The following is a 72,089-nucleotide window of genomic DNA, read 5'->3' as shown; positions in this document are numbered from 1 at the left end:
GGGATGGGGTGGCTGGGTGATTGACACTGGGGAGGGTATATGCTATCATGAGTGCTGTGAATTGTGTAAGACTGATGAATCACAGACCTGTACCCCTGAAACAAATAATACATTATATATTAATAAAAAAATAAGAAAAAAGAACACCTATTTTTAAGTCTGCCATATGCAAGAACTTTTCCAAATGTGATCTTTTATTATGGTTATTCTGTTCACATCTTTCACTGTTGTAATTTGGCTATGTAGATAGCAGATAACTCTTCTTTATTAGTTCACTGGCCTCCATGTCAAGAAAAAACCACATCAAACCTGATGTAGAGACTACTAGTCATCACCCAAGAACCTTACACTTGTTGGAGTTAGATGCCAAAAATGAGTAAGACTTTGCAGTGGCACCTTTTGAGAAGGTGGTGGTATATTTTAACTATGAGAAAGTATATAAATTATTTTTGGCTAGAAGGACAGGTTATAAAAGTTTTTAGTGATGTTTATCAAATATTTCTCACGCTCAATTTCATTATTCTTCTTGGCATACTGTATTTAAGTGGGCCGCCCCACCTAGTTCTGGACAAGTTGCAACTGAAAGTGTGGTCAATCTAGTTCTGGACAAGATGTGAGCTCTTCCTGAGTCTCTCTTATGTAAAATTTTCAATGTTTGTGACAGTCCCAGCTCAATCCATCTGGGTCCCCAAATAACTACAATAAAGCAGTGACTTCCTATTGTGTTGCAAAGGGCATGTGACACAAACAAGAAAATGACCTTTTTGTTTTAGGCCCGTGTGACTTAGCATTTGTTACTGTAATATGAACTCACCTACTCTAATGTATACACATAGTTTCTGGCTCCTTGGAATTGGAACAGAGGAAGAGATGAGGGAAAGGAATATGTAAAGATCTTATCTATTTTAACAGGATTCTATACCCTCTGGGAATGGCCAATAATTAAGGCTGAATTTTTCTCTTGAAGGAATTTTAGTATATTCTTAAGAAATTCTCCTGATGGGACTCCTCTTACCCTAACCCTTTTGCTTTGGCTGGCTGTTCTTGAATCACATCAGCCTCAGGTTTTTTTTTAGGTCCACCTATCATGGATTCCTTTCTGGGGGCCCTGCATCCTCTAGTGGAGACCATTTTGGACAAGATCCCTTTTAATACATACCTACACCCAACTGGGTGTTGCACAACTAATCCCTGGAGATGGTGCACTTTTATTCACCATTAGCAGTTTGGTCACTTGCTTCTTGAAGTAGCAGTAGCACTCTCTACACCGTAGTTTCAGGCTGTGTGAACCTTTAGTTACCTCAGATGTGTGTCAAACCCCCCAATCAATGTGCTTCCATACTTCCTGGTGTACACAACAAGCTTTCAGATTTGAAATTAGTGCACACAACGATTGAAATTAGAAGTAAACAACCCAACCTATCTCTTACGTAGTTGTGAATGAGATGCAAAGCAGTGCAGGAACTGTATCCAAAATAAATCTCTTCACAAATCTCCCTTCCCTTGACCCTTTTATCCACTCCTTGTGAATTTTACAACTGTGGATTTTACAACTGTGTATTTCTTTATAGCACTTGAAAATGGGTAATCCAATGTGGTACTTCTCTATGGAATTTTTTATCTATTATAATTTGACATCCAAGTTGGAAAGATATAATTTAACATGTTTTCACATAATAGCATCTATCATTTACTGATCACTAAATGTGCTAAAAACTGCACCAAATACTTAAAAGTTTAAAACTATTGGGGCACCTGGATGGCTCAGTCAATTAGGCATCTGACTCTTGATCTCAGCTCAGGTCATGATCTTGGGGTTATGAGATGGAGCCCCGGGGTTTGGAGTCTGGCTCTGCACTCAGTGGGGAGTCTGCTGGAAATTTTCTCTCTCTCTCGCTCTCCCTCTGCCCCACCCCAAGCTCATCCATGTGCGCACACGCGTGCAGTCCCTCTCTCTCTGAAGTAAATAAATAAACCTTTCAAAAAAAGCTTAAAACTGTTCTCTTTTAAGCCTCACAAAATCTTTATGAACCCTTAGGTTTGGATAGGTTTAATATTGAACTGCTCAGAGTTTTATTTATTTTTTTGGCATGTTTTAACCACTATGGTACATTAACTGGCATTAAGTGGTATGTATGTTAGTTATTAGAAATAAATATAGGGGAAAAAACATGCCTTATTCCTAATTCAGTTTTCTACATATTTTGGGACACTTTAGATATGATTGCAGAGAGAAAAGGGATAGCTTCCCTTTAAATTGTCTAAGGTGCTATACTTTATTTTATAAAATTTTAAATATGAATGCTCTACAGGTGGTGCTTTGTCAATATTTCACTTCCCAGTTTCTTGTAATACTGCAAAATGGAAAGTATTATATCCATAGTGAGAAATATCTATTTCAATAATAAATGTCATCTCACTCATAATTTTCTGGCAATAGATTTTTTAAAAAGTATATCCAAGTATTCTATATGCTTTCTAATTATGAGAACAGCTTGAAAAGTTTCACATTTAAAAAGAGATTTCCCCTCAGTTTTCTCTCTGACACCACCCACCCTTCCTGCCTTCTGTTTGTTCTTTGCAAGCTTGTTCTGTTCATTCTCTTGTTACAATTACTTGCTGTTAGTCAAAAGGCTGACTTATGGCACCTGTCACCCCAAATGCTTGAGAGCAGCACAATAAGGGATTCCACAGGATTAAATTGCTCTTTTGAATATGTGAATATATACACTTTGGTATTGTTTATTTTGCAGTTAGTATGACTGCAGGCCAGCTGGCTTTCTCGCTGAGCTTCTTCATCAAGCACATGCCAACTGACACTTCAAAGTGCTCTGAACTTCACAAATGTGTGCCTTTAAGACTAATGCTGCCACTTAGCCTACAATGAGCAATCATGCCCATTTCTTCATACATACGACTTCAGCAAATCTAAGGCTGAGCAGCAAGCATTGCCCTTGAAGCTAAAGGATAAATGGCAAATATGTGGAATAATAAATATCTTTTACAGCTACTTTAAAATGGGTTTGGTTGTATCTACTTACTGCCTCTTAAGTGGGGCTCTGTTTAAATTTTTAAATTAATTTTAAGAAAGTTTTATTTTAAAAATGGGAGACTTTTTTGTTCTTTCCTATGTTATTCTTACGACTGGTACACCAAAAACAGTTCCCTATACAAGAATTTGGTACATTCAAAAACTATGCCTATTATTTATACCACTTTAAGTAATTTTCATTATAAAAAGCTGAGTTCAGTTAATGACATTTTTTTCTGTGAGATGCACGATATAGGGCACAAAAATCACAAATCACATTTGCATTTCATTTTTAAACTAGTTGTTTCATTTTTTGAAGAGACACTCAAGGTCACAGCCCTAGAAAAGGTTTTCAATATGTGATTGTGCTTCCATCTGTGCCTTGGAGACCATAGAAAAGGATCTTATCTCAGAATTGAATTTAAATAACATTCTGAGCACCCCCACCCTGCCTTCTCTAAACCAAATATGCCTGCCAAAGATGTTTGAGGGACAAGTATCCCTCATTTAATTGTAAGTAGATTGCTTTCAAGTTTATAGATGAACTGAGAAAATTTTTAATTCGTATCCTTAAAAAAACACACAAGGGCAATGGGCAAAGGGAGTATGCAAACCATATGCTTGCAATTTATGATTATCCAGAATGAAAGAAAGGAAGTTTTATAGGGTGTGTAGAGAGAAGCAATTCAGAATTTGAGGGGGTTTGGTGGAGGTTAGTGTCAGGGAAAGAAGAGAAACTTAGAGAAAAAAAAATCAAGACTTCCTTCTCTTCCTCAGAGAAGGGTGCCTTGCATAAAACACTGTTATGAACACTATTCTGTTACCAAAGCCGATTGGCTTAATTTAACAACATAAGCATCTATGACCTGTTAACCTCATTATATTGTTAAAAGGAACCAACTTTTGTCCCAAAAAAGGGCTGATACCTTTTTTCTGTATGATTATCACATCACCTAAAAGATTTTCTGGATTTCACTGAAAATGTAAAATCTTTGTAAACTTTAAGCCATCAAAAACTTACTTAAAAGCTATAGATGCTGTTTGTTTTGTGTTTTCTAATTCTGATTCTCTTTCTGTAATAAAGAACACACAGTGTTCTTTTGGAAAGCCCAAATGTTTGTACAGACACAGCATAAGAGACTTATAAGGATCTACATTTTAGAGGCAGGGACTCTAAAACATGACAGTGATTTGTATTAGAATAAAAAAGACAAAAGGCCAATGAGAACACTAGGAAGAAGAAAGAAATAGCCAGGATTATTAGCCACAAAATCAGTATAATCTATACTGGGGTTCAGAACCCTGGCAAAGAATAGTGGTATTTCAAATTGTCAACTTCTGTAGGCTTTTAGTAATAACGTATTTACCTAGGATCTATCGTATCAGATCTACATAGAGAACAGCAATAAAAATAGCATTATTCTTTCTTTATAGTTATACATGGAGTTGACAGTACAATTTGGCAGTACTGGCTGTTTACATTTTCTTCTTCCAAAAGAAATGTGTGCTGAAATACAATGTCCCTCACCAAATTTTTCCAAAATAGTTTTGAACAAAACAATAAATACTGTCTGCCATTGTTGCTTACACTTAAGGAACACAGTTCAATGCATTAAATAGGGTGAAATGGAAAGAAAGACCAAAGATAAAATGGTTCCCCAACTTAAAAGAACATAAAAAATCCCTTTGAAGTCACATTGTTTATCATCAAGGAATGCAGGCTTATTAGAAAGATACCATACATGGGATTTATGCATATATTTGGATTTTAGGGATTCTGTGTTCATTACAGCAAGCCATTAAACATCAACTACAACAAAGCCATCTGTCCCATTGGATCTCTTCATACCAGAAAATCTGATGGTAGAAATATTAGAATTAAAAAATAATAAAATAATACTAATTAAAAAAACTAGTTTCTAGAGAATATTAAGTTCATAAGACAGTAAAACATAAAAATAAAAATACAAAATATTATTCATTCACTCAAAAATATATTCATTAAAGCCTCTAAGCAGGCACTATTTTAGTCACTGGGAATTCAGCAGTGAATAAAGTAGACAAGCATTACTTCCCTGAAGAACTTATAGGTCCTGGAGGAAGGAGACAATAAATAGCATAAATACATAAAATAAACAAATGGTCCCAGACTTATGGTTCAACATAGGCCTTTTTGACTTTACGATAGCACAGAAGTAATATACATTAACTAGAAATCATATATCCAATTTTGAATTTTGATCTTTTCCCAGGTTAGTGATAAGGCGTATGAAGCTCTCTCATGATGTTGGGCAGTGGCAGTGAGCCGAAGCTCCCTGTCAGCCACGTGATCACGAGAGCAAACGTCCATACACTTACAACCATTCTAAACCCATAGAGCCATTCTGTTTTACACTCTCAGTACAGTATTCAATAAATTACATTTTATAATAAAATAGGCTTTGTGTGAAATGATTTTGCCCAACTGTAGGCTAACGTTAAGTGTTCTGAACATGTGTAGGGTACATAAGGCTAAACTATGATGTTCGGTAGGTTAGATGTACTAAATGCATTTTCAACTTAGTATATTTTCAAACTTATAATGGGTTTATCAGTAGGTATCCCCATGGTAAATCAAGGAAGATGTGTACCAATTTTTAGATAGTGATAAACACTACAGAGAAACAGAATAGGAAATGTGTTTGGACAATAAGGATTTAAAATGGTTAAAATTAACAAGACAGGAAACAACTAATGTTGGTGAGGATGTGGAGAAAGGGGAGCCCTCTTACACTGTTGTTGGGAATGTAAGCTGGTACAGCCACTCTGGAAAACAGTATTGAGGTTCCTCAAGAAATTAAAAATAGAGCTACCCTACAACCCAGCAATTGCCCTCCTGGGTATTTACCCCCAAAGATACAAATGTACTGCAAAGAAGGGGCACATGCACCCCAATGTTCATAGCAGCAACATCCACAATAGCCAAACTGTGGAAGGAGCCGAGATGTCCTTCAACAGATGAATGGATAAAGAAGATGCAGTTCATATATACAATGGAATATTACTCAGCCATCAGAAAGGATGAATACCTACCATTTACATCGATGTGGATGCAACTGGAGAGTATTATGCTAAGTGAAATAAGTCAATCAGAGAAAGACAATTATCATATGGTTTCACTCATATGTGGAATGTAAGAAATAGTGCAGACAATCATAGGGGAAGGGAGGGAAACTGAATGGGAAGAAATCAGAGAGGAAGACAAACCATGAGAGACTCGACTCCAGGAAACAAACTGAGGGTTGCAAAAGCAGAGGTAGGTGGGGGGATGGAGTAACTGGGTGATGGGCATTAAGGAGGGCATGTGATATGATGAGTACTAGGTGTTATACACAACTGATGAATCATTGAACACTACATCAGAAACTAATGATGTACTATAAGTGGGCTAATTGAAATAAAATAAAATAAAATAAGATTAAATAAATAAATAAATAAATAAATAAATAAAATGTTAGACTGGTCTGAGGAGACCTTATTGAGTAAAGCCCTAATGAAAGGAGAATGGAAGTCATGCAGATATCTGTAGGATGAGTATTTCAAATAGTGGAAATAACAAATGTAAAAAGAGAAGGCCAAGTTGGCTGGAACTATATGAGCAAAGGAGAAAGTACTAGGAAGTGAGGTAAGAGGTAATGGCCAGCCACACATGTATGACCTTAGTGGTCCCTTTAAGGACTTTTTTTTTTTTAATGACATGAGGGTTTTAAGCAGAGGGGTGACACCCTCGCTGCTGTATTGAGAGCAGGTAGTGGGAGAAAGAGAAAATGAAAGAGACTAGCTGGAAGTCACCCCAGACAGGTTCATTTTGTCCTTCCACCTCTACTCTCTACCCTCTTCACCCTTTTCTCTGCCATAGGAAGCTGACCTGTGTATATCTGACCAGCAGAGCTCTCAGGAAAACCTGGAAAGAGATCAGAGGAAGGAAGAGTAAAGTCAGTATTTCCTTGGATTAGAGTTTGCCTATGGCTGGTTATATTATTCAATGAAAGATCCTTTCAAAACTACCAAATTACATCAACTTTCTAAACTCCTGGGTTATTCCAATTATCCTCATTTGTATTAGTTTCCTACAGCTGTCCTAACAAAGTACCACAAACTGAAAGGCTTAAATAACAAAATTTATTGCCTCACATTTCTCGGGACAAGAGCCTAAAATCAAGGCATCAGCAGGGTTAGTTCTTTCTGAGGGCCGTGAAGGAAAATCTCTCTCCTAATTTCCAGTACCCTCAGATGTTCTCTGGTTACAGATGATGCTATCCCTGTGTTTTCACATTGTTTTCCCTCAGCACATGTCAATTCTGTGTCCAAATTTCCCCTTTTTATAAGGATACCCGTCACACTGGAGTGAAGCCCATCCTAATGACCTCATCTTAACTTATTTATCAGCAAAGAACCTATTTCCAAAGGAAGTCTCATTCATAGGTACTGGGGATTAGGACTTCAGTATCTTCCCAACCCCCACTCCCCATGGGAAGACATGATTCAACCCATAAAATAAGTCTCCCAGGCTCAGGAATGAAAATTACCTAGCTGCCACTAGCTCCAGTTCTGATTTTTCTTAGTACTCATACTTATGTACAATATCTTTGTAAAAAAACTTTGTTAACTATCATATTTGAGTATGTCATCTATTTCCTGTTGGGAGCCTAGTTATATACAATAAGAGAAATGGTGGTAACTTGTACTAGAATGCTGGAAATAGAGTTAATGAGATGTGGTCACTAATCTGAATATAATTTTGACGATGAGGCAACAGGACCTGCCAAAGAACTGAATACAATTGGGGTATGACAGAATGAGATAAGTCCGTGACTTGTGACCTAAATAACTGGAAGAATAGTGTTGCCATTTACTGAGATAGAGAAGGCTATGAAAACAGCAGGTTCTGGGAAAGTATGATATCAAGAACTCAGTTTTGAATATGTGAATTTTGAGATGCCGTTAGATGACAAAGATATATGTTTGGAATTTAGGAAGAGGTAAGAGGTCTGGCAATGAACATTTGGGAATCATCATTGTACAGACAGCATTTAAATTTACTACGCTGACTGAAAATCAGAAAAGGATTAAGCGTAGACAGAAAAGAGATTCAAAGGACTAACTCTTAGAACTTCAAAGTTTATAGATAAATGAATAGCAACCAATAAAGTTGACTAAGAAGGAGTAGCCATAAAAATAGAAGGAAAATCGGGCAATTTGTGGGTCAGCAGGAAATGGAAAGCATTTTCACGGAAGAGAATTTTCATCTCTATCAAATACTACTGGTAAATTAGGTAAGATGACTTCTGAGGAATGGTCATTGTATTTCATTAAAATTTGTGGAAATAAGTCAAGACTGAGACAGGTAGCACAGATACAGTCCTCTGCACAAGGTACAGCTTTTGTGCTAGAGACCCAAGTTTAGACAACAGGACAACTGTGGAACTAACATAAGAAAGGTTAAAACAAAAATGTCACATGCTGTTTACAAGGGCTATCTGTCCTGTAGAATTCATTTTACGCCATTTTAAAACTTACTAACTTTCACTTAGCAGTGGTTTATCCTAAAGAGAATTGGCTGGAAGGGAGTATAATTTTATTACTTTACAAAGTTCTATATTGTTGAGATGTTTTGTAAAAAATGTGTGCTATTTTTGTAATTAAAACTAACAAGAACAAATTAAGAAAAATATATGTAGGACTGGATCAACTTTCAGTATGACAGGATGAAGAGCTCTGCTGACCCACTCCAAGGTAGGAATGGTGAAAATTATTTTTAAAAAACAATCATTTAAAGACTCTAGAAATGGTTCCCAGGGCTTCCTCTCTCCCCAGCTCCTAACCCTGGGCTCTTTCTGGGAGAAGCAAGACTTCAACTTCTCTCATCCTACCCCTAGTTGATTGTTATTGAGGCTAACTCCTGGGCAAGTGAGTCAGGAATAATATTCTTAACAACATCTTTCTTATGAAAAACAAAAAAATCATTTTAGGTTTGTACAAAATTATCATTTTTTTTCTTTTCATTTCCCAAAAGAAGAGACTGCTGCATTCTCATAATGGAATTCAAAGTATAAAAGGTCCAACTAGATACTTGACCTGAACTAGAACATGTTCTCGTGTATGAATAATACATAGTTAATGTGATTCAGTAACACATACTTTTTTATGAAAATTTTACTATGACTACTGCAGGAATAGTGTAAATGTGAAATGCATTTTTCAAAACACAAAGTACCTGTCTCCTCCAGAAAATCTATCATTATAACAGATTTAAGGCAAAATTCATACTTTATTTCTACACCTTTTTTTGCCCCATCTCCCAATTACCCAGGCTCTCCTTATTATAACCTCCCTATCTGTTCCTGATCACTGTTTTTTTAATTGAAGTATAATTAACATACAGTATTATATTAGTTTCAGGTGTACAATATGATTCAACATTGCTATACAATACTTAGTGTTCATTACCATAAGTATACTTATTATAAGTATAGTAATTACATATAATTTTATATATATATATAAATTTATAATCCCCTTTAGATATTTTATCTCTTCCCCCACCCACCTCCTTCTTAGTCAACTTTATTGGTTGCTATTCATTTATCTATAAACTTTAAAGTTCTAAGAGTTAGTCCTTTGAATCTCTTTTCTGTCTACACTTAATCCTTTTCTGATTTTCAATCAGCCTACTAAATTTATATAATTATACTTATTATAAGCATATATATATTACATATATATATATTGTTCAGATGTTTTGTAAAAAAAACTTAGTTTGTTCTCTGTATTTAAGAGTTTTTTGGTCTCTTTTTCCCTCTGTTTGTTCAGTTGTTCTGTTTCTTAAATTCCACAGATATGAGTGAAATCATATGGTATTTGTCTTTCTCTGACTGACTTATTTCACTTAGCATTATATTCTGTAGGTCCATCCACGTTGCTGCAAATGGCAAGATCTCATGCTTTTTGTGGTTGAGTAATAGTCCACTGTGGAATATTTACACACATAGTGGAATATATAATACACACACACACACACACACACACACACATACCCCATCTCTATTTATTCAACCACATTTTTTTAAGATTTTATTTATTTATTTGACAGAGAGAGACATATCGAGAGAGGGAACACAAGCAGGGGGAGTGGGAGAGGGAGAAGCAGGCTTCCCGCTGAGCAGGGAGCCCAATGCAGGGCTCCATCCCAGGACCCTGGGATCATGACCTGAGCCAAAGGCAGACGCTTGATGACTGAGCCACCCAGGCACCCCTCAACTACATTTCTGAGGCTTTTTCCACATCTCGTAAATATTACCCAGGCTCTGGTCTCTATTTTAACCCCCCTATCTGTTCCTGATTACTTTTATCAACATTACAGTATATTAGAAAGGAATTGGGAATTCTCTTCAGCTTTCACTCACATCTTTTTCCACTCCCTATTTCTTCTCACATACTTTTCAACTTCACTAAAACATGTTGCTTTTTATTTTCATATGATTCTTTAAAGACATAATTAATTGTTCAAACTTTCAATTCTTTTAGGAATATAGCTGGACAATCAGCTATAACTTCCAAGATTTATGTAATATTATACTCCTTAGGGCATTTCAATGTGAAATGGAAATGTCAGTATGTACAGACTATAAGACTTGTCATTTAAATATTTTGTATTACTTAAAATATATTATGCCTATAAGGTAGAGAGAAGATACTAATTCAAGAAATATTTATTGAGCATCTACTGTGCAAGGCTATGGACATACATATTTGATTAAGATAGGTGTGGCACTTGCTGTCTTCATGTTTAGAGTATTGAAAATATTTTTGAACCATTCACATGTACTGAAGTGAGAGGATCAGAGAGAATAGTGCATTATTTATTCGAGGTTATTCTACTAGTGTGGAGCTTACACAGTTTCACTCACTCCAAAGTTAGTTTTCAAATAACTCTTATATGACACCCTATTTTACTTAATTATCTCCATCTGCATAGATAGATAAATCAGAACGGTCTGAACCTAAGTACTATTTTTCTTAGAGTATGTTCAAAAAATCACCTACAGTTGATTACTAACATGGAGAAAGCAAAGGCTTTGGAGGAAAAAAACTTCAGTTTGAATATGGTTCCCATTTACTTAGGAGAATAAATGTTGAAGGAATATTAGTAAATCTGTTGTATATAAAAATATTTATGAAGGCTTCAGTCATTTTGTAATCTCCTCATCTGCTTTAATGGAACTGTGGTAGAGAAATGGACCCACAAAGATGTCTGTATTCTAGTCCCCCGAATCTGTAAATATGTTACATTTAATGGCAAAAAAGGACTTTACAGATGTGATTAATTTAATGATTCAGAGATGGGGAATATTATTTTGGATTATCTAGGGTGGCCCAATGTAATCCCTAGGGTCTTTATAAGAGGGAGGCAAAAGGTAAAAGTCAGAATAAGGAGACGGGTTAATGGAAGCGAATGACATTGTTGGAAGACTCATAAGCCAAGGAATGTAGGCCCAGTTGTGGACTTCTGACCACTACAATTGTAATACAATAAATGTGTGTTTTAAGCCACTAAGTTTGTGGTAATTTGTTACAGTAGCAATAGGAAACTAATGCAGAAGCTACTGTTAAAACATACTAAATGAAACTTTAAGGAGAGCCAAGAAAACAAAGAAGCTATGAAAAGCTTAAAGGAACTATTCCCAAGCAAAAATAATCTGAGTTTGCTATCTCTTGGTCAAAATTTTCTTCAAGCCATCCTCTTACTTTCATTCCACTGGGTTGGGTACAATGGGATTTCACAAATTAAAAGCTTATATTTAAAGTTCACATTTATTGATATTTACCCTATTTTATGTACAGTTCTAAGGATAGTAATAGACTATATCATTTATTACTCCCAAAGAGATAAGGCAGAAAGAGGTAGTCACTCTTATTATTCGGTATTTGATATAGAGAAATTCAGGCATGGAAAGAAACCTGCCAAATATCAAGCAATTATTAAGAGGTACTGCATAGGTTCAAGCCAATAGATAACTAGACTAGAGAGGCATCCTTCTCACACATAACCATTCAAAACTATAAACATCAATTATAACTTGGTGAGAATTATGGTGTCTGGTCACTTTCCAGATAATACCTAGTCAAAAGAAATGAACACGTTTGATGCACAGAGGGTAATGTAAGTTGGCATGAAGTTGTTTATAAATTATACGGCTAAGAATGCTGAGTATTTATGAAAAACAGACATTAAGAAGCAGTTAAAAGGGAGGAATAAAGTGAAGGTAGGTATATTTAAAAAAAAAAAAACCTTTTATTTTCCTTTTGACATTCCCCAAGATTGGCCAGGCCTCACAAATACAACAGGAAACTCATCCTTTCTTAAATTAAACCCAAATGTTCTAGGGTCTCATATCCCAAGCCTTTGTCACCATTACTGTATATTAACCACACATTTTATTTTTAGAAATTGTGATCTAGTCTAAGACCAAGCAACTATTTATAACATTATTTTAGGAGAAAAATGTACTCCAAGTTCCAAATAGCCACTGACAAATAACTTTTAAATGACAAGTAGTTTAGGGCTTTAGAGATTGCATGTAGGATAATTTGGCAAGTTAAGCAAAACATAAACAAAAAGTTAATCAGCTGAAAATACTCATAACTTGGTGGCCTTCAGTTATTTGGACAGAAAAAAAATTTTGTCTTCCTCAGATGAAGCTTAATCACTTTGTCTCAAGGCAGTTTAAGATGGCAATATGGGAAGATCCTGAACTCACCTCCTCCCACAGACATACCAAATCTGTAGCTATACAGAAACAACTCCTTCTGAAAAAGACCTTAAAACTAGATAAACGGTTCCTTTACAACAAATGGCAAAGGGCCAAATTGAGATGAGTAGGAGAGGCAGAGGTACAGTCCCACCAAAAACCCGATGCCCAGAACAGCAACTACAAATGGGAGGATCTCCCAAGTCCAGAGTTTCCCCCTACGGAGTGAGGAGTTTGTGCCCCACATCCGGCACCCCAACCCTTGGAACCTGAAATAGAGAGATGAGCCCCCAAAACATCTGTTTTTGAAAATCAACAGGGTAAACAATTAGGAAACCCAAGGACTACAGAGAAATGAGATACTTTTAAAGGACCTGCAAGCAGACTAATGATTCCAGGTAATAGCGCAAAAGCAGCAGTTTGAAAAGTGCCTAGACTATATGCAATGGATATTTATTTGCTAACATTAAAACATCTGCCGGAGAGGCAGGGGTTTGTTGGGACACTCTCCGGGGATGAAGGTGCTGGCCGGTACCATATTTGTGTTCCCCTACCTTGATAACACTACTGGGAGTGCCCCAACCAGGTGCTCTTCCACTGCCCCATTAAAGACAGCAAGCATGTCCTGGACCTGTTGATTTCCCGCAGCTCTGGGAAAGTCGGCAGAAACATGCAGTACACACAGGGGATGCTCCTTGACTGCCTGACTCTGGTGGTCAGGGGGCCTTGTGTTCCTGGCTCTCCTGGGACTTTAACAATCAGAGAAATCGTTCTTGGCAGGCTACCATCCCTAGGGCAATATATAGCAGGCTGAAACATCAAGTTTTTCTGTGCAAAAGGCCTATTTACTTGTCTTGGAGCTTCCATCTGAGGGGCAGACTTCAGATTTGCAATACATCTAGACGCTACAGATGTGCTCTCAGGGAACATAGGCTGAGGGACTCTATCTTTGCACTCTCCCCGGGCTCACTACAGCACACTGGTACCTATTAAAAAGGAACTTATATATTGATCTGGAGCCATAATTTTTGCAACTGCCACCCAAGAGCCACCCCCAGATCACATGGTTCAGAGGCCAGCAGGGTTTACAATTGTGGTCCCATAGGATTGGACATATTTGCATACTTTAAAAGCTACTGCATAATGATCTGGCTTCCAATCAGCCTGAAATTAGGTGCTGAATGAGATCCCTCCCTTTGGAACACTGACAGGTCTTCACACACCCCTCAATGGATTCAATAGCAGACTAAATAAGGCAGAAGAAAGGATCAGTAATCTAGAAGACAGGGCAGTGGAGTTCACTCAAGGAGAGCAACAAAAAGAAAAAAGAAAATTAAAAAGTTAAGAGAATTTAAGGGACCAACAGATGACATCAAGCAGAATAATATTTGCATTTATAGGAGTCCCAGAAGGAGAAGAGGGAAAGCGGTAGAAAAATTATTTGAAGGAAGAGCAGCTGAAAACTTGACTAATCTGGGGAGGAAAACAGATATCCAGATTCAAAAAGCCCAGAAAATTCCAAAAAAGATGAACCCCAAAAAATCCACACCAAGACACATTATGATTAAAGTGTCCAAAAGCAAAGGCAACAAAAGTAAAAATAAACAAGTGAGACTACCAAACTAAAAAGCTTCTACACTGAAAGAAAGCCATCAACAAAATGAACAGAAAACCTAACGAACAGGAGAAAATATATGCAAATAAAAATCTGATAAGGAGCTAATATCCCAAATATATAAAAACTCACACAACTCAATGTCAAAAAAAGCAAATGATCTCAGTTAAAAAATGGGTAGAGGATCTGAATAGACATTTTTCCAAAGAAGACATATAGATGGCTAATAGGCACATAAAAAGATGTTCAAATCACACATCATCAGGGAAATGCAAATCAAAACTACAATGAAATATTACTTCACACATAGGCTGTAGAGTATCAAAAAGATAAGAAAAAACAAGTGTTGGCAAGACTGTTAGGAAAAGGAACCTTAATGTGTTATTAAATGGGAATATAAATTGGTTCAACACTATGGAAAAGAGTGTGGAGATTCCTCAGAAAATTAAAAATAGAACTATCATATCAATTGTTATGATCCAACAATTCTACTTCCAAGTATTTATCAGAAGGAAATGGAAACAAATCTGAAAAGATATATGCACCCCTATGTTAACTGCATCAGTGTTTACAATGGTCAATATATGGAAACAATGTAAGTGTCCATCAAAGGATGAATGGATAAAGATGTGATACACACACACACACACACACACACACACACACACACACACTGAAATACTTCTGAGCCCTAGAAAAGAATGAAATCTTGCCATGTGCAACATGGACAGACCTTGAGGGTATTATGCTAAATGAAATAAATCAGACAGAGGAAAAATATTGCATCATCTCTTATATGTAGAATCTAAAACAAAACAAAACAAAACAAAATAATGAATAAAACAAAACAAAACTCACAGATACACAAAGCAAAATGGTGGTTGCCAGAGGGGAAGTGGGGTTAGGGTACAAAATGCATGAAGGTGGTCAAAGATACAAAATAAATAAGTCACAGGGATGTAATGTATAGCCTGATGACTATAATCAATAATACTGTAGTGCATATTTGAAAGTCGCCAAGAGAGTAAAACTTAAAAGTTCTCATCAAAAGAAAAACGTAAATATTTTTTTTTAATTTTAGATCACTTTTTTCCTACCTTCATTCTCAAAATTTAGCATACCACTTTTGAATACACAACTATTGAAACTTTCATACAATATGACTCCTTTCTAGACATTTCACGATGAATCACCTGACAGAAATTTTTAATTGAACTGTTTAAACTTAAGATTTCTCTGTAGAACAACAAACATATTTATTAGATTTGCTACAGTAAACATTAATAAAATCCACTTTCTCTTTTAAATTGCACTCGTTCTACCTCTAAGTTTTCTAGGCAGGTACTCTTAAGTTTTCTTTAAATATCTTTTCTAAACCAATGATTATGATTTTCTTGCAAGTGTCTACATGAGACAGCAATCTTCTGTTTTTCAAGTGAGAAACTTTAATTGATAAAAATAAAGCAATCATTTCCCCTTAGAATTCAACCCATGTCTTCAAAAAGGAAAATTTTAAATTTGAACAAATTCCAAGACAACAAAGGCAACAAAGTTGCCTGTCACATTTTAAAAGAACATGATTAGTATGCTCCTATCATATTTCAGAGTACGTACAGTAATGTACAATCTGGTTTCTAACAATGTCTTAGGGCCCATGCTTTCCTAATTAATATTGATTTTTCTAGGTTATTTGTGTGTGATATCCAATTAGAGGTTATTATGAGACTACTTTCATCTTTCTTTTTATTTCATAATGCTGATGGAGTCCTGTTGTAAGGATTGCTAAGCCAGTTATATTGTCAGGAATAATGATAGTGAACAGTGATCTGGGTCTTGTTTGTCCATGGCCCCCTCTGTGGAAAAAACAGTTGGACTGAAAACATAATGAAAATCTGCTATTGCATCCATAAAGCGAGAGAAAAAGTTACTTTCCATGTCAATACGTTCTCAAGAGAACCAGATGACATTAGCAAAAATGGCAGAGTAAGAATCACCAAAACTTCTCTTCTATATATACACAATTATAAATATATAAAATATTGTCAGAATCAACATCTTCAGGGCTCTGGAAATTAGGCAAAGACTTGCAGCAATTCTTCGGAGTGTTTATTCAAGAAAAACAGCTGAATCTCAGTAAAACCAATAAGCTTTGTGGCATTTTAATTTGTCCGGATCACAATCCTAACTCCCCATCTTGATGGTAGCCTTGAAAACCACCAGACTGCAGTCACAGTGAAAACTAGCAGTAAGGCAGCCAAGCCAACAGAGGGGGCAGAACAGTGTTAGAACACTTCCAAAGCTCCATTTCCAGGCAAATGTTAAGTATTTGATTTGTGTGGTAATTCTTAGATGATCTCACTTGCAAAACTGCCTTTATTTGATCTCACTCTGAACTAACCCAGTGTGAAAAGCCTTCCAATAGAGTATATGTTGAAAAAGTTACAGGTAATTATTTAACTTTGCAACCCCCTGGAGTAGTGGACAACAATTAGGGCAAGCCAAAGACAAACCAAAACCTTTATAAAGAAAATCTATAGAATTAGATGCCCATAAGGTCTTTGAAAAATTCCAACATATCGCTAGGAATCTAAAAGGCTATGTGCCTTCACAGGGTTGTGCACTTGCAAAGGACTCTGCATATACTCAGGAAAGACTTGAGAAGGCCCTAAGATCTCACCTCTGGCTGACCTGAGGCTTTGTTCAAGCAGTAAGTGAAGGCTAAGGGGGAATATTTCAACTGTCTAAGTGGGTATTGAAGATATACCTCAAGATACACACAGAATCACTCTCAGAAAAGACAAAGACAAAATCTCTATCCAAACATTAGCTTATAATTAAGCTAAGTGAGCAGAGATTCCAATGGTCACAGAGGATGAAGGATGTAGACTTTACAGAATTAGTTCAGAAAAGTCACCATAAAAACCAAATGCCCCAAGTAACCCCAAATGTCCATTAACTAATGAATGAATAAAACAAAATGTACATGATGATTAATTTTACATGTCAACTTGAGTAGGCCAGGGGATGCTCAAATAACTGGTTAAACAATATTTCTGGGTATGTAAGATATCAGTATTTTAATTGGTGAGATGAATACAGCAGACAGCCCTCTTCAAAGTGGGTGAGCATTGCCTAATCCATCAAGGGCCTGAATAGAACAAAAAGAGGAAGGTTGAATTCTCACTCTGCCTGACTAGTTCTTGCTCTAACTATTGATGGAGCTGGTAGAACAATCTTATCTTTTCCTCAGCACTCCTGATTCTCAGGCCTTCAGACTGGGACTGGCATGTATACCATCAGCTTTCCAGCTCTCAAGCCTGTAAACTATACCACTGATTTCTGGGTCTCCAGCTTGCAGGTGGCCGACTGTAGGACTTTTCAGTCCCCATGATCACATGAAGTAACATATAATAAATCATATACACACATACACATGCCCTAATAAGAATATCTATTGGTTTCTGTGGTTCTGGTTCTCTGGAGAATCCTGACTAATATAATGTGGTAAATCCATAAAATGGAATATTATTCACCCAAAAGGAATGAATGATACATGTTCTAGCATGAGTAATACCCTGAAAATATAATAAAATCAAACATAGAAGGCCACATTTTCAATATGATTAAATGTGATTCAAAGTCCATATGATTCAATTAATGAAATGTCCAGAATGGAAAAATTCATAGAGACAAAAGTAGATTAGTTGTTGCCAGGGCTGGCAAGAGTTAGAAATGGGGAGTCACTAAGAATAGCTATTTTGTTGGGGCGCCTGGGGTGGCTCAATTGGTTAAGTGACTGCCTTTGGCTCAGGTCATGATCCCAGCGCCCTGGGATCGAGCCCCGCCCGCATTGGGCTCCTTGCTCCTTGGGAAGCCTGCTTCTCCCTCTCCCTCTGCCTGCCACTCCCCCTAGCTTGGGCTCTCTCTCTCTCTCTCTCTGTGTGTCAGATAAATAAATAAAATCTTAAAAAAAAGAATAGCTATGTTGTTAAAAAATAAAGTTAAAAATAGGACTACCATACAATCCAGCAATTGCATTACTAGGTATTTACACAAAGAATACAAAATATTAACTCAAAGGTATAACTGTACTGTTTACAGCAGCATTATCTACAATAGCCAAACTATGGAAACAGCACAAATGTCCATCGACTGATGAATGGATAAAGAAGACGTGATACACACACACACACACACACACACACACACACACACACACACAATGGAATATTAGTCATAAAAAAGAATGGAATCTTGCAATTTGCAAGGACGTGGATAGAACTAGATTGTATTATGCTAAGGGAAATAAATGAGTCAGAGAAATAAAAACACCATATGATTACATTCAATGTGAAATTTAAGAAACAAAACAGAGGAGCATAGGAGAAGGGAGAGAAAAATAAAGTAAGATGAAATCAGAGGAGACAAACCCTAAGACTCTTAACTATAGGAAACAAACAGGGTTGATGGAGGGGCATTTCAATGTCAAAAATGTCATTAAAACAGTGGGGGGATGGGGTAACCTAGTGAATGGAAGAAGATATTTGCAATATTTGCAAATGATATATCTAATGAGGGGTTAATATCCAAAATACATAAAGAACTTTTACAACTCAACACACACACACACACACACACACACACACACACACACACACACACAAGTGATTAAAAAACAGGCAGAAGGGGCACCTGGGTGGTTCAGTCACTTAAGAGTCTGCCTTCAGCTCAGGTCACGATCTCAGGATTCTGGGATCGAGCCCCGAGCCCCACATCAGGCCACTTGCTCAGCGGGGAGCCTGCTTCTCCCTCTCCCTCCGCCTGCCACTCCCCCTACTTGTATGCTCTTTCTGTCAAATAAATAAATAAATAAATCTTAAAAAAATAATTAAAAATGGGCAGAAGACCTGAGCAGATATTTTTTCCAAATAAGACATACACATGGCCAATAGACACATGAAAAGATGCTCGACATCACTAATCATCAGGAAAATGCAAATCAAAACCACAAGAGGATATCACCTCATGCCAGTCAGAAAGGCTAGAATAACCTGAATGCAGGGTAATATAAATTGGATAGCCACTGTGGAAAACAGTATGAAGGCTATTCAAAAAATTAAAAATAGAAATACGATATGATACATTAATTCCACTACTGGGCATTTACCCAAAAAATAAAAACACTAAATAAAAATATAGAGGCACCCCTATGTTTAACTGCATTATTTACAATAGCCAAGATATGGAAGCAACCCACGTATCCATTGACAGGTGAATAGACAAAGATGTGGTATACACACACACACACACACACACACACACACACACACACACACACACTAGCATATTACTCAGCCATAAAAAAGAATGAAATCTTGTCATTTGCAACAACATAGATTGACATGGAGGGTTTTATGCTAAGTGAAATAAGTCAAAGAAAGACAAACACCATACAATTTCACTTACAAGTAGAATCTAAAGAGAGAGAGAAAGAGAGGTCATTTGCTACATTTACAGTAAATATCATTATGGACTTGGCTCCCAACTGATTCAAAAAAATCCTTAAAGTATCTATAGATTTTAATGTGAAGGCATGCCACAAACATGTTGTTTTTAATCAATGTAGTGGGCCTCAGTGTCTCACAAGTTTTTCCTATATAAATTATCAAAACAGTTCCTTAAGAAAACTCTGAACTTAAGAAAAGTAAAGATAATTATTATTAAGTGTCACAGGGTCTTAATACGTCTACTAAGTATAAACAAAGCAGTCCCTAGAAATGCTTTACCGGTGGTCTTTACCCCTATTTACATACTGGTAGGAAATCATGCAAATTTCTGTTTCTGCTCCTTGAGCAGGAGGCAAATGGCTACTTGTAAGCTGCTGACTGAAGATACACACACAATGAGACTGACAGCATCCAAGCTGATCTCAATATATCAATTACTACACATTAATGTATAGTTTAAGAGGATTTCTTCATCTTCAAACCCAGAGGGGAAAGAACATAGTTGACACAGACTTTCATTTCTTCCTGTCCAGAATGACTTGTGGTGTATCATTCTTAAAGCAGTTTCGAAGAGAAGATGGACATCCTGACAGTCTCCTTATCTCTATTTGAGAAGACACAACTGTCTGGGGTTTTCTGAACTCATATGTCATTGAGGCTGCAAAACTGCTGAGAAACAGTTTTTGAAAATTTCAAGTAATTGTGAAAAATACAGAAATAACATTCTCTGATCAATTAGTTCTTGTAGAAAAGTGATTCTCCAAAGTTTAACAAATAATTCTTGGATGTTTCCATAGTTGGAACCCAACTAGAATGGATTACTGTTTCCTTGAACTTAAATTTTCTATATACCTCTGGAAATCAAATTTTCACAAACCAAACAAAAAGGGCATTTTCGTTTTATTTTTGTCTTCAGAAGATCTCTTTAATATGTGTTATATTTCTTATTAAATTTTAATTTCCTTGAAAGTAGGTAACATGTTATTTTTAATTTTCCATGTGCACATATATGAAGATAGGCTTTCAATAACTATTTGTTAGAAGAACAAATGAGTAAATGGGAGTACATTCATCAATCATATTGAAAGATAAACTAAGACCTTGAGGATCCAATAAGGCTCCATATTTTTATTAATACATTTATATTTATATTTTTCAAGTCTGTCATGCAGAAATTAATGACAGCTGTAAATTAGTTGTCCTGTAAACATGTCATTAAAATGTTTTATAAAATATACATTTTAAGTTTATAGATAAGTGATTTCTACTGTAGAATTTGAATTTATATAGATTACTTGAAGAATTTAAAATGCTGATCCAAAGGTGCATGCAATTATGCAGCAGCACACCTTTACCAACTTCAGAGAATTCCTGGAGACAGGAGTTCCCATGTCAGGGTTAGGCAGGACATCTCTTCTTCCACAGTAACAGAATTGTAATGGAGTACATTGCTGCCCAGCAAGAGATATTTCCCAGCCTCCTCTGAAAGAGCCTCTTTCTAACAAAAAGCCTCCTCTGAAAATAGATTCTAAGGAGACTGACTGTTAATCTTGGAGTCATCTCCAATGTAAAAGCCCCCTTCTTTATTAGTGTTCTCCTTTCCTCTTTCTGTGCATTAAAATAATGATGTGTTGGCAATCAAGCTCTGATTATACAAATAAGGATAGCAACCATGTAGATTGCCAAGCAAGGAAACAGAAAGGTCCAGGCCCAGAAATGAGAATGCAAAGCACAGCCACCCTGCAATCTGGACACTCATCTTGGGACTGCCATATGAAACTTATTATCTTTTCTATAAGCACCTGTACTTTGGGATATCTTTGCTATAGCAACTTAGCCCTTGTAATAAATAATAAATTTCCAAAATAGATATGAGAAACCAAATTTCTGGGGCTCCCTTAAAGCTGAAGTTCAAGCAAGGAGCCTAACTCTGAAAACTGGACCCACTTAAACAAGACATTGATTCAGAAACTAATGATGCAAAGAGCAGACTCTGTATAGTATCTGTTCTGATAAGAGCAATGCATATGTATTAAATATTTTATAGACTGATTAAATGTGTGCATAGATAGCTATTTATTAGATTTTGGAATTAAATACATTCCAAAGAAATTAAAAAGTGAAACACAAATGCCAAGTCCTATTCTGAAAGCTACTGAAATATAAAATTACTAAGTGAAAATCTGCGCACATTAAAATCAAACTACCAGAGACAGTAACAGCCATTTTCTTTGTTATATTTTGATCTAAAGACTCTTTTGGCCCCTAAAAAACTCATTTGATAACCAGAATAATTGTTCCTTTACTTGTTCTTTAGCATTTACAAAATAAAATTGCTTTCATCAAGATATGTCTCAGCATTGGTTTAGGCATGAAGAAATTGTGGAATGCAAATGTAAGGCACAGCAACAGCATTACCTTCTATAGAACTGGATGGAGCTTAATTCCCATCCCTGTGGAAATGTAAGATCTCCCCATTTATGTAAATCTTATTTTTCTCATCTCTTGAGTGGCTAGGGTTGGTCTACACTGCAGTTTTCTGTTTCTAACTGTATTTTATTGCCTTATAAATAAAATAAGAGTGAGGAAGACTTTGAATAAGACAAAAAATATTTACTAATCACAGAATGAGAGCATTTAAGGAATACATCATAATTCTAAGTTTGAAGAAGTATCAAAAGTGTACTTTCAATGGGGTGCCTGGATGGCTCACTCAGTTAAGCACCCGAGTCTTGGTTTTAGCTCATGTCATAATCTCAGGGTCTTGGGTTAGAGCCTGTGTTGGGCTTGGTGCTCAGCACAGAATCTGAGATTCTCTCCCTTTCTCTCTCCCTCCCTCTCTGCTCCTCTCCGTGCATGCATGCACACCCTCTCTCTCTCTCTCTCTCTCAAATAAAATCTTTTTTAAAAAAGTGTACCTTCAACATTTATATATATTTTTAATGATATTTAGAATGTTGTAAATCAATCAGCCAACTGACAAATTTCACATAAACTTCAGGACTGAGACAACTGGTGTTTTTGTTTGTTTAACTTTACTTTCTGGGTGATAATCTGATTCATACCGATAATTAGATTCATTGTATCATAATAGACTAGAAAATAAAATACAACATCCTCAAGGTTGTGACAGATTGCAGGTATTTAATGAGTAATAATCAGATTTTGTTTTATTGGAGCATGCATTATGTTTTGTTAAAAAAAATAAGTAAAACAAGACCAAATTTAGAAAATGACAGAAGGAACATTTCTATATTTAAATTTATAAAATACTGAAGTATCTGATACTAAAAATCTGTCCATTGTTACCAGGATCCAAGTTACATCCAAGCTTAAGGGATTGTGCTCAGGGAAAGCCTGTGTTCAGGAATTCCTAATCACACAGGCTGAATTTCAGGTTTCAACTTTGAAAGCCCAAAAACTGATTAACATGTAAAGATATTTTATGAGACTTCTAATAGAACTGATGTATTTTAGAAAGCAAGGGAAGTATTTTGTTTTAACAATCACTCCTCTCGTATAGGAGGCAAATTTGCAACTTCCACAGGGAAGGCAGTTCTTCCGAATTCAATCTTTGCCACCTAATATTATTTTTCATCTTTATAGTCTAATATATGAAATCTATGTTTCACTTTCAAAATAACAGGGGAAAAATCATAATACCACATCGAATTTTTGGAAGTCCCTATGCTTCTGACTTGTTTTATGTAAAATAAATTTATATTTAGAATTTAAAATAGCCGAAGCCTATTAATGTTGGTTAATTAAATCTTCTTGTTATTTGACCAACATTCAAGAATACAGAATAAAATAATTTTGGTATGACCTAATTTTTATTTTTCTGATGAGTCCATATGTATATTACATATATATATATTCTGAAATATTCGACAGTCACTGTAAAAGTATGATACTTAGTGGATTTTCTTCAAACATGTCTTAAAAACAATATAATTCACCCAAGGTGCAACATTACAATCAGATTCTATAGTGGATGTTACCTGTAATTTGACTCCTCTTAAGGCTTCAGTGACAGGAAAATAATAAAAATTGCTTAAATGCTATAGAATTATTGCATTCTCTTATAAAAATGGTAAAAAGCAATATACAAGTATTTTGGATTTTTTTTCCTTCCATTTAGTACCCATTAGAGAAAAAAAAATGCTCACATCTGGACTTGTGCTTCTTTTGAGGCTGTTTTGTATCTCTACTCTGCTCCTTCCTATTCTCATGATGGACAAGAAAAAAATCTAAGAGGGCCAAATAATCTGGAGAAATATTTTAAAATTTATTTTTTGCTGTGTGTACATATGCGTGACTTCCTTTTTTGCTAAATCAGAAAATAAATAAATAAAAAATAAAAGAGAAAAGGGAAATATTTTCTAGATCAATGGTATGTGCAAGTGCATTAAGTGGTGAAAACAACTATATCACATAACATTTATATTGCATTCTTAACCCCTGCCTGTATTGTTCTAAATGGCTTACATGTATCAACTCATTTCAACTTCACAATGACAATATGAGTGAAATATTTTTGAAATATTATTTTTTCCTTTTTATATCTGCACACTTCTCTTGTGTGCTATAAAAGCAATTTTCCTCTAGTTATTCTAAGACTTTCTCCCAATGACCTTGGTTTTTGCACATGAAGTGTAAAAACTGTGGAATCACCAGGCAGTTGAGTTTTTTGATTGTCTTGCTGTCTGTCTCTCTCATTTTTTCTCCTTTGTTTGGTATAAGAGGCAATGCATTTAGGAATGAGTAAACCCTGAGTATGCCGTAGATTATTGGTCCTTTCATGGCAAGGAAATCTCCAGAAACAAATACTGGTATTCTTCTTCATAAAAACAATAACACTTAATAATAAATAACTATTAAAAAATAAAAGAGATGTATATGTTTATATTACAAACTAGTGAAAATATTGCATTGGTCATTTTCGTTACTTATAAATGAAGAGTCAATTGAATGAAGGTCCAATCCTCCACACAATGAAAGCAGTTAAAACACAGTGTGTCTTAAAGACACCATTGGAGATCTCATTTACAAAATTAGCTATAAGTAGAATACCACAGGCTCCAGAGATTCAGCATTAAAGAGCCATTTATTTATGCTAGGCATTGTTAAGATATAAGCAGTGTTCAATGAATGACAATACTAATGATACAGTAACTATATGGTACTATTTTCACTCTTGAACAGAGACCGTCAACTCATTTAACCTAAAATAATATGTAACATGAAAAGGTCAAGAACAATGGCAGAGTTAGAAGAATGGGATAGGGAAAGTGGTGAGGAATTTTCTGCACTCAAAACTCACATAACAGAGATTTGTCTATTTTCTTCAGTTATAGAACAGGCATAGTTTTCTGAATGTTTAGACTGTAAAACTACAACTTTGTTCCAATCTTCGCTTATTAGTCTTCACGTCTTCTAGCTCTTAGTCTGTAAGTAACATTCCAACTTCCTGATCTCTGGTCAAACTCCAACCTCTTGTCTCCACTTTCACTTGCAATCTCTGTTCACCTGATCAAAATCACTCCAAACTGGATCTTAATATTAGGGAATGACCTTAAACGTATTAATTTGTGGTGAACAACCTTCAGAAGATGAACGCTGAATTATGAAATGTCTTTATACCTTCAAGTTACTTTGAAATTTTTCAGCTATAGAAAGAGGAAAAGAATAAGAGAGAAAGAGAGACAAAGACAGAGACAATTTATAGAATATGTTAACTATTGAAACTGCATCAGTATAAGGGCATTTGCTATACAAAATTTTTACTTTTTCTATACACTTGATTTTTACCAATAAAACATTGAAAAGTAAAAAACCAAAGAAAAAAAAACACACCCAAAAAACATTTCATGTGTGTTCACATATATATCCTCACCATTTTTCTACCTTTTTTTTTTTTCATCTATCCCTGTGATCTCAGAGTGAAAGACAGACTCCTTCTTCTCTTTAAAACTCACTTTTCTACTATGGTGCTTTATTAGATTTTCTATTAATTTTGAGAAATATTATTTCTAAATATCTTCTCACTAGCATCTTACGTGGTTATGTCTCAGCTTCTATTTCTTCCTCATTTTTTATAATTCAGATAAGAAGTGTTTTTTTAATATTATAAAATACCTTATATCAAAACACACACACAAACACAATCCTCTGCTATCATTACTTCTGAATGCAATCCTATTAATCAACCCCCCTTTCCCAGTTAAAATTCTTAAATAACATTAATTAAATATTGCTCCTGATTTTTCCTTTTTCTCTTCAAACTTCCATCAATCACTCCACTGGAATTCCTCTAAGATCAACAAAAACCTTGTCACAAAGTTCACTGATGTGTTTCAGTCCCCATCTTTCTCTGGCCACCCAACAGTTATCACCCTCCTTGACCTCTACGCTACAGCTGTAACTGTTTATGACTTCCTCCTTCTGAATGCTGTCTCCTTTGTCTGCAAAGTCAGTATTCTTGTGTATCTTCTTTTCTCATTCCTCCTAGACTCTTTCAGTTTCTTTTTCTTTTCTCAGTATTTCCTTTAAATGTGTTCCTCTCCTTAAACTTGGATTTAGGACTTTCAGGGTTGTTTGCTTATACATTGCCTTTATAAAAATGTCCATTTCTTTATTGTAAAGATTTAGAAAAAGTTAAGGTGTGGCTTCTAATATGAAACCTAGCTCTTTATTTCTTCCACTGACTACTTCAACACTTGTTTCTTGAAGTACCTCTATCTTCACAAGTCCACAAGGGTCCTTCTGTAAATACTTTTGTGTCGATAGTCTCATATAAGGCAACACCCGACTCAACACCATTCTTTTACTCTTGTCTCCTTGCTGTTCTGTTGTACCCTTTCTGGTTTTACTGTGATTTTTTTGTAAGCACCAATTTTCTATTTAGATCTTTCATAAATATGTAAGAAAACTTCTGGATTTTCTCTTAAAGCCTCGTTAAAATACTGTGTTTTTTTAATCTGTTGTACGTTGATAACTCATGAAAAACCTACAATAATCTAACAACTCCATTTGCTTAAGAAATCAAGGAAAGCACAAAAATTTCAAATTCAAGAAAAAAACTATCGACTTTTTTTTCAAATTCAATTGGCCATTTTTTTTAATTTCAAGATTTCTTATCCCATTTACCCTTGAGAAGTAAATCAAACACTCTTGACCAAAGCTGAAAATTTCATCCTAAAACAGGAAAGGGAGAAAATAATTTATTTCAATTCTTTGTGTGAAACTAATAGTTTTGTGTCATGAGAAGGCTGCCATTTTTTTCCAGTAAGGAAAGATGCCCCATACTATGAAGGGTTGCCATTTAAAGAACAACCAGGAAGCAATTCAATGAAGAGGAATTGTTAAGGATAGGTTTCTTGCTGCATTCCAATCATGTTCTTTTCAAAACCTAGCTTTATGGATTTTAAAGAAATCCTGAGGGGGCACTCTTTTCCTTTTGTCCCACTGAAATATGATCATTAAACTCCTCTAAAAATGGTTTCTGATACGATTCTGCTTTCCAGCTGAGGCAACATTTTCTATAAGTAATAACAAAACAGCTGAAGTGAGTAAAAGCAAACTGGGCAGATAGGGATATCAATCCTGATGGGACCAAAGGGAGCCCTGTGTTAACTTCTGAAGTACCTGAACTTTTCTGAACCAGTTGGTTTTGACTGAAATTGAAAATGCTCTTTTACTTTCGAATCCCTGCCAGAGGGGGCTGCTATGGTAGACTTCTCTAGCTATTTTTCTTCTTTTTCAGAGGAATTCAAGACGGGAGATGTCAATGTGTGTGCTTAAGCATAAAAGTGATCATTTTTTAACCACTGGTGGGAAAGTAGTTTGCCAGTGGGGAGCTAAGTGTTGAAATCTGGCGTTAATCCAGCAGAGTTGGGCCAATAGATCACAGATAACTATACAGTGTATGACGGTGAGTTCTCTTGCTTAAAATGAAAAAAAAAAAATGGGGAGTATTGAGAAGTGAGACAGAAGATTTTTCAAAAGGTGCACTACACTGCTCTATTGACTTAAGTCAGCTACCAGGAAATTTAAAAACAATTTAGAGAATAGAGTGCAACTACCTCTATGAAGATCACTCTTCATAACATAGGTGGATAGGGAATACTCCAGTATGAAATATTGTCTCGCATGTATGTTTACCTTAAGGCTCCAGCAGATACTAGATAGCATTCTAAAAGTTTAGTGAATTTAAGCTGAACAGGTCGTTTATGTCACCCAGAAGCAACAATGATACCCCCAAAGTGGAAGTGGAAGTAAATAGCCAAGTATCGGTCTCTTGAGGAAAAGTTAACAAAAACAGAAATCTAATCCTTCCACCAAGATTATGGTGAGCTGGGTTTCTGTATGTGTGGCTAAAAGCTCAACTGTCATGCTTTTCATGTCAGGTCACAAATGCTAGCTTCTTGTTATTTAAAAATAATCATCAAAAAATGTAAGTTGAAGAATCATTTTCAAATAAGAAATGAGAAAGGGATACTGAAATGAGTCTTTCTTTTTCAAAAACATAACTGAATTGCCATGACTGGAGGCAGAATTTAAAAACTTAATCATTTGAATTTAGAATAAACATCCTCCCAAAATATATTTAAAGTTAATATTTAATTAAAATAATAAGAAACCAAAAAGTAACAACAAAGCTATTATTATACATAAAAGATATATTTTCTGTAAATCTCTTCAAATCAAAGAGTCAAAATTATAATTTCTGAAGTCTTATAAGAAAGGGGCCATATGTTTTCTCCTTCTCTATTTTTCTTAAAATGAATTCAGAGTGTATTTATCTATAAACATTGCTTCTCTTTTTACCTTATTTGTCTTGAACCATGCCTTTCTTGCCAAATTTATTCACTCAGCATTTGTTCAGTGACTATTGTTCATGATAGTGAGCTTCTCCTGATGTTAAAAAGTAATATCTGGATTATTGGTCATAGTTTGTTTTTCAGAAAATTTGACCATGAAACTACAGGAAATAAAGGTATTATTTGGAGCAGTTGTAAATGTTTTTGGGTCTCTTCCTTGAGTTGATAATTCCAAGTCCTGAACTTATACTTCTTTTGCTCCAGTTTTCCAGTACAGTTAGAAACAACCAACCACCTCTGGCACATTCCTTATTTATACCAATATTTCTATGGCAGTTACTCCATATGATCTCTCTAGAACTGTAATGAGATTTCTCTTATGGTGGCTTATGAAAGTGAGTCTTCCAAGAGCAAAGAAATGGATGTTGCCCATCCTCTTAGAGACATGGTCCCCAGCTGGCAGACCACCATTACTTCCATATACTATTAGCTAATGCAAATCATAGAACACCTCAGATTCAGAGAAAGGAACTACAGGAGGGCATACTGGGAGATACAGTTTACTGGGGACCACTTTTGGAGACTAGGTATCACAGACAGTTTGGAATTTCTGTTTGTAATGGTATCGTTAAAAAAATTATTATTCTCTGGGTCTGTAATTCATAACACTGTATTTTAATGATTAGTACTTGAGTTGCATCTGTGAATTGTAGGCTCATTTAATGTGCCAATCTTGATAGTTTTGCCTATTATGCATATTGTGCCATTTATTCTGGAAATGTGAATTCAGTTGAAATGAGAAGGATAACTGAATATGGTCTTTTTGGTCTGAGAAGCCTAGAGAATGATGCCTCAGGAAACTGTTCTTATACTGTCGGAAATAAACTACTTGCTACAAAGAATATAAAGTTTGCAAATGGGATAAGTTTATTAGCTACCATAGGGTCTAAAATTTATTTTCAATAATAATGAATGTCATAAGTCATTGCATTTAACTCCACATTTTATCAAAACATATGAATATAAGAAATGCTATGGAAAGACGTATTTTCTTAATGGAATTGCCTGTTGCTGCCTTAACTTCAATAGTCAAAAACATGAAAGAAATTTAAGATTACGTACTCAGTTTTTGTTGTTCTTAAATATCCTATATAACTATTAGTATCTTTAATCTTAATTCCAAAGATCTAAAAATCTGAGATTCCTAACTAAAGAGATTTAATTTTAGAATTTCTGTGGCCTTCCACTTCCATGTCATTGGACCATACCTATAATTTTTGCCTCATCAGAATTTACTTTTCTGAAATATAAAGTATGCATCTATGTCCAAATTTCCTTCTAAGGTTCCCAGCATATTCATATCATCAGGTTGGTCTTTCATGGAGCTAAAAATTAAATCCAGACATTTTAATTACCTTATTTCACCCTTAAAAAATGTACTAAATTAAGTAGGTAAAGTAAACTTCGGTCAAATAAAAATTCTACCTTTAGCAACATGACAGTTTTATCTGGTGTTCAAATATTTTAGGGCATTTCTCCCTTCCTTTTTCTTCCTTCATTCCTTTCTTTTGTAAGCTTACTCAGAGGTAACAGTCTTTAGGATCTTCAAAGGTACTACTTCTGTTATTCCATTCCACCTTCTTTGTTTTTTAAATATCTTTAATGTCCAATGTCAAAGTAAAATATATCAGGAATACTGCAGATACCGAGATTGTATTTGAAGGAAAAATTCTATATTAGTCAGAAAACATCAAGACATCAGTCATTTAATTGGAAACCTTACACCTGTAAATATAGACTAAGTTTTCCCTTCAGTCTTTTCCTTTTACAAAAATTTTTACATAATGAAGGAGAAAAACTGCCAAGCAAATCCATTCTGATTCACTTTTTTCATTTTTTATTTAAATTCCAGTTAGTTAACATACCATGTAATAGTAGTTTCAAGTGTACAATACAGTGACTCAACACTTCCATATTACACCCAATGCTCATCACAGTAAGTGCAATCCATAATCCCCATTACCTATTCAACCCATCTCTCCACACACCTCCCCTCTGGTAACCATCAGTTTATTCTCTACAGTTAAGAATCTATTGCTTGATTTGCCACTCTCTCTCTTCTTTTTTCCCTTTGCTCATTTCTTTTGTTTCTTAAATTCCATATATGAGTGAAATCATATGGTATTTGTTTTTCTCTGATGGACTTATTTCGCTTAGCATAATACACTCTAGCTCTATCCATGTCACTGCAAATGGCAAGATTTCGTTCTTTTTAATCACTAAGTAATATTCCATTGTATATACATACCACATTCTTTATCCATTCATCAGTGGACACTTGGGCTGTTTCCATAATTTGGCTTTTGTAGGTAATGCTGCTATAAACACTGGGGGGATGTATCCCCTTGAATTAGTATTTTTGTATTCTTTGGGTAAATACATAGTAGGGGAATTGTGGAATTGTAGGGTAGTTCTATTTTTAACTTTTTGAGGAACCACCATACTATATTCTAGAGTGGCTGCACCACTTTGCATTCCCACCACAGTGCAGGAGGGTTCCCCTTTTTCCACATCCTCGTCAACATCTGTTGTTTCTTGTATTGTTGATTTCAGCCATTCTCACAGATGTGAGGTGATATCTTATTGTGGTTTTGATTTGCATTTCCTTAATAATTAGTGATGTTAAGCATCTTTTCATGTGCCTGTTGCCCACCTGGATTGTCTTCTTTGTAAAAATATCTATTCATGTCTTCTGCCCATTTTTATTTGGATTATTTGATTTTGGGGCGTTAAGTTTTATAAGTTCCATTTATATTTTGGATTCTACCCTTTATCAGATATGTCATTTGCAAATACCTTTTTCCATTCTGTAGGTTGCCTTTTAGTTTTGTTGATTGTTTCCTTTGCCATGCAAAAGTTTTTTTTTATTTTTATGAAGTCCCAAAAGTTTATTTTTCCTTTTGTTTCCCTTGCCACAGGAGACATATCTAGAAAGAACTTGCTATAGCTAATGTCAAAGAAGTACTGCCTGTATTCTCTTCCAGGATTTTTACGGTTTCAGGTCTCACATTTAGGTCTTTAATCCATTTTGAATTTGTTTTTGTATATGGTATAAGAGAGTGATCCATTTTTTCTTCTGCATGTTGCTGTCCAGTTCTCCCAACACCATTTGTTGAAGAGACATTCTTTTTCCCATTGGATATTATTTCCTGCAATGTTGAAGATTAATTGACCATATAGTTGTGGGGTCATTTCTGTGTTTTCTATTCTGTTCCACTGATTTATGTGGCTATTTTTGTGCCAGTTCCATATTGTTTTGATCACTACAGCTTTTAATATAACTTGAAGTCTGGAATTGTGGTATTTCCAGCTTTGCTTTATTTTTCAAGGTCACTTTGGCTATTTGGGGTCTTTTGTGATTGTATATACATTTGAGGATTGTTTGTTCTAGCTCTGTGAAAAATGCTGGTGGTATTTTGATAGGGATTGCATTAAATCTGAAGATTGCTTTGAGTAGTATAGACATTTTAACAATATTTGTTCTTTCAATCCATGAGCATGGAATGTCTTTCCATTTGTTTGTGTCACCCTTAATTTCTCTCATCAGTGTTTTATAGTTTTCAGAATACAGGTCTTTTACCTCCTTGATTAGGATTATTCCTAGGTATCTTACTGGTTTTGGTGCAATTGTAAAAAGGATTGATTGATTCCTTAATTTCTCTTTCTGCTGCTTCATTTATTGGTGTATAGAAATACAAGAGATTTCTATATGTTGATTTCACATCCTGTGACTTTACTGAATTTATTTATCAGTTCTAGCAGTTTTTTGATGGAGTTTTTTGGGTTTTCTCTCTATATTATCATGTCATCTGCAAATAGTGAAAGTTTTACTTCTCCCTTACCAATATGGATGCCTTTTATTTCTTTTTGTTGTCTAAATGCTATGGCTAGGACTTCCAGTACTATGTTAAGTAACAGTGGTAAGAATAGACATCCCTGTCTTGTTCCTGACCATAGAGGAAAAGCTTTCAGTTTTTCCCCACTGAGGATGATATTTACTCTGGGTTCTTCATATATGCCCTTCATTATGTTGAGGTATGTACCCTCTAAAACTACTTTGTTGAGGGTTTTTATCATGAATGGATATTGTACCTTGTCAAATGCTTTTTCTGCATCTATTGAAATGATGATATGGTTCCAATTCTTCCTTTTATTAATATGGTGTACCAAGTTGTTTGATTTGTGAATACTGAGCCACCCTGGCAACCCAGGAATAAATCCCACTTGATTGTGAACAATTTTTTTAATGCACTGCTGGATTCAGTTTGCTAGTATTTTATTGAGAATTTTTGCATCTGTGTTCATCAGGAATATTGGCCTCTACTCTTTTTTAGTGGTATTTTTATCTGGTTTTGGAATCAGGGTAAGGCTGGCAACATAGGATGAATTTGTAAGTTTTCCATCCTTTTCTATTTTTTGTGATAGTTTCAGAACCATAGGTATTAATTCCTCTTTAAGTGTTTGGTAGAGGGATGCCTGGGTGGCGCAGAGGAGTAAGCGGCCAACTTTTGATTTCTGCTCTGGGCATGATCTCAGGGTCATTGTTTCCTTGTTGATTTTCTGTTTAGATAATCTGTCCTTTGATGTAAGTGAAGTGTTAAATCCCCTCCTATTGTATTATTATCAGTAGTTCCTTTGTGTTTATTATTAACTCGTTTATGAATTGGTGTGCTCCCATGTTGCGTGCATAATATTTACAATTATTTTATCTTCTTGTTGGATTGTCCCCCTTATGATTATATAGTGCCCTTCTTTGTCTCTAATTAACAGTCTTTGTTTTAAAGTCTAGTTTGTCCTACATAAGTATTGCTACTCTGGCTTTCTTTTCGTATCCATTTGTGTGATAAATATTTCTCCATCCCCTCACTTTCAATCTATAGGTGTCTTTAGGTCTAAAATGAGTCTCTTGTAGGTAGCATATAGATGGGTCTTGTTTTTTTTTTTTTATTTTTGTTTTTTAATCCATTCTGACACCCTATCTCTTTTGATTGGAGCATTTAGTTCATTTATATTCAAAGCAACTATTGATTTATTGCCATTTGATTACTTGTTCTTGTTTCTGGAGATTTTCTCTGATCCTTTCTTGTCTTTGTCACTTTTGGTCTCTCCTTCCACTCTATGAGTAGAACCAGGTCTGGTTTAGGGATCACAAACTCCTTTAGTTTTTGTTTGTCTGGGAAACTCTTTATCTCTCCTTCTATTCTGAATGATAGCCTTACTGGATTGAGTATTCTTGGCTGCAGACTATACCCATTCAGCACTTTGAATATATCATGCCACCCTCTTCTGGCTTGCCAAGTTTCTGTTGAGAAATCTCCAGGTAGCCTTATGGGTTTTCCCTTGTAAGTTAAGGACTTCTTTTCTCTTTCTGCTTTTAAGATTTCTTCTTTATCACTGTATTTTTGCAAATGTAATTACAATGTCTTGGTGTTGGCCTCTTTTTGTTGATTTTGATGGGAATTATCTGTGCCTCCTTGATCTGGATATCTGTTTCCTTCCCGAGATTAGGGAAGTTTTCAGCTATTATTTCTTCGAATATATTTTCTACCCCCCCTTTCCTCTTCTGGGACTCCTATAATATGAATGTTATTACAACTGCAGAAATCACTGAGTTCCCCAACTACATTCTTGTGTTGTTTAATTCTTTCCTTCTTTTGTTCAGCTTCATTACTTTCCATTATTTCATACTCCAGGTCACTAATTCATTCTGCTTCTTCCAGCTTGTTCATTGCATCAAGCCTCTTTCCAATCTCGTTTATTGCACTCGTCACCTCTGACTGAATCTTTTTTAACTCTTTTATCTCTGTGGTAAGGGTCTCCCTGAAGTCTTCTATACTTTTCTCAAGGCCAGGGAGTATCATTATGATTGTTGTTTTAAACTCTCCATCAGGCATGTTACTTATATCTGTTTTTTAGTTCTCTGACCATGGCCTTATCTTGTTCTTTCATTTGGGATAAATTCCTCCATTTTCGCATTTTGTCTAAATCTCTGCCTTTTGCGTATTAGAAAAGCCAGTTCTGTCTCCTGCTCCCTAAAGTAATGGCCTTATGAAGAAGAGGTCATGTAGTTCCTGGGGCCTGGCACTTCAGGAAGTGTCTCCAGTGTGTGCTGTGTGCACGGTGCTGTTGTGTTTGGCTGCTCTATCCTTCAAGCCAGTCATCTGCAGAGGCTCTTTTTGCCTGCTGTGGGCAGTGCTTGGTCCCTAGCCTGAATGTAGTGAGATTTAACTAGCTGTGCTCTGCTTCTGCTCGTGAAATAAGATCTGCTACCACCTCCACCAGAACTGAGGCCCCACAGACCTCTCTGGTTGGGAGATGTGGTGTGGGCAGGAGTTTGTGCTGGTTTTCTGGGGGAAGAGCCCACTGCAGCACTAGGACTGAGGCAAGTGACTGAGAAGGGCCGTCTGACCAGAGCACAGGGGAGTGGGGCTGGTGTATGTAAGTTAGGCAGCCAGTATTGGTGCTGTGCTGCTTCCCCCAGGTGACTCTGTGTTTATGCTGAGGGGTGGGGAAGGAAAATGGCACCAGCCAGCTCCTTTGTTCCAGGAAAGCTGTCTCCATGAATGCTGTCTCCATGAATGCTGCCTCTCAAGAAAGCAGTCTGAGAAGAGCAAAATATCTCCCCACTACGTGCTCCAGGCACTCTTCAGATAACTGTTTGAGCACTGTCTGTTCCCAGGTTGTTTGCCTGCTTTCTCTCCAGGAGCAGAGCAGTGCCCTCTGGGCTCTATCCTAGCCAAGTCCACTGACCTTTAAAACTCCTGGGTTTAAGTACTGTTGGTTGCAAGAACTCATGAAATTCAGGTCCTCTTGTTTTCCAAGTCAATAGGTTTGGGGACATTCTCCTTGTGTGTTTCCCTGTGTGTGTGCCTCTCTCTCTTCCTCTCTCTTCCTCTCTCACTCTTCTCTGCAACCATGGCCTCCTCCCCTCCAAAGCACCCACGATCTGTTCTCCCTTAAACCACTTCTCCGCACTTCCTCCCTTCTTTGATGTGGCCTCTTCTCCCCCTTTATTTGTGGAGTTTGTTCTGTCAGTCATCAGATCGATTTCTGTGGTATTTAGGATGATTTGATAGATGTCTAGTTGTGTTTGTTGGACGAGGTGTGCCCAGGGTCCTTCTACTCTGCTGTCATCTTCTTCTCCCTCTGTAATTCATTCTTATTCTCATTCAAAATGATCCTTAATTATCTATGCCATATTGCCGTTAAGGTATACCAGCTATGTTGGTATCTAAAGTAAATTATTTTCAAATGAACTAAATGGTAACCAGAAATAATTTACTTTACATGCATGAGGCATTAATCCCAGGATTTATTTACTCTTACTGAACTTCCAACTATTTCAATTATCCTTCTTACTGGCAAAGAACTTATTACAATTCTTTATATTAGTTTTTCTTCACCACAAAATTCTTCAGTGTAAGAGCTGATTTATCTTTTCCATATAGATTTTCTTGTACTCTACCTCAGCAAATTCCATTTCTAAATTTATCTCAGTGATGAATTATTAATATTTAAGACCATAACAAAGCTTTGATTTTGGATGAATTTGGGGGGAGGCAGACAAGTGGTACAATGAGAAAACCTATTTTCCATAATGCAGAAATAATTTTGTGGTTGAAAAGGAAATAAGGTGGATACTTAAAATGTGTAAGATGGCCACAAAAACCATGGACTTAAAATTCTTTTACCAAGGTAAAAGATGAGGAAAATAAGTTGAGCAACTTTTTGAAGAGTATAATTTAGAGGCCTGATGACATAAAATAGCTACAATCATTTTCAAAACATGCATAGACAAACACCGCAGCCAGGAATTGTAGTCAGGATTGCATTTTTCCAGAAACCACAGGGAGGTAATACAAGGGTGATAATGAATTCTTGTATTAAAAAAATCTACTCCCTGCTGTTTCTCCACAGGAGAAGGGCAAGAGAAACAAAGCCTGGTTTTAAAAGAAAAAGTAAAATATTTTCATTTCAGTAAAGCAATTAATTTTTTTCCTTTTGGTAAACAACTGGAAAATATTTTTCAAAGTATGCTCACCAAATTTAACTTATTTAAGCATTACTTTTTCTTCCCTAAAGGGTGTATAGACATTCCCAACATATAAGAAAATAATGGATTAAGAAAATAAAGCTATTCACGAGGAAAGAATATCTGTAATAAAAATGTTGTATTAGCTATCAACAGTTCAGCTAATTGCAGAAGATACAACACTTTTATGTGGGATCCAAAAAAAAAAAAAGTAATTTATTTAGAAAATGTTTTATTGATCAATTAATTTGTTGTTTGGTTTGTACTAACTGTATCTTCAGCCTAAACCATTCTCCAAATTTAAGCCATTTCAAGTTCATTCCAGATATCCCACAGGCACTTCAACTTTAACATGCCACCAATTGTCCTTATGATAAACTACCTCCCTCTGCACCCATATCTGCTCTTCCTTCTATGGAGCCATCAAACCTGTAGTAATCTTTTCTATGGAGCTAGGAAAACCTGGTCAGCTCCGGTCTCTAATAACGTCTGCAACGCATCATCGTGTCCTAGCAACTGCTCTACTTAATTTCTCTTAAATCTGCCCATCTTTCTATTCCCTGCACCCCTTCTATTACCATATCTTAGATATTATTACACTTTCCATGGACTTTAGAAAATCCAAATCACCTGAAATTTCATTACATATAAACGAGCTTAATATGTTGCTAAATACTTTAAAATAATATGTACATATAAAAAATCTACAATATAAAATAACTCTAGAGGCTTGATCAGATTCAGATTTTGTTTGCTTATGTAAGAAGAATGCTTTATAGATGATACTTTATATCAATTTTGAAAGAAGCTAGCTAGCAGATAATTCACAGTTCTGTCATCCAACGAAACCCCCTGAATGCCAGTATCCTGTATTATAACTGAAGAGCAAGTCAGTATCTCACTACTACCAAAAAGGCAGATGGCACAAATAAGGCCTTTAATATCAACTGAACACTTAACTAGATTAATGTCCATGCCATTCCAAATATGTTTCTGTCGGAATAAAAATTATATGGTTATTATTATTATATCATAATGAAAACAAAACATACCTATCAAGGTATGTGCTTATAGTGTTCCAGAGACTGTGCTGTTTCTAAGCTTCATCTCATTTTATTCTTAAACCAACCTTATAAGGTGGGTACTACTATCATTATCCATTTTATGGATGAGGAATGTGAGCCCTAGAGATGTTAAATTACTTTCTCAAGATGATTCAGCTAGTGATACTAAGAACTTAAAGTTTTGTTTTACTCTATAGCCTACAGCTTTTCCACTAATAGCACTGCCTCTTCATTATCATCAATAACTGATTTTCATTTAGTGCAAATAAAGACTCAATATTATATTTAAATGTTAACAAATGTATAAATTTGGGCCCTTGTATAATATTCACTCACATGACTTGAAAAATAGACACCAAATTCTGAATTACCCTCACTGGGTTAATCAGAAAATAACACTTAAAGCTCACTGGAAAAAAAAAAAAACACAGTGAAATTATAGTTGTCTCATTCTGAGGATTGTTTCTCCTCTATCATGAGGAATGTATCTGCTCTTTGATGAACTGTTGACAAGTTTGCCACACTGTGGGAGATCACATATGCTATACTGTGATGTTGTAAAATGAAAATGTGAAATGAAATTCTGTTGCCTACAGCTGTTAACTTTTTAAGGAGTGTTAGGAAATTTTGTCAAATTAATTCTAAATATATTATAATAAATAACATAATAAACAATATATTTTGTTTACACTAAAAAATAAGCACATAATGAAGGAGAAAACAAGGGCACAAAACTGTCATCCTTAAAAAAGACTCACATTAGATTCTGATTGAACACTTCACTTTCAAGTTGAAAGAAAGTGAACACTGAGAAAAATGAGATGTAAGATGTTTCTCTTATACTCATGAGATAGTAAGCAAACTTATAATAAGTAATCAGGTAGATAAAATCAGAAGTGTCTCTCATTCCTTCTGTAAGAAGAGAATTGGGCAAACACACACTGGACAGTTTTTGTTTGCCAGGTAATTGTCCAGAGAACTCAAAATTCTATTTTACTTAATATGTACTCTCCTAAGATGTGCTTAAAATCATTATTTCCATTTTATAGAAGAGGAAACCGAAACTCAGATTTTATGATTTTAAGAAAATCTAAGGCTTTTCAATGCTGGAACAAACACTCCAAGTCTGATTTTATGACTACAAAATCTGTTTTTTCCTATCTTACTACTTACTCTGTGTTACAAGGTATAAAATGGATAAAAATGAAAAGAAGGTATTTGATTCATTATTACTGTTTATTAGCACTAATAGCTTAATTAAAAAAATAGATATGTAAATCTGACTAGAAGTTCTGGGCATCTGAGAAAAGTGTATAGAGTGAGAGATACGGTACTTGAAAGGCATCTTGTGGCTTAAAGCTTATATTTGAAAGCGAACAAGTGGGATACAATCCTGTGGGCGATTAATATTCAGCCGCCACCTTTACCATACCTGCCATTTTCACCCTCGAACCAACTGTCTGGGCCAGTATTCCTCCATGTCAGCAAATCGCCTTTACTCAGACATTGCAACCTGGAGTGCAAGAGCTGTGCTGTCACACCAGAAATCTTTTTTGTTGTTGTTGCTGTTTTTTTTTTTTTTTGGTCAGAATTCCACTCTTCCGATAAAAGCACGATATCCCAAATCCAAAGCAAATGTGACCTTTTCTGATTTTTCCTTTTCTTTTTATTCATTGTCTGAAAAACTCATTGACATATCTTGAAAGAAAAGCTCAAGGCAGGAAGTTTTCACATGAACTCCCTCCTTTGGTATTTCCCGAACAAGATTCATAAGTCAAACATCAGTTGACCCTTTGACCCATATCCTCATAAGTTCCTTGTATCTGTGAAATTTCTTTCATTCATTGATGGCAGTTTGTCCTCAGCTGTCGTATAAAGCCTTTCGGGGGGACACATAGACAGGCAAATGCAGCAACTCCCAGTGCCTCATTCAAAACTATCAAAAAGTGTCTAGAACCTGCATCTTGACCTTCAAAATAGATAGATACTGTTTTCTATCTAAAGAGAACGATAAATATAATTCTAAATTAGTTACATTCAATTATGTGAATAAGCCAAAATATCTACACGGCTGAGTTAATAAATACAGCAAATATGTATCGGCCCAGACCTTACAAAGTTTTTTTACCTCTAAAACCACAAGAATTCAATTTTTAGTAAACATTATTCTTCCATTGATCTGCCAAGCCACTCTCATTTATATATTTATTACCTTGGTGATATAAATCTTTTTCATATAATAGTTATAGTGACAACTGAATTAAATCCAATGATTAGAATATGCTCTCGAGCTTTGGAATTAAATTCTTTGGCTTCAATTTTCATGTTCTATGACATCAATAATAGTTGGGCACTGAAGCTCCTTTGAAAGACCATTCCATTTGCAGGGTTTACTTCTTTTTTCATTTTTTTTTTAAGATTTTATTTATTTCTTTGACAGAGAGAGACACAGCGAGAGAGGGAACACAGGCAGAGGGAGTGGGAGAGGGAGAAGCAGGCTTCCTGTGGAGCAGGGAGCCCAATGTGGGGCTCGATGCCAGGACCCTGGGATCACGACCTGAGCTGAAGGCAGCCACTTAACGACTGAGCCACCCAGGCGCCCCAGCACGGTTTACTTCTATTGCTAGAGCCTGCACTTTGCCAGTGAGACTGTAGAATGACTAATAGTGTTGGGAGAGATCATCAAAATATCAACATCTAATATTTTTTTAATCTTCAAAGTATAAATCAGGGCATTTTAAGGATTACCTGGGATTATAATAATTTAAAAAAAACTCAGAACATTGGTTTCTAAAAATACCATGTTAACTAAATCTATAAAAATTAATAACTTCCATTTGTTGACTATTCAGAATTTTTGGCATTCTTTAATATGAGAAATAGTTAATATTGGGGATATTTTACATTAAAATCTATTTATTACACAACTGAGATATCTAATTGTGTTTGCTCTTGTATATTATTTCATTTATTGATCATTTCAATCTCGTAAGGTGGGAAGAAAAAGTATCATAGACCACTTTATAGGTGAATTGGTTATGGTGCTACAAATCTAAGTGACTTCTCCAAAGTCATACAGCTTATAGAAATAAGTTACATAAATAGGAGGTGTTGAGGCCAGATTCAGGGCACAGTCTTCTAATTTCAATTCTTCCATTCAATAAAATGCCAGAGGTCTGGGTTCCTTCTCCCACACCTGTTAAAAGCTTCTGGAAAGGCCAGATGAATTACCTAATTTCCATTACTTCCGCTTCTTGACTGGAAAAATTTTAAGTAATTTTATTTATGTAGTGAGAAAGTTGTAGTGAAGAGAGGATCGGAGAAAGAAAACAAAATGCTCATGTTGAAACTGTTAATGGTTTGATGTTTGGTGCATCCTTTGTAGATTTTTGTTTAGTAGTTTTGATTTTTGTTGTTACTGTTCTTAGCTGGAAAGAACCTAGGAGTTGAACATGCACTCTAGTCTAGATACAAATGTAAATTATTCTTGACTATAAGGCAAATCGGAGTTAGAAACTGTTCTCTTCACTGTGCACCTAAGGGTCCATGTGGTGACTGCAACAGAGTAAGTGCTCACTAAATGTCTGCTGGGCTGAACTGAACATTTTCTTCCTCTTCTCAACAAAGAATCAAAATGTTACAAGTATTCTCAAAGGTCCTAGTCCAGTGATAATGTCATTATGATAAAAAGGATAAAGTCAGTGAGGTCAATTACTAACATAAAACTTAATACAAAATGTATATAATGTGTCTCTTATCATGCACAGGCCTTTTGTTCATTTTCTGCTTTATTATGTGAATCCATGGTATGTGCATAGGTAATTAAAATGGATTAATATCTGCTCAGTTTTCATCATGGAATTCTATGGCAAAACACATTACTTCATTCACTTCTGGTATTTTTCCTTAGCTTTGAGACATATATAATTTTCCTCATTTTGAAAGCAGGTCAGCACAAATGACAGCTAGAGAGAGCATAGTAAGTGGTAAACAACTACCCCCAAAAGCCACATTTTAAAAATAAGGTTGAATTTGATACTGAAAATTTACCTCTAAGCAGTCTGCTTTCTGACAGGGCCAGTTTCTCATATTTTCAAACCCTAAGGGATTGTCTTGGTTAAAAACACAAACTATAGAGCCTGTATTCTAAAATCAGCACTGCAAAAAAAGCACTGCAGTTGATCTACGACATGACTGAAGCCCCACTGAAATCTTAATTTTTTTAGTATCTTGAGTGTTCAAATTCAGGGTTTTTTTTTTCTTCTCACATTACACTTATTAGTTTTACTAAGGATAATGAAGTCCTCTGAAACTGGGAAATGAGATTTAACTTGGGAGTATTTTCACTTATTACCTATTAAGGATGGTCACATAATGCCTAAAATATTTGGCTTTGCCTGTCAAACGTGAAAAATTGAGAATTGTAGTTAATGACATCTGTTCCACAGGTATCACACTCTTACAGGAGAAGTAGCTTATGCTTCTGGACATTGTTCTCAGAGAGCCTCTCAATCCTAAATTACAAGCACTACAGACCGTTAGAGGAATAAGAAGGCAATTTATTCTCTTTTGCATGTAGCCTAGACTGGTGTTTAAAATTGGGGCTGCCAACATAGCAACTGTGTGGTGTTTCTTTAATGAGGGTGTTGCTGGACCAGAAACACAGCTGAGACATTTAGATTTACTTTATGGCAGTCCTGAGAAACGATCTATTCCTAATCGGAATAATTTGCCCATAAATGACTTCTGACAGAGCTCCAGAAGAAAAGCAAATCTAAAAGTCCTAATCTCTCCAAAGCCATGAATCCCAAAAGACACATGTACCTTTGTTCAATAAGTCTGCAGACACAACTGTTAAATAGGTATAAACAGAATACATTATAATAAACCTTCTCTCTGAAATGATAAATAAGACTGCAGTTGGCTTTTAATTTTGATCTCCTACTTTTAGGGATCTTAATAAATGTCCAAATGTCCAAAAGATGAACATTATTCAGTCCCTTAACTAAATTTAAACTATATTTGCTCAGTGCAGAATCCAGATTACAAAACTGTCAATTTGTCATCAGTTTTAAAATAATAGCAAAGTAAATAATTCATTTACTCTGAAAAATTCTGGTGGTCTCTTTCTGCTCTTCAAGCACTCCTTTTACCAAATGCAAATTAGTAACTTGTATATATCAGGAATTCCAGTTTCACATGATTTTGCACAGTAGATCAAAAAAGCAGAATGGGCAAAGGGGCCTTTTGATTCTAAAATATACAAGAAAAGAGAAAATACTATCCCAGAAGGTATGAATTGGGTAAAAAGTGACAATCAGTGGATTTTATCTGGTAATTATCTGGAAAATTTTAAAGGTAAATGCCATAATAATAATTTTTAGAGTTCTCTAAGTAACTATAAAATTGTTGTTTATGACAGCCACATGCCATTTAATAAATTAATTGGGAGTATTACTTTAAAAATATTCTTTTCAGATAATTTGCACATGACAATTGTTTCATTAGAAAACAAATTGTTAATTTTAAGTAATCTTTCCTCTACCTTTTTTTTTCGGTAAAATAGGACTGATCAACAATTTTAGCACATGACTGGACAATGTGATTTTCAACAGATACAATGAACAATACTACTTTTTTTTTCTTTTTATTAAGCACAAGGTTTTCCAATGTAGCACTTCACAATGAACTGACATTTGGCAGTGAGGAACCTTTCTAAAGTTCAGGAACTGCATTAAAAAGGGAATTATAAAGGGCATCATTAAAATTTCGGTAGAAAACTGTTACTGAGCATTTCAATTACAGAGCTACATGACTGGCAGTAAGAAATAAGCACAAATTAGTACTATTGACTGTTTCTCAACATCTATTCAGCTGGCCTAAGGAATGACTGCCTTGGATACTGTCATAAATTCTGTAATGTTCAAAAATCTTACTTGTCTGATTATCATCACTTTTTCACTGTGACTCTTCTAAAGAATTTTTGTTGGTGCAAAAATTATAGACCCAAAACATTCACCTTATTAGCTTAATTGCAGTTCTATTTCGCATTTTCTCCACCTTTCTCTCTTCTGTAGACACACATCCCTTATTTAAATTTTACACAGTAGTTAGAGGCCAAGAAAATAAGGAGGAATGCTCATTCCATAAAATGCGATACTTCTAATTAGTCTGCTGAGACTTTTAGAATATGCATAAAGCTGTAGATGTGGTATTAAATCACATTTTTATTACACCAAAATTAATGTTTACCGTGTGTATACAAAGGTGTTAAGGATATGAAGTGTTAAGTTTTGAAGATCCTAAAAGTCATTTGTTTCTATAATACAGTTCAATATATATTTTTATCCTTTAAAAAAAACTTTGGATAAAATATCTTGCTATTCCCACTTTCTTTATTGTGACTTTTAGTTTAATTTTACTTTTTGCTAGATTGTTCAAAGAAATATATACTCCGCTGGTATTTGGAATATATTCAATCTGGGTAAAGTCTTTCTGTTGTTTTAGATAGTTTAAATGAGCTGGAAAAAATAAACTCTAAAAAACAAAGAGGGCATCATTGAGGCCAACATTGTGTTTAGCTCACTAACAGAGATATAACTTTATAGATTTAAATAGTATTTGGCTGTCACATTTACTCATAACAACTGACAAATTTATAATGGCTGACAGACAGGAATTGATTTATGAGTTTTGGGAATGGAAGGAAACCAATGGAAATGCCCTTATTAAAAATCTGCAATTTTTTCCTCAGGCCATTTTACCATAATAAATGTGAAAATAGGCTTGATTTCATTCAGAATTAATGTAGTTTAAAATTGAAATGAATCTCACCTCCTGCCTCCAGGAGGTTTGCTGACATTTCTAGGGTTGTTTCAGAGAGTCCACATGATAAACAAAATGCATGTGCATATATGTGTACCTATGTATACATTACAACCACCAAAAGCACAATTAATAAGGTAACAGTTTGTCCAAATCAAAGATTATTAAGTGTGAAAGTAAAATCCATAAACAAAGATTATTAATTGTGGAGGTAAAGCCCTAAAATGTAGAAAATGTTTGGGCACCTTGGTGGCTCAGTCGGTTAAACATCTGACTCTTGATTTTGGTTTAGGTCATGATCTCAGGGTTGTGAGATTGATCCCCGCATCAGGCTCTGAGCTCAGTGGGGAGTCTGCTTGAGATTCTCTCTCTCCCTCTCCCTAAGCCTCTCCCCCTGCTCATGCTCTCTCTCAAATAAATAAATAAATCTTTTTTTTCTAAAGATTTTATTTATTTATTTGAGAGAGCGAGAATGAGAGAGAGAGAGAGCACATGAGAGGGGGGAGGGTCAGAGGGAGAAGCAGACTCCCTGCTTAGCAGGGAGTCTGATGTGGGACTCGATCCCGGGACTCCAGGATCATGACCTGAGCCGAAGGCAGTTGCTTAACCAACTGAGCCACCCAGGCGCCCAATAAATCTTTTTTTTTTTTTTTAATGTAGAAAATGTCCACTGGGTAAGATTCTAAATAAGTTTAGAGTATCAATAGCTTTTAGTTCTATTTTGCTAATAAACTTGGTTAAGAAGAAAAATTTAATAATCAAATTATCTTAGAGTTTTCTCTCTCCCTTCTTCCATCTCTGTTTCTCTCCACACTGAAATTTTTCCTACATCAGAAACTGCCAATACCTCATCCATGATGTAGAGAAATCAACTTTATTCTACAATAGGGATCACACAATTAAAGAGAATCAAGTCTAGTGCTACCAACACTATAGAGTGGTTTAAACAAATTTAGCTTCACAGATAGAACTCAAACCAAAGGAAGAAATTAAGTTTACCTGGAAATGATAAGCCCGTCCAAGTGGGTTTCATTTGAAAAATGAATGTCATCTTGTAATTTTGAGGAACAGATCTTTTCAAAAGTGAAGTTCCCATGCATACATTCTAGGGAGTCTAAATCAATGTGAAATGTGGTACTTAAATAAAGTACTTGAAATCAGCTATTGTATATAATGTGGCAGTTGAAGGTCTGTGTACTTACTCTCTTGTTTCCCTCTCTAACAGTGTCCAGGCGGCTTTTATAAAGGTCATTGGTTTTAATTAAGTCAAATTTAAATTTGTAGTCCATTCTGCTGATAGATCTCTCAGCAGAAAAGAATCTGGTTACCAATTCATGTGGTGATGAATTTGATGGTCAAATTCAGGGAAGTATTTGGCTGGCACTAGTTTTATGTTATGAGATGAACATGGACTATATCTCTGTAGTACCTAGAAAAGTCAAATTTTTGTTGCATGTGAACCCATGTACTGCTACTAACCACTGCAAATACAAGAGAAACAATGAGTATATATCTGTTTCAGTGAATGCCCCAAAATTCTGAGGTACTAAAGATAACCTAAAACAAAACATTAAAATTGTTTCTCTTAATAAATACACAAAGGAATACAATGAAATTGCTTAAGACAGAATCTAAAGATACATAAAAATGTTTTCAAAAACTAGGAATTTTTAAGTTAAAATAACTCTGGGCTCAAAGCGAATTCCAAAAACAACTACATAAAACAAAAAGGAACAGAAAAGAGAAAAAAAAATAGAAAAAAGGCATTTGACATTAATGATGGTGACCTAAAAATGAATGGAAGATAAAGCAGATTATTCAGACAGAGGGAATGATTATCTTTTCAGGTGACAAATTAAAGGAATCTCTTGAAGTGAGGTAATTTGTGCGATAACTTGGAACAATATAGAAGAAAGCAAATAATATTTAATTTAGGAAAACAGTGGTCCATTTGTATCAGCTATTTGGGGCTCCACTATTCAAAACAACTTTATATTCCACAAATAATCTACTCTTAAAAAAATACATTTTTTTTTTTTTACTTTTGGGGAAGAGGTTGGAGTAAAAGGACTTTAAACTCATTTGTCCCATAGATACAACTCACATCAATGTGAATACCCCAGAAAATGCCTGAAAAACAAAACAAAACAAAACAGACTATTGTAGAGAACAAACTGATGGTTACCAGAGAGGAGGTGGGTGAAAGAGCTGAAGGAGATAAGAGTACACTTATCAGGATGAGCACTGAGCAATATACAGAATTGTTGAACCATGATTTTGTACACCTGAAACTAATATAACATTGTATGTTAAGTATACCAGAATTGACATTTAAAAAATAATAATAATACATATTTTTGCCAGGTAGTTTAGAAGAAAACTAATTTGGGACCTTAATTATTTCTGGAAAAAAAAAAACCCATTCACAGCAGTAACTAGTTGAATGTTTGACTGAATAACTAGTAAACATGTGTGTACATCTTGGAGGCCATCTTAAAATCCAGCTTAACAAAGTCCGTCCTCTGACCCCAAAGACTCATGCCCGTCCCAAATGCAAAAGTACATTCACCACTTCCTAAGCTTTCCAAGAATTTTATCCCATTCAAACAATGGCTCAAGTCTAAAATTTCACCATCTAAATCTCATTATCTACGTGATCTAAATTAGGGCTGATCAGATTCTAAGTTATAACCCATCCTGGGTCACAATTACTTTTTATTTGTGGACATGTGGAACTAAAGATAAAGTTATATGTCCAAGTTATGCGCACTCACAACCTTTAATGGTATAATTGGTATAGGATAAAAATTATAGGCAGTTGATTTTAAGAAGAAAAATGTAAGTTAAAAAGGAGTCATTGGGCCAAAGCAATTTTGAAATCCAGCCAGGCAAAATCCAACCAGACTTCTCTGATCAGGTTTCAAGGCGTGGGAATAAGCCTTCTGGGCTGTCGGTTCCATCCCTTCTCTGGGCCCCTGATTTGACCGAGTCATTACAAGTAGAAAGTGTTAGCAGCTAAACAATTTTATCAGCCTGCTCCCCAACAGAATTTTGGGTGTATGACAGCCTCTTCATTGCATATCCTCTCCCTGTTTCCTCTAAAATCTAACCTAGAAATGCTTCTCTTGATATAATTTTCTCAAGAATCATAAATATCTTCTGTGAATTATACTCGGTTTTATTCCCATTACATAAAATCCACAACTACAATCTTTTGGAGATTTTATACATAGAGAAAGAGAGAGTTGTTCTTGTTCCTGCTAAGATGGCTAAGGGACAACTCTCCTAACCTTAGAGATGCTCTGGTTTGAGAAGATTGGTGAGGCATACCCTCAATCTCTTAAAAGATCCTCTCATGGGATTGATCTTTTATCTTCCTGTGACTTTAACCAAAGACTGTATAGCCATACCCTCGGCTTTTACTCTATGCCATATTTTGAGAGCAAATCTTAATTTTATAATCTTTTGCCACATGGAAAGATAGTGTGCTAATTTCCAAAATCATCAAGCATTTGGGGTTTTTTTGTTTGTTTTGTTCTGTTTTGGGGTTTGGTTTTTGTTTTGTTTTGTTTGGTTTGTTTTTATTTTAACCAGTTTTTCCTCAATTGTCTCCCCCCTCCCATGTTTACTATAAGCACCAAGAAGAAAACAAGCAGGACCTCCAGTATTTTTGCCTATAACATCCCCAGCTATACATCCAAGTTCACTGCTTAAAAGTTCCTTCCAAAACCGTAGAATACAATTTTGCTAAGCATTCTACGTAAGAATCACCCTTCCTTCAGTTTCCAGTAACACATACATTACCTCCTCTTGAGCCCTCATTGTCAGCATCCTTAAAGTCCAGATTTCCACTCACAATCTGTCCAAGGCTATTTAGGCTTTCTTTATCATGTTCTCCATTTCCTTCTGACCTCTCGCCATCAATGCCTTTAGCATCCATATTTCTCCTAACACTATGTTCCAGGGAATCTGGACTTCCTCTATACACTCCCCAAATTTCTCCCATATTCTCCATACTGACCAGTTCCAACTGTGTACTCCCCACATTTTTAGGTATTCATTATAGCAGCTTACCACCTCTGTTAACCAAAATCTGTATTAGTTTTCTACTGCTGCATAACAACTTACTATAACTTCTGTGGGCTAAAGCAACACAGATTTATGAACTGACAATTACTGGGAGTCAAGAGTCCAGTTAGTTTACCTGGGCCCGCTGCTCAAGGTCTTCCCAGTGCAAAATCATAGTTTCAGCTGAGACTGCAATTCACATCTGAGGTTCAGCATGTGCTTCCAAGCTAACTAGTTGTGGGCAGAATTCATTTCTTTGTGGCCATATGAATGGGTTTCCTCTTCCTTGCTATCAACCAGGGGCTACTGCCAGCTACTAACGATCAACTACATCCCTTGCCAAATGGCTCCCTTCATCTCAAACAAGCAAGGCTTCCTAGAATCCTTCTCAAGTTTCAGATCTGTGATTTCATCTTCTCTGACCTCTTGACTCAGATTTAAAGGTCTCATGTAATAGGCCAAACCCAACTAAAAAATATCCATATTGTAAGGTCAACTGATTTTTAAAATCCTTTTATAACAGTGTCTAGATATTTTTTGAATGAATAATTGGGAGATACAGCAGAGGCTGGGTATCATGGAGATTGTCTTAGAATTCTGCCTACTAGAGTCCCTACGAGGCTGAGAAAACTATATTTGAGTAAGATTTTTTTTCTTATAATTCTTCTCACTGAGATCTTAATATATCAAGTTTCAATTCCTGTCTCGGTCAAGAGTTAGGTTTGTGACCTTGGGCAATTTCACTAAAGTCTGTGATCATTTCCTCTTTTGCAAAGTGAAAGTAATCTCATAGATTATTGTAATATTTAAATAAATATTCTAGCTCATAGGTGGTATTTAATAAGACTTTATTCCTTTATTACTTTCCCTTGAAAGTTTGGCCCAAAACTGCCTCCTCAAGATGTCTTCCTTTCAATAAAAAAGAACAACTCTCTCTTTTACTTCCTGAATATGAAAATATTGTTTGTAAATATACTGCACAGTGATTGTCAAACTGATCATGTAACAGAATAATCTTGACAGCTTGTTAGAATACAGATTTCTGGGACCCTCTAGTTTCTGAATTAGTAAGTCTGGGATACAACCTGAGAATTTGCATTCCCAATAAGCTCCCAGGCGATGCTGATACTGAGATCCAAGGATTAAACTTTGAGAACCTCTATATTATGTCACTTAAATTATTTTCCTTCAAATATGCATATGGGTATACATATATTATTTTCTTTGACCACCGTGCATTATAAATTTATAGACAGGAGGGTTGACTCTTACCCATCATCTTAAATTACTATGTCTAAAAAAGAACTTTACATATAGTAGATGCCCAAATGGTGTTAACAAAAATTGAATGAGTATATCACTACATTATTTTAAGTGGTTCAAAACAAGGGATATGATTCTACTTCAGCAAAAATTACATTTTGAAATGAGTATGGTTTTGCCAATTGAATCAATTTTTTTCTTATTTTATGAGTTGGATGACTTTCATAAAATCTACTTAGCAAAATACATTACTTGTTTTTAAAAACAATTTTTAAAGATTTATTTATTTTAGGGGGGTACAGAGAGAGAGGATCTCAAACAGACCCCCCACTGAGCATGGAGCCCAATGAGGGGCTAGATCTCAGGACCCTGAGATCATGACCTGAGCCAAAATCAAGAGTTGGTTGCTTAACTAACTGAGCCACTTAGGTACTCCTAAAAATTTTTATATAAGAGTAACTTGTATGGCTAAAAATCTCTCATCAAACCTAATAGGAAATATGAAATAATGGTTAATAGACAAATAATAATAAAATAAACTCTGATCATGATCATACCAAAACGGAGCCAAAGAAAGTCTTATAAATCCCAGGCATACATAAATGCTTTGGCATCTGATATCAAAGGGCAATGGTGCTCTTTGACAAAAGCATCCCATAATGATGTCTCAGGTGCTGTGCTATGCTCTGCAGAAGCCAAAGTAAAGTTAAAATTTTGATTCACAGGCAATGGTGATTTATTCCATGTTGATTTTATTTGACAGCAGGTGCCTGGTCTGTATTTTAGCCATCACACTAATTTTTTTTTTTTTTTTTTTGGTTTAATTCCTGCCTCTGAGAATCTAACCTGAACAAAGCTAGGTAGCCAAAACCTGGGCACAGCACCTGCTGAAGTAATAAAATCAAGAGAATAATGGTCCCAAATTTAGGGTAGCTATAAAATAAAAGGAAAAAATCCACCTCGAATAAAGCCAAAATAGCCAGATAGGTATGATGTTACTTTTTATGGATCTTTGAATGGAATATGTAGGATATAGTAAAGGTTAAACAGTGACTAATTAAGGAAAATGTTTTTTAATAAACCATATATAGAAACTCCTTCAATGGCTGAAACCAGAATGAGTTTTGGATCATGACAAAACTTTCAACTCTTTAATCAATCTATACCCTAAATAACTTTCTTACCTTTCTTTTAAAAAAATACACACACATGAAAATGTTCCTTTCTGAAATTTTTTCACAAACCACATTCTTCTATTTAGAGCTTTAGATTCTTATAGGATCATTCAAGAATGATTAAATTTGTTCTTTTAAAATTAAACCTAAATGCTGACTTTTAGCCTACCTATAGTCAAAGTCATGTTTTCTTTTCTAGTTTAACCATACAATTTTCTATGGGAAGCAAGCTTTTAAGGACTTTCTGTAATTTGAAGGACAATCTTAAGATTCAAACTCGGATTTTTTTCACATTCTAAATCGCACCCAAGCCCATTCTACTGGTTCCAACTGTGATAACATAGTTTTGATTCTAATCGCAGACAGCTCGTGCTCGTAGTCACAGACAAATGAATTCATTTATACTGGGCATGTAGTATTGCTTCTATTTCTGATTTTCTGACTCCGCAGAAGCTATAACCCTTTATGGCTCACAGTGCTCTACGCTTTGACTAGTCAAGACATTTAATAACTTCAAGCATCATTACTTTCACTTTCACTACTCTTTCACTTACAAGATATTAAAAACAAATGTGATCTCTATTATTTTAATGATATCTTCAATTCTTTTATACAATCCAGTTTCCAATACCTGTCAACATCCCACAAGTTAACATTACCTTGTTATTAGTCTTCTGAAAGAAAAAATCCCCAACTTACTCTATTCCATCCCAAACCTTGATGTTGCATTGGTTGGATTTTTTTTGCTCTTTATTAAACTGATATGTCGATTCCTGTTATTCTCAGAAGTTTAGCTCTAATAGAGTTGTCAAATTCACATCTCCCTCTGCGAAGGCTTTAAAAAAATTGAGAGTTGTAAATTGATTTTCGATAAAGTCCAATATCCCCAAACTATTTTTTTTTACCACAAAATAGCTAAAGCTTAAACCAAGGATGAGTATGATTGCTTAAGATTTCCTCTTATGTCATTTCTAGTCACTAGGCTTCTTTCTCCCAGTCTCCCCCCCTACACACCCTTACCACTAAACTTACCTACTCTAGAGTTCATAGATTGCCACTAAGTAAATGTTGCGCTGTTGAGTGATGAACAATGCTGGGAATGAAAATGAACAGGATGTCCCAAGTATGATACTGTTTTGACATACATCCCTAGGTAAGACAACCGCCATTTGCAAAGAAGATAGAGATGGCTTTTAGAATCACATCAAACTTAATTTTTATTCTAATAGATATGAAACATTTTTTAACATTCAATTCAAAGTAAATCTGACTTGTTGTTCAATTCATTTTGATTTTTTGTGATTTTGCAAAACACAATAAGTAATTTTTAAATGTTTCAAAAATTGTTAGCCTCAAAAAACAAGATGTCAAACTGTACCTAATGTCATCATATATACAATCCTCTGCAAACCTCACTCACACAGCAAATGTGGATTTGACTACGATTAAATTAATCCTTGTTTACACATATCACATAATCTATTTCTCTCACCCCAAGGGATAACACAGAGAAGTTCTGAAGCATGAGTGAGCATGCTAATTTTAGCCAAAATAAAGTATAAGGCATGAAGAAATGCTGTAATAATAAAATACAGAAAGAAGTGAAGTACCACTGGCCAATTACCTCCTACTCCCAGACAGACATGCAATTCCATTGAGAAACTTGGTTTCACATGTACAGTCTTAGGCAATTTCATGATTTATATCACCCCTTTAAGGCAATAATTTCATTGATGCATGTAAATTATAAAATATTACCTCTTAACATAAACACTGTATACAAATACAAGAAACACTCTTCTCTAATTTGGGAGGAAATCAGTGAAAGACAGTTGGGCTCTCTATGAGAGTACTACAGAGGGAAGGAAGAAAGTTAACATTCTAGACAGTATAATATATTCTTAACACAAATGCTATGATACTGTTATGCTATATATAGATTAAAAAATATACATTCATAAAGGCAGGTAAATTCCATATATCAAAGAGCTAGAAATGCATAGAGCCATGATTTAAAACCAGGTTCCTGTGACTCCAATGGCTGTTTTTTCTTTTGTCATCTTTTCATTATTGTATCAGCTATTCCTGGGAAAATGACAATGACTCTAAAGACTGTGTATGTTCTATAGTTTAATGTAACTATTTTATAATTGTAATACAAGTATAGCTTTTCTTGTCATTAACACAATTTTGAGTATGAAATAAATAGTGAATTGAGAAACCATCATGTCAGTAGACATTCATCTAAGTGCAAGTTAAGCTAGCTGTAGAGTTTTTTGTTTGAGAAAAATACTACTGTATTGTTCCACAGGATAAAAGAAAGAAAAATGGTCCTAAGCTGTCATCTGAAAATACAACAAATGGCCCTAACGGGATTATCCTTATAGTTTTCTTATGAATGCATGGGAAAGTCATTCTGTGATGAATACCGATGATCTTATCTACCCTTTCTATCTCCTCTCCTTATTGGATATTTAAGGCATAACTGGAAGTTTTGGAAGGTGGGAGAAGTTTGGCCCTAGACTCTCTGTCCATAATATCCCATATCATTACAGTTCTAAGCATGGTATTTCTAGATATTTGTAAAAGTTGTGAGCTTCCAGGTAAATTGTCTAGCCACAGCAGTCATTCAGGCATGAAAGTAGAGTTGGCATTTGGGTATCCGGTAAGATGAAATATTTAGGAAAGGAGGTGAGGAGCATACCAAATATACCTTTTCCTCCTTCCTATCATATATAAAAATCGATACTAGAGACAAAGAAAGAGTGAAGACCACTCAGATTTCCTATCATGGATGGCTTCTCGAATATTTAACAAAATTGCAAATGGAAGATTGCATATTACAGGGCAAATCTGGTTAGTGCTACTTTATTGATCAGGGGTACTTTGTATAGTTCAGAGTAAGCTTGTAAATAGTCTGAGGGGAAATGAGGTTTTATCCAAAACTCTATATTTGGAATTCAGCATGGTAAAATTGTACAAGTGTCAAGGCTATAACAGTTAAAGCAAGAAGTAAAATTATTTCACTAAGTAAACTTCACATATAACTTGACAAAGTATTTATCTTTAGGCATAGAGAGGTATCTATCTATGCAATAGTCTCTGCCCACCTTAAATGTCATTGAAGAATTACAAGAAGACAGCAAACATTTTAAATGCTATAATATTCATAATTACTTCAGATAGGTATATAGACAGATAAAATAGTTTAGGTCTATAACTATTTCTCCCCATTTACCATTTTATTTAGTCTTTTCTAAACCACAGTATCATTTTCAAAGACACTTTGAAGAAAACTGTGTTTACAGAGCAGTAAAATTCTCATTTTAAAAATAAAAAAATAACACAACATTTAGACAACTTGTCTAAGACTTTATGAGTATTAAGGAACTAACCTAGGATCTATAACCCCTGAATTCTGGTGCAATAAATGTATCACTCTACAATATTACCTTTTAATTCAAGCTCTAATTTGCATTTATTAAAATTTGTTAACCAGAATCATACTTAGTAACACAGACTGAGGCACACTACATCCAGTTTGTTACTATACATAATGGAGTGTAGTGTCTATTGCTTTTGGCCACCTGATGTATTTTTCCTCATCCTTCTATTCTTGATTGTAAACTTAATGCCCAATTCCCCGGTTTCAGCAGACATATATTGATATAGAGTTGATTAACATAAATTAGCTCATTTCTCCTGGACATGGGGATTGGTTTGGGAACAGGTCATACTAATCAGAGTCCAGGACTGATGTGAAGAGAGTGGGAAAAAAATGCTGTCTTTCTTGGGAAAATGATTAAAACTGGGAATGGCTAATGATGGTCCTTGTCCCAACCATATAAAGGGAAACAGCCTGCAAAATAAAGCTAAGAATAGAGAAATAGAAACAGAAGATGGATGGGGAGAAGAGTCCTAGTGAACTTGAGGTTCTAGTGGTACGTTTGACATCATGGTTCCTACAGATTTCCCAGAGGACTTGAGAGTTTTCATAATGTTTCTGACTTTTTGCTAACGCCAATGAAAAATAACATTATAATGATGTTTTCTGGGTTGTTCCCCATATTTCTGATGACAGATGGAATATGTTTGGCCTTTTTGACAAAAAGAGTATATTAGAATTTCTTCAGGAAACAATCTGAAAGAAAACTCATTTCATTTCTTGCCTTAGAAAATCAAATCCCAGGCGCCTGGGTGGCTCAGTTGGTTAAGCGACTGCCTTCGGCTCAGGTCATGATTCTGGAGTCCTGGGATCGAGTCCTGCATTGGGCTCCCTGCTCAGCAGGGAGTCTGCCTCGCCCTCTGACCCTCCCCCCTCTCATGTGCTCTCTCTCTCATTCTCTCAAATAAATAAATAAAATCTTTAAAAAAAAAGAAAATCAAATCCCACTTGTAGGGTAAATTAATTACCTAAAATAACATGTATATTTCTTTCACTAAAATTAATGTAATTTTTCTGTCTATTTAAAAAACATCACATCTTTACACAAATGATTTCAGAATTTTCCTTTCTTTTTGTTTTTATCCTTTAAGGTTTTTTTTTTTTTTGGTTTGCTTTTTTCCAAACTTTTGACCCAAATCACTGACCTAATTCACTACTGAAACTTGCCTGGAAGCCCAAACATAGACATGATAGATAAATTATGACAGATAGATATCATGATACATATATTGTGATATATTATGATAGATATTTATTTTTATACATATACACATACATAAATGTATATATTTTATAGGAATGTCAAGAAAAAAAGAAGCAATAGGATATATATAGATATATATATAAATATATATAATGCATATATAAACATATATAAAATACATATATATAAGTATGTTTTATATAGAGAGAAGGATTGTAATATTTAAAATATTAAAAATCTTAAAATACCTTATATATTTATTATAAGAAGTTGGTTCACATGACTATGGAGACCACCTGCAAGCTGGAGACCCAAGAAAGCAGTGGTGCAATTCAAGTGGAAATATAATTCAGTTTGAGTCCAGAGGCCTGAGAACTAGGGAGCTGAGGCTATAAATCTCGATCAATAGGCAGAAGAATATTCTTGCCCTGGTTAAATGATTGAAGCAGAGAAAAACAAATTCTTCCATTCTCCATCTTTTGTTCTATCAGGGCTCTCAAAGGATTGGATGATATCCACCTATATCGGGGAGGCCAATCTGCTTTGATGATTCAGACACACACAAAAATAATGTGTAGTCAAATATCTAGGCACTCCATGATTCAGTCAAAGTGACAAATAAGGTTAACCATCACAAGATTATTCACTGTAGGAGATATATCTATAACTATAGGAATAGATAGGATATATCTACAGAATATATCTATATCTGTAGAGGATATAAAGATCCATAGAAATATATGGATATATGCCCTACAGTGAATAATATAAGGCCAACAAGAATACATTTAGATGAGAGTAAAGATCTATATTCATGGTAAAGATAACTGCAACTAAAGTGAGCATAGTTGTAGGTATATCAGACAAAGTAATCATTAATGTGAAAGAAGACTTGTTAAATCCAAAACAGAGAATTCAGAAAGACAGCAATAAAAAGAGAATAAATTAATTTTAACTTGCATTATTAGAAGTACATGAGTAGAATTAGTAGCATTTTATTGACCACATCTGGCATTCTTCAATTCTATATATATATCAAGGTTGTAGAACACTTAAGAAATATAGAGGGCTGGCCAGTCAAAATTGAGAACAAACATTATGTCAGATGGAGAACAAGTATAATTTATGTTTTAATTTTACATAAGGTATGCAATTGTTCTTTAAATACAGAGAGTTTAATACTCATTTTGGAATATTAAAATTGAGTAACTTTGTAGACATTATAAACACTAACTGCAAACATGTGAAGGAATGTGAAAAAACAGTTTTCATACTATTTCTTTACGTTAATATTTTTATTGTTGTATTTAATATTTATGAAATCTCAACATCACACATAATTGGTTTCATTCTTTTCTTTTTTGTAATAGATGCAACAATTAAGAGTAATATATTATTCCTCAAGTCACTTTTTTATTCTACCTTTGATACCTAGATAAATATACACTCTAAATGTATCTCTCCATACCACATCCCTAATGATAATGCTTCCTAATGATGTGCTTAAAACCTACAAATATTCTTCAAAGAATTTTTCAGATAAAGAAAAATTTCTTCACTACTTCATTTGCTTTAACCTAGCTCTATTAGATTACTCTTTATGGTGCCATTTAAAGCACTTTTTTATTGATCAAAATTACATTTCTTAGATGAGTTAGAGATAATCTTAAAAATTTTTATGAACTGTTAACATTAACTGAAACACACTTTCCACAAGCTGAGAAATAATATTTAATGATATGCCACTAAAATGATAGCTATTAAATATGTAATACATTAAAGCTGCATAAAATATGTTTTCACTGATGTTTATGAATGTATTCTGCCAGTTCTACTTGCAAAGTAATTAAAATTTTAAATTACATACATGCTTTTTTTAATGCCCTTTATTTAAAGGTTGAAAGAAACAAAGGTAGGTCTGTAATAAATGAAAAATGACTAGAAGAAAAACTAAGAGTTACTATTAAAGAACATTTTAAATAATTGGGTTGTTTCAACAGTGGACTAAGCTATTCCGAAATATATTGAGCTTTCCATCCCTAAAGGTGCTCAAACATAGGGTAGATGATCTTTGATTCAGATTACTCCACATGGGACTCGTGAATGAGTTAGTAAGATATAATGGATGAGCTTAAGTATCTCTTTTATTGTTTCAACATTAATATTCTATGACTTTATTAAGAAAAAAAAGATTACGGCCTAAGAAAAGAAAGATGCTTTGAAAACAGCAGGATTTTGAGTAAAAGTGACTTCATACCTTAATGAAGCAAAAAACAAGGGTGATCAGGGCTTTTTCTAAGACTTTGTGCCGGGAAGCCCAGAATGTTTAGGCATTCCCTCCCTTGTCTTGTCATAGCACACAGTGAATTGCACTTTAATTGTTTATGCATTATTCTTTCTCACTAGACTGTGAGATTCTTCAAGCCAGGTCATATATTTATCTTTTTCACTTTTGAATATCCAGTGTCATCACCAGTTTTTGAAATAAAATGCTTTCAGTATAAACATTAAAGCACAAAAAGGTAAAGCCAGTACCAAATAAATGCCTTACCTAGCCTGTTCCATAGTCCTGAAGTCCTTAATTACTGGGAAATACCTAGACTATAGGAAATGAATCAATGTGCTTACAAATAAAATCTTAGGTCAACAAAACATAAGAGGAGCTTAATATTTAAAAATAGCCAAATTTAGGGAATCTCAAGTTTCTTAGATTTTATTCAAAATTTGCTCTTATTCACTGTCTCATATAATTATTCTTCTCTTACATACTAAGTATATTACTCATGTCTTCTATTTTACTTTTTTGATAAACTAATGATCTTAGAACAGATTAAATTTTAAGGCTTCTTCACTGTAAAAACATTCTGTCCCCTGCTTTCTATACTATACTCTTTGAAAGGAAATCATTATGGGCAGCCCATATAGGGAGAGAGGAGCTATGTTCCACCTCTTTGAAAGTAGTAGAGACTGAAATCTAGCTCCCTCCCCCATGATTTCAATTTGCAGGAACCTCAGATTAGAAGAATCTGATAAAAAATGTACTAGGTCTTTTTTGTCTATAAAAGAAATTTTTAGGGAGTCCCCTTAAATTATCTCTTAAAGATATTATATATTAAAGGGAAGCTCTAATCCGTACACTCTTTGATTAAAATGCACAGCTGCATATAGGACTGCTACAGGACAGAGACTACAGTGACTTTTTAGAAATGCCATGTAAGTCAACAGCTCACAAGAATATTAGGGAACATCAGTTTCATACTTGTCTTCAAAAGTCCTGTTCTTTTTTTTTTTTTTACGATTTATTTATTTATTTATTTGACAGAGAAAGACACAGCAAGAGGGAACACAAGCAGGGGGAGTGGGAGAGGGAGAAGCAGGCTTTCCGCGGAGCAGGGAGCCTGACGCGGGGCTCGATCCCAGGACCCTGGGATCATGATCTGAGCCGAAGGCAGACGCTTAACAACTGAGCCACCCAGGTGCCCCAAAAGTCCTGTTCTTATTGCATTCATACAATAAATACATCTGTCTCTATTCTATAAATAAATGTGTATTTCTACTGTGTTTGCAGGTTTGTGGCACATCTATTTCTATATCTGCTGCTCAAATGTGAACTTTCTTCACTGTATATTTTTCTCCTTCTTTTGATTATTAAACATACAGAAACAGATTTAATTACTAAAGATTCAAAAAAGTGATCTAAACATCTGTTTAAGCAATAATATACACATTTGTGTATATAATATATAATATTTAGTATTTCCCACAAAATGGATTTTGGTTCTCTTTCACTTGCCTAATAAATATACTTCAAATCAATAAATTTTAACATAAGGTTCACAATTTCTGATTCACTTCAAATGTTAACTCATTCACCTAAGAAATATTTATTGAGTCCTACCATAATCCAGGTTCTGTGCTTGATACTGGGGATAAAATGGTGAGGAAAGAAGTTTGGGTTTGGGTTTTGATTTTCTCCAATACACATATATTAGACCACTTGTAGTCCTCCAGGTCTCCTGGGGTCAGTTCCTTCCCCCCCCCTTCCCCACTGCATTCATTTTGCATAGTTTCTACTACTATGTTTTCAAGTTCACTAACATTATTTTCCTTCCATATCTAACATGCCATTAACCTCATCCAGTGTTTTACTCATGTATTTTTTAACTCATGTCTCTACATAAAATGTCCAAATTCCCTTTGCTTTTTGAATTTATGGAACAGGGTTATAATAACTGCTTTAGTCCTTGTATGCTATTTCTAACACCCGCGTGAGTTTTAGGTAGGTTTAGACTGATTTTTTTTTCCTCCTCATAATCATAAATATCTGATTCTTCTACATTTCATTAGATGAAGGACATTGTGAGTTTTACCTCATTAGATTTTATAAATAATAATCCAAATGTCCATCAAGATGAGAATAAAAATAATAAATTGTAGTATATTTATAGAATTAAATACTACATCAAAATTGAGAAGAAAAACAGTGAGTACACATCAAAACATGGATACATCTCAAAATATTATTCTGAGGAGAAAAAGCCTGACACAAGAGAGAACTTGCTGTAGAATTCTATTTACATGAATTTTAAGAGCTGGCAAAACTACCTGTCGACAAAAGATGATAAAATAGTAATTATTTGGGAGGGGTAGATTATCGATTACAAGAGTCACGGGGAATATTCTGGGGTGGAAGAAATGTAATGACCGGAGCAGTCATTATGCAGAGATATACATATGTAAGATCCATTCAGCAGTGCACTTAAGATTAGTGTACTTCTATGCTTATATATCTCAATAAAAATTTATATTACATTAATCAAATTAAAAATAAAGACATTCCACAACAACCTTCTGGTTGATGCTGGTTAGTGCTGCTGACTAACAGTTGCTGCTGTCCATTTCATCCCCAAATCTAGTTTCTTATGGTCACTACCCTCCTCTATCCTATCTCTTTCATGGAGATTCAGGTGCTGTAGTTTCTGAAGCCATACTGAAATGTATGGTACTCTGTGAAGCTTTCTTCAAGTCCATCAACTTAGATTCATCTTGGTACAAGTCTTCATTAATAGGATTGGACTCTACCTTGAGAAATAAGGTAAAAGTCTTTGGCTTGGAGATTCTCCCAAATCTACCTGAGTAGTTCTATCACCCCCCCTACCACTCTCTTCCAAAGGATTGTAACTGTAAGAGATAGTCACGTGGCAAAAGGTCTTCCCCAGGCAAACACGGGAGTACATTCTTGAATCTTTTCTCTTAATTTCCTATAAATTGATCTCCCAAGCCCAGGACAACTGCTCTTGCATTAGTATCCTACATTGACTTTACTGTCTGTTGGTTTGAAAAATGCTATGCTAAAGGTTCATAAGGTTCAGTCCCTTAATATAGAAAAAAATAGATTGTAAAACTGATCTTTATTTTTTCCACTATCTTTTAAGTTTTTATTTATTTTTTAAATTCAATTAATTAACACATAATATATTATTAGTTTCAGAGGTACAGTTCAGTGATTCATCATCAGTCTTATAAAACACCCAGTGCTCATTACATCATGTGCCCTCCTTAATGTCCATCACCCAGTTACCCCATCCTCCAACCCCTCCCCTCCAGCAACCCTCAGTTTGTATACTATGATTAAGAGTCTCTTATGGTTTGTCTCCCTCTCTGATTTCATCTTGTTTTACTTTTTCCTCACTTCCCCCATGATCTTCTGTTTTATAACTGATCTTTAGAATAACTAATTTGGGCAATTTATAAACCAGTGCATTCATTATCACTGATATACGATATATACTATATATATATATATATATGAGTGTAAAATATATATATACTATGTATAAGTATATATATACTATGAGTGTAAAAATCTCTGATTTTCTAATCAAATCTGAGCAATGCTTTCTTTGTTCTATGATAAATCTGCCTTAAGCAATGAATGTTACTGATTCAAAATGTGAAGATGGTATGAGGATCTAATGTTTAACATGATGACTATCGCTGATAACACTGTATTATAGAATTGAAATTTCCTAAGAGAGTGGAACTTAAATGTCCTCACCAAACAAAAACAAAGTCACATCATATGAGGTGATAGATATATCAATTAACTCAATGGAGGGAAATCCTTTTCCAATGGATACCTATATCAAATCATCACATTATACCCTTTAAATGTCTTATAATTTTGTCAATTATACCTTAAAAAAGCAAAATAAAAATGTGAAAATGAGTAGGGAAAATGAAGGAAAAGAAAAAGGAACTCCCAGGAATGAACAAGAATAAAAAGTACATGAATTGGATTTCAAAATACCACCTATATATAAACACTATCCACTCTATCCAAAGAATAGATCGATTTAGTTTGCCAACATTTACTCATATCTACTTAATATGACAAAAAAAAAAGAATGGAATGCAAGCAAAAATCAAAGAAAGACTATAGTATCTCCCATTTGTTTTTTTCCCCCTTTCAGAAGAAACTCTAGTCATTTCACAAAGAATTAGAAAAACTTCAACAAATATCTTTATTTTGATTTTTTTAAATATATTTTTACTTTGAGATTTCAGATTATAAACCTAATCCTAATTATGATTAGGCTTTCTTTTTCCTTTTTCTTTGTTTACCTCTTTTTATGTAGCTATTCTTATTTGTAATACTTTGGTCCAAAGGTTAGTCAATTAAATCAATGCATGATCTTTCCTTTCAAATCCATTTTTACTCAATAGTTTCCCTTCAAATGGCATTATGTGCCACTCAGTTACCCAATCCAGAAACTTGTGTGGCATTCTTGATTTCTTCCTCTTCTTCTCTCTGCTCCCAAATTAATCAATTAGCAGATCCTAAGGCTTCCACCTCCTAAATCCATTCACCTTTCCATCTCTTTCTTTACCAGCACATTATACTTATTCATGATTCTCTCTCTCTTGGAATATCATAAGAGCTTCCCAATGCATCTGCAACAATTTTTCTCCCTTCTAATCCATTAGCCAAATTATGGGTAGAAAAACTTTATCAAAATCGAAGACTGATTACAACTCTTTCCTGATCGAATCCAGCAACCAACCTGGCCTGCCTCAATTCATGCCAGTTTTTTCCGTGCTCTTCATGCCTTGCTATTCTCTGCATCCTCAGGGCCTCTAAATACGTTCCCCCTGAAGAACCGCCCCCCATTTCTAGGTTCACATCATCAACGCCTGCTGCCTACCCATGCTTCAGTTCTTAGTTCAATGGCCACTGTCTCAGAAAAGTCTTCCCTGATATCCAAACTAGACACCCCTAATGTCAGTAACTTTATACTCAATTCATTCATAACCTCCATTGCTCTTTTCCAGAATGAGTGCTTCTCAACTCTGTTGGCATATTAAAATTGCCAATTGCATCAAATTCTCCAAGATGGTGTTAAGTAGAAGCTAGACAGAAGCAGAGGAAGGAAAGCCCAGAGGCAGAGTCCTAAGTCCTTGAAGGGGAATGATACAGACAAGAGCTAGAAGCAAGCACCATGATGAATAAGCTACACATTAAAAGCCCAGGGGCACAACATCCTGACCTTGTGGCTACTAAGACCTTGGGGCTGACAGATCCAGAGCCACAGGTATGGAGCATGCGCTCTCCTCTTCTACCTCTGCTCCAGGGTAACCCCTAGACTCATCATAATACAGCTGCATTGCCAGTACAGCTCCTGCCAGGACAGAGAAAGGTTGCCAGGACAGTTCAGGTACAAGAACTCCCTCTCCCAACCTGTGGGATGAGTTTCCCAAATGATTGCAAACAGCCTCCATTACCACCCTACTGTACTTCACAGCTCCTCCTAGCCCTGGGAGACCCAATAATAGCCAAACAACCTAGGGGCCAGTTCCACCTACTATAACCTGTCCCCTATCCCACCTTGAGAGTACGTTCGCTTTAAAAAAACTGCTTTGTATTTGCTGCTTTCCTTCCTGCTGTCTATATGCCAGCACACATTCCCATGTAAATCTTCTTGTGGGGAATCCAAGGACCTAGACCTCCATTCATACATTGCAGACTCTTACGCCAGTAATAATGGTACCCAGACATTAGCATTTTTCTAAAACTTCCCTGGCGATTACAATTGGTCACAAGATTGAGAACCACTACTTTAAATATGTGGCTCTCAAAGCACAGCCACGTACTAGAATTGCCATGGGGAGGTTTTAAAAACATCTGAGCTTCACACAAATTAGTTAAATCAGAATCTCTGGGTATAGAGCCCAGGCATTGGTATTTTATAAATGTTCCCACATGAGTCTAATGTGAGATCAGGGCTGAAAACCATGAAACAAGACTAAACTTCCAGTGCCCCAAATTATTCCTGACTTATAACAGTCACAAGACAACAATTTGTTGAAAAAAATAAATGAATTAATTAATAAGTTAATAATTAATTGACTTTGGTTACTTTGATTATGCAATCATTCTTTTGTGTAGTCCATAGTTTTTACAGAAAGTAATACAACTTTTACTTGAACTTCAGAGGTCAGCATAGGCTTCACAGGCTTAGCAAGATCTTAATCCTGACTTTGAACTCACTGTAGATGAGTTCAAAACAAAACCCAACAAGAAAAAAAAAAAAAACTGATGTGTTTTCCACATATTATCTCATTTAATCTTCACACACACTCAAAAATTCTGTAATGTAAAATCGGTATCCAGTTTCTAGAGGTGAGAGAACTGAAGCTTCATAGTGTTTACAGTATTTAATCATGGTCATTCACCTAAATGATGGACAATATGGGATCATCCAGGTCAATCTAACTCTGAAGCCATGCTATTTCTATTTAAACTAAGTCCCTGCTTTCCCGTGATGTTGTTATGATCTGTTTGTCTCTTTTAAAAAGCATCTTTGCAAGTGCCCTCATATTATTCAAGTTTCTCCAAGAAGTAGATGAATTTGCTGCAACATTCATAACAATTTTACCAACTGTTAATTTGGAACATTTTTAGCATGTTAAAAATATATAATCACCATTCCTTATACTTCACTCCTGTTAACACATCAACACCACTTCCTTGAATAACTCCATGCTCTTTATTTTGCAAAATACCATTTCAATTAAAAACAGTGGCTAGCTGCCAGATTCAACAGTAGTAATTGCTTGTCTTGCTAATTGAAAACCCAAACCAAAATGACTTGAGGAGGGGAATTATAATCTAATAATCTATTTTGTAAAAATAACGTAGCCCCCAAAAGTGAAATTCAGTGGCTACCATAGTAAAAAATAAATGCCTTTGATATTAATCAAGTTATATGCTGCGTTATTTAATAATCAAAACAAATACATTAAAATTTTCTTCATTCCATGCCTGTTTTTCCTATTTAATGTATAAGTTAAAGTATATATTCTCATAGCTAAACTTATATAATAGCATTTTTACAATCCGGTGGTGAAGCATAGGAATCAGGGACAATGGCTAGGTTTTATTGTTAAACCCCTGAGAAAACAAGATTTGGGGCCTAATGATCAAAGGTCCACTCCATCAGATTAGCCTTATCTTTGCATCTCAGCACAAATCTGAGAACATTAGAGTGCCCAGTGTGTGATATTAATTAATTAACTAATTAATAGACAAACAAATGCATGAAGTTACCAGGGGTCAGATCCTCAGCTATACAAGCTAAGATCATCATCAAGATCGTTTTGTTTACCTGGTTTTAAATTTTGTTCTTTTCTTTGGTTTTTCAATTCCTGAATGATATTCAGTTTCTTGGGAGATGGAACACCTCAGAACTCTTTTAAAAGGCTTATTTTAAGCTAGATTGATAATTTATTAGTAGTTACTATTAATTTGTATATACCACTTCCTCCCGGTGCGCAGTTTCATTACGCAAACCAAATCATGTAAGAGAATCTGTCCATTAACCACAGAACAATTATAGGAAATGTTTCCATTGCTTCAAGGATATTTACATCAGGCTAGTATTTTATTCTTTATATCTTCAGAGATACATAAATCTAGAATGTAACTCGTACTGGCCATCTGAAACCTTGAGACATCTTCCTCCAGCAGTGCTGGAAAAACACGGCGCATTTTTTGTACCCAGTGCTTCTTTTCAATATCCCTAAATAGACAGATGTTTCTCATCACAATTTTTTAACAATTGTCATATGATATTTACCTAGAGAACAGCTTATATGATCCTAGTTACAATTTCAGTTAAGACTTTGGAAACAAGAAGCATATTTACAAATCCTCTCCCAGGATAAAGTATTCCAATCTGTCAATCATTAACTCAAGAAATGTTTTGTGGTGGACATTTCTGATTTCTTCCATAGTATCAATTCCTACTTTTCAAAAGTCCTTAGTTATCATGCTGGGAGCCACTGGTTCCAGGAAACCTTACTATAGTGGTGAAGCACATAAGCTACACTAAGCCAATCAGGTAGCCCATCCCCTAAGCACACACCATGTAACCCATGCCTAATTAACTGGTGAGAATCTCAAGACGTGGAATGAGATATCTGGAAAAAAATACAATTTTGCTTAGGACTACCTAAGACACTCATAAGAGACCATTTTTCTTCCAGGCAGGAAGCTAGTCAAAGGATGGAACCAACACAGGAAATAACTCAGAGTGAGAAATCAGAGAAAACTGCAGAGAAAAATAGAATGAAAACCTGACATTATAAACCTCTGGACCAAACAGCACCTAAACCTGAACCACCTCTGGAATTTCAACGGCTCCATTTCCAGGCGATCTGCTCAGTTGTACAAGGTTCCATGCCCAGAAGGGATCTCCACACTTGGTTTAATGTTCTGCTGTTGCCTTCTTGAAATTCTTACATACTTTCATCTTAGGACCTATGTTTCTAAGTGAGATCCTCTGTAACAGCAGACCTTGTCTATGAGCAAAAAAGATACACTTGGCAGCAACTAGCACAGGTGGGCTTGTCAAAGCAACATGCGCCTGCCTAGCCCTCTCCAGGACTCCTGGGGCTCTGAGAGAAAAAGCTGGCCAGGACCTGGGTACAGATCCACAGCAGCAGGTGCAGAAACAGCAGCTGGGTGGCAGTGAAAGAAGGGGAGGGAGAGGAGTGACTTCTGGTGGGGGCAGTACACAGGGGCCGGCTTGTCTCTCTGCACCCAACTGCACGAATGTTAATTCTGGGGACTTTGGGATCCAGAGGCAATAAATCACAAGTAAATAAAAGAATATACTTGGACATCCCAATAAAACATGTTAAGGAATTATTAAAATCCTTCAAAGAGTTTAGAAGCTCTGGTTTTGAAAACTGCTGCAACCTGAAATATTGCAAAGCAAATATCCCCAGGCTTAAAGAAATAGAAATTAAATTTAAAGATAGTCATGTCACAGTACCGTGTCTGTAGTTAAGCTTCCACACCGTGGTTAAGAGACCAAGGCTTTTTCCCCTTGCGCTCCACCATTTCACCAAGTCTTCCGGATCATCTGCACCACATGAGAGAACAAGAATTATTTTAATTTTATAAAGAATACAGAAGAGTCCATAAGAGATTTTAGAGGTCATATCTGGTAGTGTTGAGCATAATTTCTGCCCAAATTTCTCTGATCAGAAGTCAGTCCCATGGCCCCACTAAAGGCAAGGGTTTGTAGCCATATGTAGGGTAAGAGTTGCAAGGAAGAAGGGAATTCAGATATTGGTGAGCGCTACCACTTTCCATCCCATAATGTTTAAGCAAAATTATGGTTCTCCCCTTATGTGTCATCCCTACTTTCTGATCTGGTGATCATCCCATTTCTAACCTTCCTACATAGCTACACACCAAGAAAAAAGTAATTTGTATTTCCAGTTCCCATTTCTTTATATCCTATTCTCTATCCATCCTACTGTAATCTGACTTATGTCGCTACTCTTTTAATGAATACGTTTTAACTAAGTTACAAATGATCTCTCTCTCTCTCTCTCTCTCTAACAAATTTCTTCTCTCACCCCCCTCCCCCAAACGCTTTGGACTCAGGCAGGACTCTTTCCAGCTACCGGCGGGCGTCTCTCCAGACATGTCTCCTCCTCTCACTTCTATACTCTCAGGACCTCCTCGCCTCTCTCGATGCCTAAGAAATCCCCTTCAGGCCAAGACCACCTCCTCTAAAAGCACCCCCCGCCACCAGCCCGAGGAGCCCACGTCCACCTACCCGCGTCTCCCAGCCCCCTCCCCACATTTCCCAGGGCCATCCTTTGACTCAGTCCTGGCCCCTAGATTTTGTTCTCAGGTACCCGTCCCTCAAAGTGCCCCCATGCAGTCTTCGCCTTTCTCCCCCAAACCACCTGGGGCCGGGCACCTTGTCCACACTCCAACAAGAGTCGTGCAGCCTGCCGCAACTGGGTCTCCCGCGGGAGCAGACGGATTTCCGGGCGGGGAATGAGCTCCCTCTGGTGGCTGAAGCAGCCAGGGTCGCAAGACGCTCCACTTGCAAAGCCCTGCCGCAGAGCTTTCACAAATGACTTTCTGAATATGACAGTCAATGTGCAATTTTCAGCATTTAATTGAAATAATAGTACATTTGGCTGATTCTCCCAGTCCGATTCAGTTATGCCTTCATCTGTGGTACTTTTTACCTTTTAGTCATCACCATTATGGAATTTAACACCTCGCATCTTAAATACCTTTTCTGCCCTGTGTAGACACCTAGAGGTGAGGAACCACTCTTTTCAATTTTGTAATTCTGATCCCTGTTGCCATGTCTGGAACTTATCAGCATCTCAATAAATGCTAGTTGACAAACAAATAGGTAAAGGAGTAGCCATGTTGTCTTTAAAGTCTATACATGGGGCATCCAAGTAAAGATGTCTAATAGGTTGTCCATTACATAAAAAAGTAATTGATCGAAAGCCTGTCTTCGGGGGGCACCTGGGTGGCACAGTGGGTTATGCCTGAGACTCCTGGTTTTGGCTCAGGTCATGATCTCAGGGTGGTGAGATCAAGCCTGCCTCCCACTGGTGCTCAGGGCAGAGTCGGCTTGAATTTCTCTCTCTCACATTCCCTCTGCCCCCCCCCTTTAAAATGAATAAATAAATCTTTAAAAAAATTTTAAAAATAAAGTGGTGTATTCCTTAATTAACAGTCATACACAAATATGCAGAAGTTGAAATTCATGTGTATATATGTCTGGGGTTTACTTAGATCCTAGAATCTATGAGTTAATAATTTTCATCAAATTAGGAATATTTCTGGTGACAAATAAATGTTCTGTTTCCCAGTCTCTTTTAGGAAAGTCAATTACAGGGCGCCTGGGTGGCTCAGTTGGTTAAGCTACTGCCTTCGGCTCAGGTCATGATCCTGGAGTCTCAGGATCGAGTCCCGCATCGGGCTCCCTGCTCGGTGCAGAGTCTGCTTCTCCCTCTGACCCTCTTCCCTCTCGTGCTCTCTATCTCTCATTCTCTCTCTCTCAAATAAATAAATAAAAATCTAAAAAAAAAGGAAAGTCAATTACATATATATTAGGCTACTTGAAGTTGTCCCACAGGTCTACATGTACTTTTTATTCTCTCCTTTTTTTCTTTTTCCCATTTTGGAGAGTTCCTATAGCTTCAAATTTACTATGTTATCCTTTGTAATATCTGGTCTCCCATTAATTCCTTCCAGTAATTTTTTTCTCGGATAAGGGTGAATAGCAAAAGTTTAAGTAGAACCAAGAAGACAGGAGTAATCAATGATGCCAAATGCCTCAGATAAGTAGAGTCAGACAAGAAAATGTCCTTAAGATATCTTTGGAGTCCCCAGTTACAGTATGTTTGGAAATGAAGTAAAAGTGAATGTTTACTTATAAGTGGGATGTCAGCATTGTGATAGCCCATATAGAATATTCTTTTATAAATTTCAACTGTAAACTAGAGAAAGAAAGGATAGTAGGTAGTATAATGGTATAAGAAATGAAGTTTTTGTTTTCCATATTTATAAGGTGGGGGAAATTAGCATTTGCTTATATGTTAGAGGAGAGGGGCCAAATGATATGATATTGTTAAAGATAAAAATAGAAGGAATGACTGATAGAGCGCAACTCCCAAGGAGAGACCAGAGTGTTCATGCCAGAGTTTGAATGGAGAGAGAAAGAACTGGTGGAGACATATATAACTTTGTAGTTTGAAAAGGAAGGAGGAATGAATATATGGAGTCTTGGCAAATAGCTTCTAGATTTTCTGTGAAGTAGGAAAGCAGTTTGTTGAATGAATGTTTAAATAGAATTAAGTGCAGAGGCAAGTGACAAAAATATGAGTGTGTACATACAGGGAATGGGAGAAAAAGCTGGGTACATAATTTTATATTTGTTTTCTTTGTTTTTTTTAAGATTTTATTTATTTGAGAGAAAGAAAATGAACAGGGGGAGGGGCAGAGAGAGAGAGAGGGACAAGCAGACTCCCTGCTGAGTGTGGAGCCCACTGCAGGGCTCAATCCCAGGACCCCAAGATCATGACCTGAGCCGAAGTCAGACACTTAACCAACCGAGCCACCCAGGTGCCCCAATAATTTTATCTTTGAATTTAAATAAACAATAAATCCTGGGAAACAATGAAGGTCCTGCTTAGCTCAAGACTTGAAACTATAAATTTGAAGTAAAACTCGATCCTGGAGTTAGATTTTTCCCCCTTCATTCATTCTTTTATGCGCCTTACAAAGCACAGAAACAGAGAAGGATGGTGTGAACAGAATCAAAGTTGAAATTTTGCAAGGTGGCGGTGATGAAAGAGAAATCAGGTAAGCCCAAGGAAGAAAGGGAACACAGTAAGGACTAGTAGCATCCAGAGAAAAAAAGCAAAGGACTGGGAATTATATGGGTGTGGAAGAGCAAAAGTAAGGAGAGCCAGCTGGTGAGAAATCCGAAGAAACAGAAAACTGTAAAAATGTTAGAGCAACGGACTCCAAGATTTCACATCTGAAAAAGCTCAGTTATGACTGGCTGTCCTGTGTGACCCCTTAGGTGTGGGTTGCTGATGAAGTCGAATAGAGATTCACCAGGAAAATCAAAGAGGCAAGGTGCTAGATTCATCATGAGAACAGCCCTGAGGATCCCAGGATAACTTGAGAAAACTGAAGGAGAAGGAGGACCCCGAGTTAGTTGTCAAATTGTCAAAAGAATGTATGGACAGCGTTGGCTAAGAGTGTGTGGGATGTAAGAAAACAATATCCTGAGCATTCAAGAAGGAGGCTTTTTGATCATGAGTGGAAGATGCATTCCCATCCTCACCCTCGGTCTGAAGCATGTGGGGGATGAGAGAAGGAACAGACTTCTCTACGGAGAAAAGTAATAAAAACAGTGCCCATGAAATCTTTCCACCTAATTTCACATATTCTATCCATATTTCTAATTGTTTCAATGTCAACTGACTTTGTCTTTGAATTCTGGGGAGCGCCTTATTCAATTAAATCACACAGAGAATGCTAATAGGCTATCTACTGAAACAGGAGGAAAAGCCTTTAGTCCCATTAGTCAATAGGGCGGTAGGAATGGCAGTCAGGAAAATCAGTTGGGTAATAAACACAAATTTCCCTATTGGTTGATCCAAAAGGCAGTATGAGACCGGCTGGGGAACCAAATCACGATCAGGTTGGCATACACCTGCAAAGAGAATTTACTCCAAACAATTCTCATTCAGAGGATATTGCTTGAATTTTATTCACAAATATAATTTTTAAAAAAAGAAAACAATATTTTTTCAAACTGAAATGAAAAAGCCACATCCCAACTCTTCTTAATGCTCCAGGGAGGCACATCCTAAACACTAGGAATAATCAGATTTGCCTCCTCAGATGCCCAGGGGTACAGATTTCACTCTCTGTTGCTCTTTGAGCCAGGACAATCTTCACCAACTTGCAGCCAGAACAGTGGCAGAGGGCTCTGTGCCAGTAAAGGCCTAACACTTGGGTTTTAATGTGACTTGGATCATTGACTTGAAATTCTTAACAATTATACTTGAATTTGTGCTTTGCATAGTTCAGGGACTTAGAATGTCTCCTTACCTGCAGTCCCATCCCCCTCCACCTCTGCTGGACCAGTTCTCAGCCTCCCTTTCTCCTGCCTGCCCAACGATAGCACTGGCCCTCTGTCACCAGCTAGGGCCTGGTCATGAGCATCTAGAGGGTGGAGGTCAGGCACCTTCACCCTGGTGGGACTTGGTGGTGATCACTCCTCCCCAGATGGCAGAGCCTTGGAACATTCCACAGTAGTCTCTCACTCACCCTGAGCTAGGTA

This window comes from Eumetopias jubatus, unplaced genomic scaffold (assembly GCF_037043125.1).
Source record: "Eumetopias jubatus isolate StellerSeaLion01/CBP00866 unplaced genomic scaffold, mEumJub1_p1.0 scaffold_5, whole genome shotgun sequence".
In the NCBI taxonomy this organism is placed as follows: Eukaryota; Metazoa; Chordata; class Mammalia; order Carnivora; family Otariidae; genus Eumetopias; species Eumetopias jubatus.
Note: the sequence above shows the minus strand (reverse complement) of the source record.